The sequence below is a fragment of the Phyllostomus hastatus genome, unplaced genomic scaffold (genome assembly GCF_019186645.2).
Source record: "Phyllostomus hastatus isolate PE091 unplaced genomic scaffold, TTU_PhHast_1.1 phas_scaffold_93, whole genome shotgun sequence".
In the NCBI taxonomy this organism is placed as follows: Eukaryota; Metazoa; Chordata; class Mammalia; order Chiroptera; family Phyllostomidae; genus Phyllostomus; species Phyllostomus hastatus.
This window is the reverse complement of record NW_025334042.1, coordinates 17340730-17409907: the sequence shown is the minus strand read 5'-3', so window position 1 is coordinate 17409907 and position 69178 is coordinate 17340730. Positions and strand designations below refer to the sequence as shown.

The 69178-nt window shown below is 37.4% G+C and overlaps 4 protein-coding genes across 4 annotated transcripts; 1 reads left to right on the top strand and 3 right to left on the bottom strand.

Moving 5' to 3' along the window:
• Positions 1–9936: 9936 nt before the first annotated feature.
• LOC123812591 (elongation factor 1-alpha 1-like) lies at positions 9937–11325 on the bottom strand. The gene is given in 3 exon segments (XM_045829372.1): positions 9937–10180; positions 10182–11032; positions 11035–11325. Coding segments are annotated over 3 exon segments (1386 nt in total).
• An 896-nt stretch (positions 11326–12221) lies between these two features.
• LOC123812780 (olfactory receptor 6C68-like) lies at positions 12222–13154 on the bottom strand. Its single transcript, XM_045829645.1, has one exon. The coding sequence runs from the start codon at positions 13152–13154 to the stop codon at positions 12222–12224; it is 933 nt and encodes a 310-aa protein (XP_045685601.1).
• Positions 13155–27989: 14835 nt separating this feature from the next.
• Positions 27990–34599, bottom strand: LOC123812590 (olfactory receptor 6C6-like). Its single transcript, XM_045829371.1, has 2 exons — positions 33689–34599; positions 27990–28032 (listed from the first exon to the last, which is right to left on the bottom strand). Exons 1-2 carry the CDS (start codon positions 34597–34599, stop codon positions 27990–27992), a joined length of 954 nt encoding a protein of 317 aa, XP_045685327.1.
• A 29191-nt stretch (positions 34600–63790) lies between these two features.
• On the top strand, positions 63791–64732 carry LOC123812695 (olfactory receptor 6C2-like). Its single transcript, XM_045829504.1, has one exon. The coding sequence runs from the start codon at positions 63797–63799 to the stop codon at positions 64730–64732; it is 936 nt and encodes a 311-aa protein (XP_045685460.1). The 5' UTR covers positions 63791–63796.
• The last annotated feature ends 4446 nt before the right edge of the window (positions 64733–69178 follow it).

Below are 69178 nucleotides of genomic sequence, written 5' to 3'. Positions count from 1 at the left end.
GCTTTACTCTAGGCAGCGTTTTTCTCGGCTTCTGTGAAGAGGAGGGAAACTCGCAGATCGGTGGAGAAACAGAGCAAGTGGACTGGGTTACCGAATCACTTTTGAAAGCAGGTCATCAAAAATTATTGTGATCACGGAAAAACAGGACAGTAAGGAGTCTTCTTAAGGACAAAAGGGGCCCAGGGATCAGCGCGGGGACTAGGGGTGTGCAGTCTCCAGGCCCAGTGCTCCCGGGTCTGCTCCCGGGTCTGCCTCTGGGCTCCCGGGAGAGGGGAGTCGCTGCTCCCTCCCCCGAATACAGGGGGTGAGCAACTCCAGGGGAGAACGTGTTGCTAGAAGGAACAGATTGGCCAGTTGGACTGGGAAAAAATCGCCCAGGGACTATGAACACCCACCCAGAGACTTGGGAGAAGTGAGGTCCTCTAGCCGACAGGGCCAGGGGCAACCTGGAAGAGCGCCCGCACCCCTAGCCCAGTGGAAGTGCAGATCAGTGGAGAGCACAGAGCTGGGCCGCACTCAGCTCACGCCCCATAGGGAGGCCTGAATCGCGTGCTGCGATCCAGGGAGGGACGTGGCACTTGGTGCGTTCCTACAGTAGTGGCTCAGAAATTTCCAGCCAGCCCGACCTGGGGAGCCGGAAAAGGTGCCAACACCCAGTCGGAGGGCGGTTCGGCCGGAATCACAGAGCTGGAAAGGACTGGGCTTACGCACCATCGGGAAGACTGTCTCGCGCTCGCTGTGAACACAAACAGTCTCGACCAGGCGCCTAGGGCGATCCTAGACCCCAAATTTCAAAAGTTTGGGGGAGGGGTGCACCCTTTTACGATTCCCAAGGAGGGCGCAGTGAATCCCAAAACATCGCGGGTGCCTCCTGAGATCATAGAGCTAGGACTCTGCAGGACCCCGGACTCCAGGAGAACATGGAAGTGAGATCCCGAGAGCCAGTGTGCTCAGGAGCAACCAGGGTACCTGACAGACTTGCTGAGATTTGGCTGGGAGAGAGAGAAGCATTTCCAAGGTCCCTCAGCCAGCTGAAGCCAGCAAGATCAGAAAAACTGGTCTGGCCAGTTTGAAACTAACAAGAGGTTTTGTGTGTGTGTGTGTGTGTGTGTGTGTGTGTGTGTGTGTGTTTTTCCCTCTTTCTTTTTCTTTCTTTTTTTTTGGTTTGGTTTGGTTTTTGTGGTTGTTGTTAGTTGATTGATTTTATCTTGTGTTTTATGTGACATTTTATTTTTCAATTCTTATTATTTTTATCTCACAATCCCTTATGTTTCTCTTCCATTCATCCTAATATTTTTCTTTCCACTTCAAATTTATCTTTCCTGCACTACATCTTCTGCTTTTCTTTCCCTTTTTTATCTTGCAAGTTACTGTAAATTTGTATTATCTTTTTCTCACTTTTCTGACATTTTTTATTTTAATAATATCTTGGTATTCTTTTTCTTTCTGTAAAATATTCTTTGCTTGGCTGGTTATACTGTCATTTGATAGGTTCCCCCTGGTATCTTAGTCACAAGGTATTGATAAGTTACTAGCCTTCATCTGTTTTCCATTAATACACCTCTCAAGGTTCTATACTCTTTATTGTTGTTATCTAGACCTCATTGATTCTGCCACAAAACTGTAACTTTACTATTACTGCTAGTAAGACCTAGTCTATACAATTGTAAATACTTCTCAATACCCCTACCTGATCTCAGCCCACTTTGCAATTTTATGAACTATACTATTGTGGGGGTTGTCTCTATTCTTTTACACACTACTCCTATATACTAATCTTTAATCCAACCCTACCTTAGAATCTGACCTCCCACAGCCTCACAGCTTTCTAGATCCAACTAACAATCCTCTCGTCCCCAATAAGAGTCTTACCTTCTTTCCATCCTTTCTAAAACATGGATAGTGGGGTGGAGGATCACGGTTAACACTATAAGGAGCCAAAGGATAACCCATCTCTTCTCTACTGGCTGCTAATGTAAATATCATAGTATACTGTCTTGCTGTCTTAAACCATTTTGCCTTATTCCTCCAATGATCACATAAAGAGTAGGGGGAAGCTGTGAACACCAGGATACACAAAGGAGATTGCACAACTGAATCTCACAAATATTCTACCACAGAAGTTCACACCATAATTATAGGGAATCAGAAAAGATCAAATTAACAAACAAGAAAAAAAAGAAGAAACACATGAACAATAAGAAAACAAAGAAACAACCCCCAACTGAAGGGAAACGAGGAAGCCTCAGGAAAAATGCTAAATGAAATAGAGGCAACTCAACTATCAGTGAGTTCAAAACAATGATTATCAGGAAGTTCAATGAACTCATATTGAGCTTTCAGATATTAGAGGGAAACTACATCAATCTCACTACAAACTATATAAACATGAAAACGGAAATAGAAACTCTCAACAAAGGTCGAGAGGAAATGAAGAATACAATTTCTGAACAGAAGAACACAGTAGAAGGAATGAAAAGCAGGATCCATGAAGCAGAAGATCGGATTAGCGAGCTGGAGGACAAAGTAGAAAACAACATCCAGAAAGAGCAAGAAAAGGAAAAGAGGCTCAGAAAAAAATGAAGAGGGATTAAGAGAATGCAAGACAATATGAAACCTAATAATATCAGTATAATAGGGATACCAGAAGGAGAAGAAGAAGAGCAAGGGATTGAAAACCTAGATGAACAAGTAATGAAGGACAACTTTCCTAATTTGATGAGAGAAAAAGTCACACAAATCCAGGAAACACAGAGAACCCCAAACAAGAGGAACTGAAAGAGGCCCACCTCAAGACACATCATAATTAAAATCGCAAAATTTCAAGACAAAGAGAGAATCTTAAAGGCAGCAAGGGAGAAAAAGGAAGTAACATACAACGGAACCCCAATAAGGCTAACAGCTGACTTCTCAATGGAAACACTTCAAGCCAGAAGAGAATGGCAAGAAATACTCCAGGTAATGAGAACCAGAGGTCTGCAACCAAGGCTGCTTTACCCAGCAAGGCTCTCGATCAAGATAGAAGGCCAAAAAGAAGCTTCCCAGACAAAAGAAGTCTAAAAGAATACACCTTGACCAAACCAGCTCTGCAAGAGATCCTAAAGGGACTGCTTTAAGAAAGGGAAGGAAGAGAGAGAGAGAAAGAGAGAGAGAGAGGAACACTCATACATAAAAGAAAATTAATAAGTACCTATCAATAATAACCTTAAACGTAAATGGATTAAATGCTCCAATCAAAAGACACAGAATAGCTGAATGATTAAGAAATATTGACCCACATATCTGCTGTCTACAAGAGACCCACCTCAGGATAAAAGACCTGCACAGGCTGAAAGTGAAGGGCTGAAAACAAATCTTCCAAGCTAATGGACAGGAAAAAAAAGCCGGGGTAGCAATACTCATATCAGACAAAATAGACTTCCAAAAAAGGTCCAAAAAGAGAGACCCAGAAGGTCACTTCATAATACTCAAGGGAAGAATCCATCAAGAAGACATAAATATTGTAAATATATATGCACCCAACATAGGAGCACCCAAATACATAAAGAAAATCTTAGAGGACTTCAAGAAAGATATGGACAGCAACACAATTATAGTGGGAGATTTTAACACCCCACTATCAAAAATGGACAGATCTTCTAAATAAAATATCAACAAAGATATTGTGGCATTGAACAATACCCTTGATGAAATGGACTTTACTGATATATACAGGGCCCTCCATCCAAAAGAAGCTAAATATACATTCTTTTCAAATGCACATGGAACATTCTCAAAGATAGTCCCCATGATAGGACACGAAACAAGCCTCAAGAATTGCAAGAAAATTGAACTCATACCAAGCATTTTCTAAGACCACAAAGGACTGAAGCTAGAAACCAACCCCAAACACTCAAAATCATGGAGATTAAATTGCATGCTATTAAACAATGAATGGGTCAAGAATGATATTAGGGAAGAAATCAAAAGGTTTCTGGAAACAAATGAAAATGAACTCACAACAACCCGAAACTCATGGGACACAGCCAAGGCAGTCCTGAGAGGGAAGTTCATAGCGATACAGGCACACCTAAAAAGGTTAGAAAAATTCCAAACAAACAACCTAACCCTATGTCTACAAGAACTCGAGGATCAACAACAAAGGCAGCCCAGAGCAAGCAGAAGGAAGGAAATAACCAAGATCAGAGCAGAATTAAATGACATAGAGACTAAAAGCACAATTCTAAGGATCAATGAATCCAAGACCTGGTTCTTTGAAAAGATAAACAAAATTGACAAGCCTTTAAGCAGACTCATCAAGAAAAAAGAGAGAAGACCCAAATAAACACAATCAGAAATGAAAGAGGAGAGATTACAACAGATACCACAGAAATACAAAGGATTTTAAGAAATTACTACAAAGAACTGTATGCCAAGAAATTTGAAAACCTACGTGAAATGGACAAATTCCTAGAAAAGTATATTCTTCCAAAACTCAATGAAAAAGAAGCAAAAAGCCTGAACAGACCAATAACAACAAAAGAAATTGAAGCAGTAATCAAAATCTCCCAACACACAAAAGCCCTGGACCAGATGGTTTCACAGGAGAATTCTACAAAGCATTTAAGGAAGAGCTAACCCCTATCCTTCACAGACTATTCCAAAAAATCCAAAAAGATGGGAGTCTCCCAAACTCTTTTTATGAGGCCAACATCATCCTAATTCCAAAACCAGATAAAGACACAACAAGAAAAGAAAACTTCAGGCCAATATCACTGATGAACATTGACGCTAAAATCCTCAACAAAATACTGGCAAACCGCATCCAACAATACATGAAAAAGATCATACACCATGACCAAGTGGGATTCATTCCAGGGATGCAAGGATGGTTCAATATTTGCAAGTCAATAAATGTAATACATCACATAAACAAAAGCAAAGACAAAACCCACATGATTATATCAATTGATGCAGAAAAAGCATTTGATAAGGTACAGCACCCATTCATGATAAAAACACTCGGCAAAGTAGGAATAGAGAGAGCATTCCTCAACATAATAAAGGCCATATATGAGAGACCTACAGCCAACATCATACTCAATGAGCAAAAATTAAAATCTTTTCCACTAAGATCAGGAACAAGACAAGGCTGTCCACTTTCACCACTTCTGTTCAATATAGTACTGGAAGTTGTAGCCACAGTAATCAGACAAGAAAAAGAAATAAAAGGCATCCAAATCAGAAAGGAGGAAACAAAACTGTCACTGCTTGCAGATGACATGATAGTATACATAGAAAATCCTATAGACTCTACCAAAAAACTGCTTGACCTAATAAATGAATTTGGCAAAACAGCGGGATACAAAGCCAATATCCAGAAATCAAAGGCATTTCTGAACACCAACAATGAAACAGCAGAAACAGAGATCCCAAGGGGAAAATCCCATTTGAAATAGCAAAAAGAAAAATAAAATATCTAGGAATAAACCTATCCAAAGAGGTAAAAGACCTGTATTCAGAAAACTACATAACACTCAGGAAAGAAATCAAGGAAGACACAAACAAATGGAAACATATACCGTGTTCATGGATTGCAAGAATTAATATCATCAAAATGTCCATACTACCAAAAGCAATTTACACATTCAATGCAATTCCTAATAAAGTACCAGTGGCATATTTCACAGACATAGAACAAACACTTCAAAAATTTTATATGTAATTATAAACGACCCCAAATAGCTGCTGCAATTTTGAGAAAGAAGAGTAAAGTAGGAGGGATCACAATACCCTAACACTAAACTATACTACAAGGCCACTGTAATCAAAACAGCCTGGTACTGGCATAAAAACAGGCACATGGACCAATGGAACAGAACAGAGAGCCCAGAAATAAGCCCAAGTCTCTATGGTCAATTAATATTTGACAAAGGAAGGCAGCAACATAAAATGGAGTAAAAATAGCCTCTTCAACAAGTGGTGTTGGGAGAACTGGACAGCCACGTGCAAAAAAGTGAAACTTGAGCACCAACTTACACCATTATACCAAAATAAATTCAAGGTGGATAAAAGACTTACATATAAACCGTGACACCATTAAAGTCCTAGAGGAGAACGTAGGTAGGAAAATCTCAGATATTTCACGCAGAAACTTTTTTACTGACTTGTCCCCCTAGAGCAAGGGACATAAAGGAAAGAATAAACAAATGGGACCTCATCAAAATTAAAAGCTTCTGCACAGCTAAAGAAAACAGTATCAAAATTAAAAGAGAACCAAGTGTATGGGAAAATATATTTGCCAATGATACCTCAGACAAGGGTTTAATCTCCAAAGTATATAAAGAACTTACAAGACTGCACTCTAAGAAGACAAGGAATCCAATTAAAAAGTGGGCAAACGACTTGAACAGACACTTCTCCAAGGAGGACATACAGAAAATCCAAAGACACATGAAACGATGTTCAATATCACTAGCTATCAGAGAGATGCAAATTAAAACCACAATGAGATAGCACTTCACACCAGACAGAATGGACATCATAAACAAAGCAACAAACAACAAGTGTTGCAGAGGTTGTGGAGAAAAGGGGACCCTAGTGCACTGTTGGTGGGACTGCAGACTGGTACAACCACTATGGAAAGCAGTATGGAACTTCATCAGAAAAACTAAAAATGGATCTGCCTTTTGACCCTGCAATTCCACTGCTGGGACTCTATCCTAAGAATACTAAAATCACCAATTCAAAAGAACCTATGCATCCCAATGTTCATAGCAGCACAATTTACAATAGCTAGATGCTGGAAGCAACCAAGATGCCCATCAGTAAATGAATGGATCAAAAAAAACTATGGTACATTTACACAATGGAATTCTATGCAACAGAAAGAAAGAAGGAGCTCCTACCCTTTGCAAGAGCGTGGATGGAGCTGGAAAACATTATGCTTAGCGAAACAAGCCAGGCAGTGAAAGACAAATACCATATGATCTCACCTTTAACAGGAACCTAAATAACAAAACAAAGAAAAAAGCAAAATATAACCAAAGACACTGAAATAGAGGAAAGGCTGATGATGACCAGAGGGGAGAGAAGAGGGAATATAAGGGGACAGTGGGAAGGGTTCAGGGGAACAAACTTAAAGGACACATGGTCATAAACTAAGGGGAGGGTGGTAATGGGAGGGAAGTGGGGAGGGGTGGGAGGGGGGACTGGATTGGAAGTAAAAAGGAGAAAACTGTATTTGAACAATGATTAAAATTTAAAAAAAAGAAAAGAAAAAGAAAATGAACACTCAACAGTCCAAAAGTTATAGGATACTAAAGGCAGTCCTGAGAGGAAGTTCATAGCAATACAAGCCTACTTTAAAAAGATAGAAACATTTAAAATAAACAACATAACCCTACATCAGCAAAACTGGAAGAACAACAACAAACAAATCCCAGAGCAAACAGAAGGAAGGAAATAACCAAGATCAGAGCAGAACTAAATGACAAAGAGAATAAAACAACAATCCAGAAGATCAATAAATTCAGGAGCTGTTTCTCTGAAAACAAACAAAATTGACAATCCTTTAAGCAGATTCATCAAGAAATAGAGAGGACCCAACTAAATAAAATCAGTATGAAACAGGAGAGCTTACAACTGATACCACAGAAATACAAAGGATTGTAAGAAATCACTACAAACAATTATATGCCAAGAAATTTGAAAATCTAGGTTAAGTGGAAAAATTTCTAGAAAAATATAATCTCCCAAAACTGAATGAAGAAGGAGAAAGCTGATCAGATTTCCAGACAAGATGGAGGCATAGGTAGACATGCTGTGCTTCCATGCACAGCCAAAATAAAAGCAACAAAAATTTAGGAACAAAAAAACAACCAGTACTGACAGAAAATTGAACTGTATGCAAGTCCAACAACCAAGGAGTTAAAGTAGACACATTCATCCAGACCTGTAGGAGGGGCTAAGCCTGGTGTAGAGGTGTTGAGGCAAAAAGAAGCAGTGGCTAGTGGACAACAGGCACTCAAGGTGGCAGCAGGCCGACCCAGGGAGGTGGGCAGATTGTAGAGGGATGCAGCATGTCCAGTCCCACATTCACATGCAAATAAACCAGGTGAAGCTGGGGAGCGAGACAGACCCCATAACCCAGGGTACCAGCTCAGGGAAATAAAGCCTCAAAACACTAATTGAAAACACCTGTGGGGGTTGAGGTGCTAAGAGTAACTCCCAGCCTCCAGAAGAGTTTGTTGGAGAGATCCACAGGGCCCTAGAACATATACAAACCCACCCACCTGGGAATCAACACCAGAAGGGCCCAGTTTGCTTGGAGGAAGTCGTGGAAGGGACTGAAATTCAGCAGACAGTGGAGCAAGTGCCATTGTTACCTCTCAGACCCCTCCCCCACATATAGAATCACAACACAGCAACGTGGTTTGCCCCACCCTGGTGAACTCCTAAGGCTCGACTCCTTACTACATAACACACGCATCAAGACAAAAAAAAAATGGCCCAAATGAAAGAACACAACAAAGCTCCAGAACAAATACAACTAAGCAACAAAGGGATTGCCAACCTATCAGATGCACAGTTCAAAGCACTGGTGATCAGGATGCTCACAGAATTGGTTGAATTTGGTTGCAAATTAGGTGAAAAAATGAAAGCTATACTAAGTGAAATAAAGGAAAATGTACAGGGAACGAATAGTGATGGGAAGGAAACGGGCTCAAATCAACAGTGTGGACCAGAAGGAAAAAAAAAACAACCAAACAGAAAAGAATAAAGAAATAAGAAATCAAAAAAATGAGGAGAGGCTTAGGAACTGCCAGGACATCTTGAAATGTTCCAACATCCAAATTATAGAGGTACCAGAAGGAGAAAAGGAAGAGCAACAAGTGGAAAAGTTATGTGAACAAATAACAAAGGAGAACTTCCCCAATCTGGCAAAGGAAAGAGACTTCCAGGAAGTCCAGGAAGCTCAGATAGTTCCAAAGAATTTGGACCCAAAGAGGAACACACCAAGGCACATCAGAATTACATTACCCAAGATTAAAATGAAGGAGAGAATCCTAGAAGCAGCAAGAGATAAAGAGACAGTTACCTACAAAGGAGTTCCCATCAGACTGTCAGCTAATTTCTCAAAAGAGACCTTACAGGCAAGAAGGGGCTGGAAAGAAGTATTCCAAGTCATGAAAGGCAAGGACCTACATCCCAGATTGCTCTATCCAGCAAAGCTTTCATTTAAAATGGAAGGGCAGATAAAGTGCTTCTCAGATAAGGTCAAGTTAAAGGAGTTCATCATCACCAAGCCCTTATTTTATGAAATGTTAAAGGGATTTATCTAAGAAAAAGAAGATAAAAACACATGCAGTAAAATGACAGCCAACTCACAATTATTAACATCCACACCTAAAACAAAAACAAAAACAAACAACTAAAACAGGAACAGAACCACAGAAATGGAGATCACATGGAGGGTTAGCAACAAGGGAGTAGGAGGGGGAGAGGGGGAAAAAGGTACAGAGAATAAGTAGCATAGATAGTAGGTAGAAAATAGACAGGGGGAGGGTAAGAATAGTATGGGAAATGTAGAAGCTAAAGAACTTACAAGTATGACACATGGACATGAACTATGGGTGGGGGGAATGTGGGTAGGAGAGGGTGTGCAGGGCAGAAGGGAGTGAAGGGGGAAAATGGGACAACTGTAATTGCATAATCAATAAAACATATTTTTAAAGTACTGATTTTAAAAACTAATAACTTAAAAACTGCCACACACACACAAAGAAGAAAATGGTCCACAAAACATCCTCCTTTCCTTCTGAAGGTTTTACAATGCATTTGAGTCATTAACCAGTCCTTTACTACTAAACTTAAGAGGCCAATTGAGACAAAGAATTATGAGACTGTTCTTCCACCACTGATTAAGACTGGGGTGGCAGGTGTTGGGGATAATATTCATGTAGCCTTCTGAACTTTATGGGCAGACTTGGTGACTTTTCCAGCTCCAACTGCCTTCTTGTCCACTGCTTTGATGACACCAACAGCAACTGTCTGTCTCATGTCACGAACAGCAAAGCGGCCCAGAGGAGGATAATCAGAGAAGCTCTCAACACACATGGGCTTGCCAGGAACCATATCTACAATGGCAGCATCACCAGATTTCAAAAACTTTGGGCCATCTTCCAGCTTTTTCCCAGAGCAAATCAATCCTCCCCTTCAGTTCAGCAAATTTGCAAGTGATATGAGCTGTGTGACAATCCAGAACAGGTGCATTATCCAGCACTGATTTTGCCTGGATGGTTGAGATAATCACCTGAGCTGTAAAGCCAGCAACTTCCATTGGTGGGTCATTTTTGCTGTCACCAGCCACATTGCCACGATAAACATCTTTGACAGACACTTTCTTGACATTGAAGCCCACATTGGCCCCAGGAAGAGCTTCACTCAAAGCCTCACAGTGCATTTCAACAGACTTTACTTCAGCTGTAACATTGACTGGAGCAAAGATAACCACCATACCAGGTTTGAGAACACCAGTCTCCACTCAGCCCACAGAGATAGTACCAATGGCACCAATTTTGTAGACATCCTGGAGAGGTAGATGCAGGAGCTTGTCAATTGTACAAGTTGGTGGCAGGATGCAATCCAGAGCTTCAAGCAGTGTGGTTCCATTGGCACTGCCATCTTTATGGGTGACTTTCCATCCTTTGAACCAAGGTATGTTAGCACTTGGCTCCAGCCTATTGTCACCATTCCAACTAGAAATTGTCACAAAAGCTACTGTGTCAGAGTTGTAGCCAATTTTCTTAATGTAGGTGCTGACTTCTTTAACAATTTCCTCATGTCTCTTCTGGCTGTAGGGCAGCTCAGTGGAATTCATTTTGTTAACACCAACAATCAGCTGTTTCACACCCAGTATGTAAGCCAGGAGGGCATGCTCACGGGCCTGCCCATTCTTGAAGATAGCTGTTTCAAAGTCACCAACACCAGCAGCAACAATCAGGACAGCACAGTTAGCCTGAGATGTCCCTGTAATCATGTTCTTGATAAATAGTCTGTGTGTCCTGGGGCATCAATGATGGTCACATAATACTTGCTGGTTTCAAATTTACACAGGGAGATATCAATGGTGATACCATACTCAAGTTCAGCTTTCAGTTTATCCAAGACCCAGGCATACTTGGAGGAGCTCTTCCCCATCCCAGCAGCTTTCTTCTCAACTTTTTCAATGGTTCTTTTGTCAATCTCACAGCATCTATAGATCAGATAGCCAGTAGTGGTAGACTTGCCAGGATCTACATGTCCAATAACCACAATGTTGATGTGAATCTTTTCCTTTCCCATTTTGGCTTTGATTTAGTGGTGGTTTTGCTGTGTTCTGGCGGCAAACCCATTGCAAAAAAAAGTTAGTCTTGACTTTATGCTATTCTTTTAGTTCCATGTGCTTTCACCACTTTAATTGTGACACTTCATCTCCCACTTCATCTCCCATCTCCATATGGACATTTAACCCAGTTCCCTGTAACCTGTAATTCAACAACTGGCTCCTCCTCTGCATCCTCTATTCTTTGCTTTCCTGGCAATCCACAGATCACATATGGGATTTTTCATCTTCATTTCTGATAAAAGTATAACTCTTATACCTTGTGATTGCCCACATTTTACCCTTTACACTTAGCTATATAGTCAAAAGAATATTTGTGAGGTTTTATCTAGTACGTTATTCTTGTTTAATGTAATTACCCACACTACTAAAAGTGCTATTATCTTTTCTCTCTGTTGTTCCTTGTATCATTATATAATGCTAGCATTCATCCTATTCAATATCTCATCATAATATTTCAATTCGTACTTGAAATTTTATAGTATAATATTTTATGCACGTGTGAGTATGGTAATCAGTAGTTTATGCTACCAGTTTATAGAAAACTAAATAATGGTTTTTATTATATCATAAAATTTAATTATGTGAGATTATACTCATCTACAAATCAATGTACAAGATGTATATTTTCTTTTTTTTTTCATTGAAACAAATCTCCTACAAGAGGTTGAGTAAAAAACAAAGGAAACAAACAAGTCAATTAAGGTACAATGTAAGCAAAACTAAAGACGACTGAGAAACATAATGTAACTGAAATATAGATTATTAAACAGTAAAAAAATTATAAACTCCAGTGGAAAGGTTTAGCAGCCATTCATCTTTTATTTTAACTTTATTTATTGACTGCTAGTTTATTTTACTTAAGAATGATGCAATTCTTTTTTATCAAGTCATTGAAGGCTTTCTTCACTTGCTTATTTCTCAGTGTATAAATAAAAGGGTTTAACATAGGTGAAATAGAGGAAATGAGCAGTGAAACCACTTTATTAATAGTCACCTCTTCCTTTGCTGTAGGATTCATATAGATGAACATGCATGCACCATAGGTGATGGAAACCACAATCATATGTGAAGAACAGGTGGAAAAGGCCTTTTTTCTTTGCTGGGCAGATGGAAATCCTAAAATTGTATTAATAATATAACTATAGGATAGAACTACACACATAAAAGTCAAAGTGAAGGTAAGCGCAGCACAGATTAAAACACTTTGTTCCATGATCCATGTGTCTGAACATGATATCTTCAGAAGAGGAGCAGCATCACAGAGAAAATGATCAATGACATTCAAATCACAGAATTTCAGATTTAGCCCCAGACTAAGTGGGGAGGTTATGACCAACAATCCAGCCAACCAACAGGAAAAAGTGAGTCTCCTGCAGACTTTGCTGCTCATGATGGTCACATAGTGCAGGGGCTTGCAGATGGCCACATAGCGGTCATAGGACATGGCAGCTAAGAGGAAAAATTCTGTTAATGCAAAGAGGTCGGTAAAAAACACTTGGATTACACAAGCATTGTAGGTAATGACCTTGTCACCTGTTGCTATGTTATACAAGTATCTGGGAATACAGGCAGACGTGAATGAGATCTCTAAGAAGGAGAAATTTTGCAAAAAAACGTACATGGGTGTTTTAAGGTGGGGATCCACAGAGGTGAGTGTGATGATGGTCAGGTTTCCAGTGACACTCAGCATGTAGGTGAAAAATAGAAAGATAAAAATCAGAACTTGCAGCTGAGGGTCTTCTGTCAGTCCCAGCAGAATGAATGTTGTTACTGTATAGTTTTTCATCACTGATTACTTCTGTCCAATCTGTATGCCCAATAATTAAGATAGATTAATATATAGGTCACATATCTATATAAAATGTAACTTTAATTAATTTAATTTAATCAGCTCTAGTAACCTTTACTATATTTCATATTATATTTTGTTTCTTTATTCATATTATATTTTGAATCTTCTATGGATATTGGATGTATTTGCTAATGTGGCATGATTTCATGGGTAATGAAAGTGTCATTTTGGCTCCTCCCAAATTTGTTCTTATTCAGAGCTAAGTAAAAGAATAAAATACATTATTTAAGTTATGTTTTTAGTTAACAATTTGGTCCTTGTCCAAATGTGCGATATATAATTTGGACTCGCTCTGTAGAATCTTACCAGAAATTAAAGTCTCTTCTCTAGCTTCATAATAAGATATTTTTCCTTTTTTTCCAAATCCTCAAAATAGTCTTCATTCAACATTTTTAGTATAAAAAATCCACAAGTGCACCACAGTGTAGAGAGAGACATACAACTCTGGACTTCCATTAACAGTCAATGGTACAGTCAAACATCACATGTACAGAACACAATTTAGATGAACTGAAATTATAAAATAAAATTAACTCCAATTGCTGATAAATTAAAATATTAGGAATCCCTGAAACAGTCTTAACCCTAATGAGATTTCACTAGACTCGAGTCATTTTGCAGTGAGGCATTCACAATAGGACCCCATTAACCCAGCTGAGGAATTCTTGGGAACCATGGGTGGCTGCATTAGACACTCAGACAATAAATGGTGACCAATTTTTTATCTGAAAACTCCCCTTAATTTTGGCTCTAAAGTCATTAGGCTTGTGAAATTCATCCTCCTCATTGCCCCCTGCCCAGACACACATTGTAAACAAACTGTTGTTAACAGTACAGTTTGTGTTACTGTGTATTGTTCAAACAAGCTCAGTTTTTCTGGCACCAAAGCAAATTTGGATTTGGTTCATGTATGAAGAGGCAACCTAGGAGTAGGGTCCAAAGGTACCCTCATCTTTTGCCTGAGGAGATGGAATTGCTAAGCAGAAGTAATGGAGTCTGTGCTTGGGCACAGAGTGGGGTTCAGAGGACCCTTGAGAAAGACTAATTAAAAGATGACAAGTGGGGAGAAGTGCAAGGAGAGAAGGAAACTAGTCTGACTGGCTTTCTGTCCTGCACCCTTGATTCAGTGGAGATGGCGGGAGGGAATGAAGGATGGGCTAAGGGTGGGATGTGGGACAAGGATGGAAAAGAAAAGGCAGACAACTAATGCATTTATAACAAGTCATATAAATCAAAGACTTAAAGGAGATTAAAGATGAATCAGAATAATTTGGCAACTTTAATTCTTAGGGAGATCAAAGTTCCCTCCAAACCTGATTTGATGTTTTATTACTAAAAGCAAAGACCAGTATGGTACAGTATTACTCCAGAGGAATTAAAGGAAGATCCTTAGGGCTGCTTCGCCCACATTCATTTTATGAATAGGCACCTCCCCTACCCCCAAGTGCTTTCGGGAGGTACTGCTACCATTACATGGTTCCTTATTAAGTTTGAAAAGTGCATGAAAGTTTGGGCACCAGGAAGACACCCCATCAACATGTGTCTTAAACTGCAACTTCAGGTTAATATAAATAAAGCAGTTACATTGTGAGAAGTGCTGAAGGTATGTGATGTCTTTCCTGGCACAGAGGAGGCCTTGGTTCCTCACCAGATGCTATAGCCACCATCTGTGCCTCCCATGAAACAGTTCCCCTTCTGCTGACTTATGAGGGCATTGGCTCCCTGCATGACTGCCAGCTGAACAGCACTGGGAGGGCATCCTGGGGGTGAAGGAGGAATGCTGCCAGCAGTAGCCCCAGCTCCAAACATGGCACCTCAGATTTTTTCCTTCTGTTATGCGATTTTCTCCTTTGAGCAATGCTAAGGCTTATACACAAGACAGCAGCATATATCTTTCCCTCCCTTGTCTTCCTTCTACATTTCTCTATCAGTGTGGAAGCTATTGTGCAGGATATACTATTGTAAACACAATTTTTTGCATTTATATTTATGAAATATTTTCATAAATTAACTTAAAAAATTACACACATGATCTTTGTTATCTTTTGACCTGTTTTGATTCCTTGGACTTATTATTTCCTTTTCACCTCTAAATATACAGTCTCACTGTTTTCTCCACAGTTCCCACTATTTTTAAATAACACCTATCACTTAATAAATACTAAATTTCTTTCTAGTAATTGATTGTTTCTGACTTACATATGAAATTAACTACCAAAATATATCTACTTATAAATTGAACCTCTGCCCCCAACATATCTGCTTGCACAGATCACAGGCATGTCCATTTCAATGTGCTTGAAACAAAAGTCATGACCTTCCACGTGGTATGCCATCTCCCCTCTTGTTTTGCTCACTCGCTGTTTCCATCTGTGAACCATGCATTCTGTGCCAGTTTTTATGGTGAGCAATTCTCTTTTATATCCTTTCCCACATTCTCAGTCTTAATTGAGCAAACCTAATCAGCAATTTTCATTGGAAGCACTGTTTCCCCTAGGAAGTTTTCTGCAATTCTGATGACTGTCCTAGCCTATACCCTCTCCTGTGTCCCATAACAAACAAAACTTGCCACAATGTTAGGGTTTATCCAGAGAACATCTTTGTTGGGATCATGTTTTTCTCACTGTGACAGCAGCAAGTAACACATTTCCACATACACTGTCAATGTCTAAAAAATTTTCTGAATAAATTTAAGAGAGAATCCCCCCAAACTGAAATTATCTTTTGGAGGGCAGGCAGACCCCTTGTAGTACAGGCTTCCCCTGCTAGGTGAGTGTTGTAGAAACCCATCTGTATCAGTGTACCAGCTGCTGTTTTCATTAGAGGCTGCTTTTGGCTTCAGTGAATTTTTTTTTGAAGACTCTTTCAAGATGTTTGCCCTTTTCACTATGGGTGATTTACCAGTGCACCTGCCCACACCCTGCTGAGTGTTCAGCAGTTTTTGACCATAAACACCATGATCCCATGCCCTACCCTCCTTATTCACCTGATCTTGTTGAAGCAACATTTTTTTGTTTCCTCTGGTTAAAAAAAAAGTCTTCAAAGGGAAATGTTTGTCAATGTGGAAGAAGTGAAACAAACAATGGCAGAAACACTAAAAGGCATCAAAATGCATTTTAGGAATTCAAAACTGTTTTGAGCAGTGGAAAATGTCTCAATAGGTGGACTAAAGATAAAATATGTAAGAATAAATATACATTTTTTAATAAATAAATTCTAGCTTTGGGGGTTCCCCTTTGTACATCTCAAAGCACACATACAGTGATTTCTTCATATTTTGACTTAAATTCATAATGCTGTGATACTGAACATGCTTATTAAATTTTCTAAATCTCTGAATCATAACTAGAAAATTTTGTGGGTTTTTTGCTTTTTTTAAGAAAAGCTATTTTTATTAAGTCACTTTGTGAAGTAGTCTTTACAATTGTGACAAAAATCATAGTTGCCTTCTCTTCTTTCCTTGGTTTTTCAAAAAAGTTATTGAATGTTTTATTGATAGTGTGTTTCCACCCTCACTGTTATTTATTAATGCAGTGTTAAATCCAGAGGTCATGGGGTTTTGATGCTGAGTTTATGCAAAAAGCTGCCCCACAGTCATTTGTCTCATGCATCAGAATTAATTACATGGGCGGGGGCGGGGGGCTTGAATAGTTTTAGCTTTCAATCAGTGTTTCAATGCTTGTAATTCCATATCAATGAATGAAGAAAATTCCTTTCAAAACTACAATTTATTTGTAAGAAGTTACTTTTCATTGGTTTTTATTGTATTTTATTCATCTTGAGGTCAACACACAGCCACACCTTATGATTTGCCTAATTTATACTGTTACATCCACTAGTAGTAGTCACCTGCCTAGGAAAGAAGTGCTGACATGCAGTCATGGTTTGCCTGAAAAGTAGACCCCTACTAGGGAATTCTGGCACATATTCAACATATTAGATTAAATTCAAAAGTAGTGAAGAGTGGTTGCTGCAGTCTACCAACTTTTCTGTCATCCTTTCTCCTTGTCTTTCAGGCCACTCATGCATCACTATGTAACCTTACTCAGCTCAACATGCTATGGGCATTACTTGATGTTCAAAAATTTTTTACAAAGTATTACAAAACAGAATTTAATGAATTAATTGACAATGACTTACAACCAACTGACTTCTTTTTATCTTTCAATAACTCTTTAAAAAGAGGCAGAGACTTCTAATGAGTGATGTTAGTACAGCCAATCTTTTTGGAGTTGTAAAGACACACACATACACACACACACACACACACACACACACACTGGGTGTTGTAATTTTGCAATTTGAGGTCAATAAGATAGCTGATATAATTTATGGATATTTCTTATATTAGGATTCCTATTTATATATCCACATATTTACTATGAAGTTATATCATATATTTTGAGGGCTTTATAAAATATATTATGACTCATATATCTGATTTTAATATGGGCAGGTGAAATCTCTTTGTCCTCAGAGAAAACTATAGCCAAAGTTTTAAAAATGGAAATATTACTAATGTTGCAAAATCTGTTATACTTACTTTTCTGCCACTCAGTCATAATGTCCTTAAGTAGTTTAAAAATAGTAATTCTTAAAGGCATGTAGTTCAAAGTGGTAGGTTCTCCTCATGTTCACACTGAATATGGCATTTCTCTGAACATGTAGAAAGTTCTCTGATATTGTGGTCTCCAACAAATTAGATTGACTTTTTCATGAAAGGGCTAAGAAATATTTTCTTATATATTTTAATATTTAGGAGAGGAAAAGAGCATCTCAAAGTGGAATGCCAGAAACTCTCTTCTTCTCCTTTCTTTTGAAAGAGTTGGGATTTCAATATCTCTAGACAGGCATGGAGGTTTGTACTTTACCAACCCTAACTATTTTTTTTTAGTTTGCTCTACTTAGAAATAAATGAATAAACAAAAAGTCCTTGGTGATTTACACTCAAGAGTCACTAATGAATCTTTTGAGTAATTTCCTTTGGCACAACAAAATAACAAATGCTGCCTTGGCTCCAGGGTCCTTGGAGACAAGAAGACAAGTGTAAGGTTATTTAATTCATTTTCTTTTCTTAATGCCTTTATTGAAGGAAAAATAAAATAAACTGCACATATTAACAGTGTACAATTTGATAAGTTTGGACATATAAACACTACTGTGAAAACATTAACACCATCAAAAGAGTGAATGTGTCCATCACCCCCCCAAATGTGTCCTTGCACACCTTTGCACACCCTTGCACCCTCCTTCTGCACACCTCCATTCCTCAGGCTACCATGAATAAGTAGTCTGTCTCTACAGATTAGTTTGTTTTCCCTTTACAAGTTTCAGTAAATACAATAATGCAAGATTGTTTCCCCCCCTCTGGCTTCTTACACTGAGTATGAATTTAAGATTCACCCCTGTTTTGATGTGTGCCAGTAGTTCATCCCTTTATACTTTTGAATAGATTCCAGTGTTGAATGGACCTATAAGGTCTTTCCAGTGTGTGACTATGACAAATAATGTTCCTATGAACAGCTGTACACTAGATTTATAGGGAAATATGCTTTCATTTCTCTTGGGTAAATATCTTGGACTAAAGAGGAATGGTTAGTTGGTTTGTAGGTTATATATATGGGTAACTTTTAAACATTTATTTTATTTTTTGACATTCTATATAATTGTATAGGTTTCAGATATACAGCATACAGGTTAGACAACCATACACTTTACAAAGTGATCTCCCTGGTATTTCAGGTACCCTCCTGGCACCATACACAGTTATTATAATATTATTGACTATATTCTCTATGTTGTACTTTACATCCCTGTGACAATTTTGTAACTATTAATTTGTACTCCTTAATTTCTGTTTTTCACCCAGCCTCCCAATCCTCCTCCCCTGTCAGCCATCAGTTTTTTCTCTGTATCTATGAGTTAGTTTCTATTTTGTTTCTTCATTTATTTTTTCTTTAGATTCTGCATATAAGTGAAATTATATAGTATTTGTCTTTCTCTGATTTATTTGAATTAGCATAATAACCTATAGTTCCATTCATGCTGTCACAAACAGTGAGATTATATTCTTTTATGGCTAAGTAATATTCCATTGTGTATATGCATCACCTTTCCTTTATCAACTTGTCTATTGATGTGCACTTGGTTTGCTTCCACATCTTGGCTTTTGTAAATAATGGTGTACTGAACATAGGGGTGCATGTATTTTTTTCAATTAGTATTTTGGACTTCTTTGGATATATACCCAGGATTGGAAAAGTAGTTCTGCTTTAAATTTTTTTAGGAACCTCCATACTATTTGTACAGTGGCTGCACCAATCTGCATTTGCACCCACAGTGCACTAAGATTCTCTTTTCTCCACATCCTCACCAACACTTGTTGTCTGTTGATTTATTAATGATAGTCATTTTGACAGGTGTGAGGTAGTATCTCATCCCAGTTTTAATTATCATTTCTCTGATGATTTGTGACATTGAGCATCTTTTTGTATGTTTATTGGCCATCTGTATGTCCTTTCTGGAGAAGTACCTATTCAGGTTCTCTGCCTATTTTTTATTTCCTGTCCATTTGCTTGGAAAATTTGTTTCCAGCCCTTCACTTTTAGTCTGTGTAGATTCTTTGTACTGAGATGGGTCTCTTGTAGGCAACATATGTGTGGGTCATGCTTATCCATTCAGCTATTCTATGTATTTTGATTAGAGCATTTAATCCATTTACGTTTAAGGTTATTACTGATAGGTACTTATTCATTGCCATTTTTGTACCTGTGTTCCTCTCTCTCTTTTCCTTTTCCTTAAAGCAGAACCTTTAGCGTCTCTTGCAGCACTGGTTTGGTGGAGGTGTATTCTTCTAGACTTCTTTTGTCTGGAAAGCTTCTTATTTGGCCTTCTATCTTGATTGAGAGCCTTGCTGGGTAAAGTAGCCTTGGTTGCAGACCTCTGGTTCTCATTACTTGGAATATTTCTTGCCAATGTCTTCTGGCTTGTTGTGTTTCCATTGAGAAGTCAGCTGTTAGCCTTATTGGGGTTCCCTTGTATGTCACTTCCTGTTTCTCCCTTGCTGCTTTTAAGGTTCTCTCTTTGTCTTGGTATTTTGCCATTTTAATTATGATATATCTTGAATTAACCCTCTTTGGATTCCTCTTGATTGGAATTCTCTGTTTTCTGGATTTGTGTGACTTTTTCTCTCATCAAATTAGGGAAGTTTTCCATCATTACTTTTTCAAATAGGTGTTCTATCCCTTGTTCTTCTTCTTCTCCTTCTGGTATCCCTATTATACGGATATTATTACGTTTCATATTGTCTTGCATTTCTCTTAATCCCTCTTCATTCTTTTTAAGCCTCTTTTCCTTTTCTTGCTCTTTCTGGGTGTTTTCTTCTACTTTGTCCTCTAGGTCGCTGATCCGATCTTCTGCTTCATCGATCCTGCTTTTCATTCCTTCTACTGTGTTCTTCAGTTCAGAAATTTTATTCTTCATTTCCTCTTGGTCCTTGTTGAGAGTTTCCATTTCCTTTTTCATGTTGATGTAGTTTTCAGTGAGTTCATTGTAGCTTCCCTGTAGTTTCTGGTAGCTCATTGTGAGCTCATTGAGCTTCCTGACAATCATTGCTTTGATTATCTGATCAATATCTGATAGTTGAATTGCCTCTATTTCATTTAGCATTCTTTCTGAGGCTTCCTCCTTTCCTTTCATTTGGGGATCATTTCTTTGTCTTCCCATTGTTTATGAGACTCTTCTTGTTCACCTCAGCTTCTTATATTGATCTGTTCTGGCTCCCTGGGTTTATGTTTGAACTTCTTTAGTAGAATAGCAGTGAGTTTCAGTGGTGCAGTTTCCTTGACCTCCTGAGCTCACTCGTCTTGGGCTGTCATTTAAGTTGGCTTTGTGTTTGCATTTGGGTTTTGATTGGTGTTGGGTCCTTCTTTGGTGGTTCCTTCCCACCAGCTGGTTAAATGAGAGTCACTCTGTCCACCACTTCTTATATTTTGTTGTGCTGGTGAGGGCAGGTTGTGTTGAAGCTGGTTCTTCCTTGTGTATAAGGTTTTAAGGATTCTCTCTTGCTCTTGTTCAGTTGTTTGTATTGGGTACTGTCTCTACTGTTTAATTGTATTTCCAAATAGGTCCTGGGTTGACATTTGTGTGGTTACCACTCCCTCCTTCACCTTTTTCTGTTGTTCTCTGTTGGTGGTTCCTTTGTTGTTGGGTTTCCTCTTCCAATGGGTATCCTGGTGTTCACCACTTCCACCTACTCTTTTTTGTGATCAGTTGGAGGGGGAAGGCAAAATGGTTTCATACAGCAAGAGAGTATTCTATGATATTTACACTATCAGCCGGTAGAGAAGAGATAGAAGATCCTTTGACTACGTATAGTGTTAACCGTGATCTTCCACCCAGCTAGCTTATTTTTAGAAAGGATGGAAAGAAGATAAGACTCTTGTTGGGGAAGGAAGGATTGTGAGTTGGGTCTAGAGAGCAGTGAGGTTGTGGGAGGTCAAATTCTGAGGTAAGGTGAGAGTAAAGGATAGTAAATATGTGTAGTGTGTGAGAGAATATAGTTAACCACTATAGTATTAGAGTTCAGGAAACTTTGAAATGGGCTAAGATCTGGGAGGGGTGTTGTGAAGTAATTACAATTGCATGGAACAGCAATTATTTACAATAATATTAGGGCAACAATCATATGACAGAATCTATGAGATCTAGGTAACTAGAATAGGGAGCACAGAACCTTGAGTAGTGTGCTAATGGGACACAGGTGAGATAAAAGACAGTAGATTAGCACTACTCTATGAAAGAGATATCAGGGGAAAGCTGTCAGATCATACAATATAACCAGCCTAGCAAAGCAGACTATACAAAAAGAAGGGGGATACAAAAATACTATTTAAAAAGATGTGAGAATACTGGAAAAATAATAATAATACAAATATGCAATAATTTGCAGGTTCTCTGTAATAGCAGAGTGAAGTTTGTCTCACTGTCCCAGCTGTTGTGATGCCCCTTCTTTGGGTTCCACTTTGGTCTTTTCACAGGTACAGTATTTTGTCTCACTTTAGGTATTTAAAAAAAAAATAGAAAAGGGAGATGAAGGAAGGAAGAAGAGATAAAATTAGAGGAAAAAAAGGAGGAAGGAATAAAACCAGAAAGCAGGAAAGAGAAGAAAAAGAAATTAAAAGAGAATAAAAATAATAAAAATTTAAAAATTAAGAATTGGTAAAAAAATAGAATAAAATTTAAAAGTCTCTTGGTTTCAAACGGGCCAAACTGGGTTTTCTGCTCTTGCTGGCTGCAGCAGGCTGAGGGGTATGATTGGTAAGGTTTTTCTTCCTTGGTCAGCGGCACACACACTGTCTGGGAAGCTATGGTGGCTGCTCAGCCCTGCACCCTGGGTGTGGGAATCGGGCCTTTCCCCAGGGTTACTGCTGTGGACTGGGGTGGGGGGATGCTTTCCCGTGCACGCGTGCCCGTGCGCCCTTGGCTGGGTGGCAGGGAGGCTGGAGCGATTGATCACTTTAGGAGAATTCCCCAGTGTCTGTCTTTTCACTCCTTCCTCTCGAGAAATTCCTCCTATTCAAGCCTGTGGCCCTACACAATGGCCTGGCTTCTCCCGCATCCCAACTCTCCAGCCAGACCAGTGACTGTGGGGATCAGGGCCCACTGCACCACTCAACCCTGCCGGTGTCCACAGCCTCCAAGGGTGCTCACAGCCCTTGTGTGTTTGCTAGCAACTGAGTTCCTCCTAGTGCCACTCAGACCTTGTTTGGCTGGGGAGGGAGCAGTTGTCCCAGCTCTCTCCCAAGGACTCTGTGGCAAACCCAGCAGCAGGCACTGGGCCTGGAGCTGCAGCCCCCCGGACCACACGCTGGTCCCTGGGACCCTACCTTCTTGCAGCACTCTTCTTAGGGTCTGGTTTTTCGGTTCCACCAAAATCCTTGGTCCCCTATTTTCACATATGCTCAGGTTCTCTGCCTATTTTTTAATTAGGTGGTCTGTTTTTTCTGGTGTTTAGTTGTATGGATTCTTTATACATTTTGGATATTAATACTTTATCAGATGTATCATTGGCAGATTTTGTCTCCCATTCAGTAGGTTTTCTTTTCATTTGTTTATGGGTTTTTCTGTACAAAAGTTTTGAGTTTGATGTAGCCCAATTTGTTTATTTTTGTCTGTTTGTTTCTCTTGCCCAAGGAGATATGTCAGAAAAAATAATGCTAAGAGAAATGTCAGATATTTACTGCTTATGTTGCCTTCTAGGAGTTTTGTGGTATTAAATTTTACATTTAAGTCTTTAAACTATTTTGAGTTTATTCTTGTACATACAAGAATAATGAAGATGATCAGGTTTCATCATTTCATGTGTATCTGTCCAGTTTCCCAACACCATTTTTTAATAGACTGTCTTTACATGGTATATTTATTCCTGTTTTGTCATATATTAATTGACCGTATAGGCATGGGGTTTTTTCTGAGCTCTCCATTTTGTTCCATTGGTCTATATCTCTGTTTTCATTCCCCTTACATGTGTTTTAATTACTATAGCTTTCTGTTTGATATCAGGTAGCATGATACCTTCAACTTTGTTCTTCTTTCTCAGATTGCTGAGGATATTTGGGGTCTTTTGTGGTTCCATATAAACTTTTGGATTATTTGTTCTAGTTCTGTGAAAAACACCATTGCTATTTTGATAACAATTGTGTTGAATCTAATTAGACTGAAAAGACACAACCAAGAAAATTATAAGCCAATAATCCTGATGAAATTGGAGGCTACAGTCCTTAACAAAAATCCAGCAATACATCAAAAAGATTATAAGTAATGTCAAGTGGGGATTTATTCCTGGGATGCAAGGATAGTAAAATATTCACAAATGAAAAGATGTGATACATCACATAAACAAAATGAAGGTCAAAAATTACAAAATCTTACCTATAGATGCAGAGAAAGCACTTGATAAAATCCAGCACCTGTTTATGATAAAAGCTCTCAGAAAAGTAGGAATAGAGTAACCATACCTCAACATAATAAAGGCCACATATGAAAAACCTACTGCCAACATCATATTCAATGGGCAAAAACTAAAAGAGTTTCTTTTAAGGTCAGGAAATGAGAAGGGTGCCCACTTTCACCACTCTTATGCAACATAGTACTGGAAGTCTTAGCCAAAGCACTCAGACAAGAAACAAAAATAAAAGTCATACAAATTAGATAGGAGGAAGTAAAATTGTCATTATTCACAGACAACGTGATAGTGTACATAGAAAACCCTATACACTCCACTAAAAAAACTACTCAACCTAATAAGTGAATTTGGCAAAGTACACGATACAAAGTCAATATTCAGAAATTGGTGGCAGTTTTGTATACCAAGCATGAACTATCAGAGAGAGAAACTAAAAAAAAAACCCAATAACTATTGTAAAAAAAAGTAAAAATAAATTAGCTAAGAAAAACTGTAGCCAAGCACTTAAAACCCTTGTACTTGGACATTTATAGAACACTGAAGAAGCAAACTAAGGAAGACAAAAATAAGCAGAGGCATACACTGTGTTCATGGATTAGAAGAATTAACATCATTAAAATGTCCATACTACCCAGAGCAATCTATAGATTCAATGCAATTCCTATTAAAATATCAATGACACAATCTAGATTTCACAATCTAAAACAAATACTCCAAAAATTTATATGGAACCAGAAATGACCCCAAATAGCTGTAGCAATTTTGAGAAAGAAGAACAAAGTAGGAGGGATCACAATAACTGATATCAAAATGTATTACAAAGCCACTGTAATCAAAACAGTCTGGTACTGGCATAAGAACAGACACATAAACTAATGGAACTGAACAGAGAATTCAGAAATAAACCTAAGTCTCAATGGTCAATTAATATTTCATAAAAGGGGAAGAAACATAAAATAGAGTAAAATAGCTTCATCAACAAATGGTGTTGGGAGAGCTGGACAGCTACCTGCAAGAAAATGAAACTCAATCACCAACTTACACCATACACAAAAATAAATTCAAGGTAAATAAAAGACTTAAATATGTCATGACACCTTAAAAGTCTGAGAGAAAAATATCAGTATGAAAATCTCAGGCATTCCACACAGCAACATCTTCACTGATATGTCCCCTAAAGCAAGGACATAAAGGAAAGAATAAACAAATAGGACCTCATCAAAATAAAAAGCTTCTGCACAGCTAAAGAAAACAACATCAAATTGAAACAGGAACCAACTATATGGTAAAATATATTTCTAAATGATACCTTGGAGAAGGGTCTGATCTCCAAAGTGTATAAAGAACTCACACAACTCCACTCCAGGAAGACAAAAATCCCAATTAAAAAATGGGCAGAAGACTTGAACAGACACTTTGCCAAGGAGGACTTACAGAGGGCCCAGAGACATATGAAAAGATGCTCAGCAGCACTAACCATCAAAGAGATACAAATTAAAACCACAATGAGATACCATTTCACACCAACCAGAATGGCCATTACAAAGAAATCAACAAACAAGTGTTGGAAAGGATGTGGAAAAAAGGGAATCCTAGAGCACTGTTGGTGGGAATGTAGATTGGTGCAGCCACTGTGGAAAACAGTATGGAACTTCCTCAGAAAACTAAAAGTGGAACTGCCTTTGACTCAGTAATTCGATGGCTAGGATTATATCCTAAGAGCCCTGAAACACCAATCTAAAAGAAACTATGCACCCCAATGTTCATAGCAGCACAATTTACAATAGTCAAGTGCTGGAAGCACTAACTGCCCATCAGTAAGTGGGTAGATCAAAAAACAATGGTACATTTACACAATTGAATACACATTTAGAGAAAAAGAAGGAGCTCCTACACTTTGCGACAGCATGGATGGAATTGAAGAATATTATGCTAAGTGAAATAAGCCAGGTGGTGAGGAACAAATACCATATGATCTCACCTTTAACCGGAACATAATCAACAAAAGAAAAAAGTAAACAAAATATAACCAGAGATACTGAAATTAAAAACAATCTAACAATAGCCAGAGGGTAAGGGGGAAGGGACAGTGGAGGAAAGGGTTTTCAGGGACTACTATAAAGAGCACATGGACAAAACCAAGGGGGAAGGGTGGAAGCAAGGGAGAAAGGTGGGTTTGTCTGGGATGCAGAGGGAGTGTTGGAGGGGAAATTCAGACAACTGTAATTGAACAACAATAAAATAATTTTTAAAAAAACAAGATGAAAAATAGAATTTTCCTTCTAGTCCTGTCAGAATAACAAGTTTGTGCATATCTTTCTGCTTAAGTAATTACAAAACAATTAACTATGTGGAGAAACTTTCAACAACAAATTCATTCTGTTCTGGTTGAATGTTTATTTCTTCCTTCTTCTCTAAACCATTTATTTGAGTCCCTGATTCTTTTCCATTGCTATTGGCTCCCTGTACATTTTCCTTTATTTCACTTTTAATAACCTTCAGTTTTTCCTGTATTTGGCAACCATACACAATCATTTCTGTGAGCATCCTGATTACCAGTGTTTTGAACTGGGCATCTAATAGGTTGGCTACCTTTTCATCGCTTAGTTGTATTTTTCTGGCACTTTGATCTGTTCCTTCATTTGGGTCATATTTTTTTTTTGTCTCAGTGCACATGTTATGTAGTAAGGGACAGAGTCTTAGGTATTCACCAGGGATGATCAACCCACTTCATTTTGGTGTATTTCTGTATATGGGGAGGGGTCTGAGAGAGAACAATCCACTTGCTCAGCTCTCAACTGGCTTTCAGTCACTTCCCCTGCTACCCACAAGCATTTGGACACTTATGGTGCTGATTCCTAGGTATGGGTTTTGTGTACATTCTAGAACCCTGTGGGTCATCTCTCCATGAACTATCCTGTGAGGCTGGGAGTTCCTCCTGGTACTTCAACTCCCACAGGTATTTTCAGTCAGAGGTTTTGAGGCTTTATTTCCCCACACAGGAACCCTGGGTTGCACAGTCTGTCTCACTCCCCTGTTGTTCATCCTGATTTATCCACATACAAATGTGGGATCCTCTGCTCTGCCAGCCACTGCCTTGCTCACACTGGTCCCCCAGTTGCTGCCTTGCTGCGAGTCCTCTCCACCCCAGCTTCCCTTCTCCACCGCTCCTACCAGTTAGGATGAGTGTTTCTTCTTTAATTCCATGGTTGTTGGACTTCCCTATAGTTTGATTTTCTAGCAGTTCTCGTTATTGTTATTGTAAATATTTTGTCCTTCTTTTGGTTGTGCAAGGAGGCACAGTGTGTCTATCTCTGCCTCCATCTTGTGCAGAAGTTTATTTTCTCATATATATTTTTTTTCTTAGAATTCTACTTACCTACATGAGGAAAAGAAAATAGGACACCTAAATTAGTAAACTCAGAGACACTAAAAGATAGGTAATCATAATACAAACATTAAAGAGAGGAAATTTAGTCATGAATCTCTGGCTATTACAATTATCACAGTGTTGTGAATTCAGGATGAAAGGTTGAAATGATGACATGGAAATTAAGATAGTAGGAGGTAAACTGCATAGAGCTAAAAAAGTAATGAAAAACTAATGTGCTTAGGATAGGCAAATTGATTTTACCTAGGTGATACTTAAACCAAAGTAACTGAAAAGAAATCGCATCTCAAGGCAAGCTGTATGAAAGTATGCAATTTTTGTAATGATACTCATCCTATACCCAACATTTCTTTCTCAATGAAGATCAAAATAACCTACATGTGTAAAGATTCCCAGGATGTGTTGTGAAGTACTAGATGAAAAGTTTAGCATGGGTGGAACTGAAGAACACTATGCTAAGTGAAATAAGCCAGACAGTGAAAGACAAATACCATATGATCTCACCTATAAGTGGAACCTAATCAACAAAACAAACAACTAAGCAAAATATAACCAGAGACATTGAAATAAAGAACAAACTGAGAGTAACCAGAGGGAAGGGGGAAGAGGGTTAATAGGGGAAAGAAGGAGAAGGTCATCAACCCTTATTGAGAGACCCTTCATATCAAATTCAGTTTCTCAAATTGCCTTGCAAATGGAGAGAAGTCAGAAGTTAGTAATATATAAGAAAGCACATCGATCTTTTCAGGACTGACCCATGATTCCCAAATGAAGGCTCTTTATTCTTCTACTTATCACCCTTATGTTGAGTGTAACAGGTAGTCTGACTATTATCATGCTCTCATTGGTTGATTCTTACCTTAAAACTTCCATCTGTTTTTTCCCCCTCAGGAATTTCTCATTCATGGAAGTCAGATTCGCAAGTGTTTGTTCCTAGATTCCTTTGTATCATGTTAACTGGTGATAATACCATTCCTTGCAATGCTTGTGCTCCTCAAATATTTTATACACTTTTTGGAGCAACAGAATTCTTTTCTCCTGGCTGGCATGTTGTGTCATTACTTTGTGGTCATATGATGACAACCCTTGCATATGTGGTCATCATGAACCAAAAGTTCTGTACTCTCATCCTCCACTGTTGATTGGCTGATTTTCCTCTACTCTCTAAAATTTAGGTAGAAATCTATGGCTCCAACCTGATTGGTCATTTTGGAAGTGATCCATCTCCTCTCCTGAAGACTTCATGATCAGTTACATGGTTCATATAGAAAATGATCATTACCTGTGATGCATTAACATTAATCATGACACTCATTTGTGTGGTGCTCTCTCGTTTTTGTTGAATTTACAGAGGTGACATTGGTTAATAAAATTATAAAGTTTTCAGGGGTACAATTTTAAAATATATCATCTATATATTGTATTGAGTTCACCACTCCTAGCCAAGTTTCCTTCCATCAGTGTCTCCCCTCACACTCTATTCTACCTTCCTCCAACCCCTTTCCCTCTGGTAATCACCATATATTGCCTGTGTCTGTGAGGGTTTTTCTTAAATTCCTTCATTTTTTTCACTCAGCCTTCCTACCCCATCCCCTCTGACAGCTGTCAAGTCTGTTCTCTGTGTCTATAAATCTGTTTCTGTATTGTTTGTTAGTTTATTTTGTTCTTTAGATTCCACATAAAAGTGAAATCATGTGATATTTGTCTTTCTTATTTTTTATTGTTATTCAAGTGCAGTTGTCTCCATTTTCCACCAACCACCCCCACCTGCCCCACCCATCCCCACATCCCACCCTCAAACCTACCCCATTTGGTTTTGTCCATGTGTCCTTTATACATGTGTTCTTTACTTTGGAAAATGGCTATTTGTATTCCATTTTATGTTCCTGCCCCCTTTCTCAAGTACTAATTGATCATGGAGATTTGGGGTTATTTCTGGGCTTTCTATTTTGTTTCATTGTTCTATGTTTCTATTCTTATGCCAGTACCAGGCTGTTTTGATTACAGTGGCCTTGTAGTACATTTTGATATCAGTTATTGTAATCCCTCCTACTTAGTTATTCTCTATCAAAATTGCTGCATCTGTATGGGGTCATTTATGGTTCCATATAAATTTTTGAATTGTTTTTTCTATATCTCTGAAATATGCCATTGGTACTTTAATAGGGGTTGGATTGAATCTATAATTGCTTTGGGTAGTATGGACATTTTGATTATGTTAATGCTTCCAATTCATGCTTCACACTTTCACCACTTCTATTCAACATAGTACTGGGAGCCCCAGCATCAGACAAGAAAAAGAAGTAAAAGACATCCAAATTGGAAAGGAGGAAGTAAACTGTCATTGTTTGCAGATGACATGATAGTGTATATAGAAGATTCTATAGACTCCACCAAAAACTATTCGATGCAATAAATGAATTTGGCAAAACAGCAGGATATAAAGTCAATATTCAGAAATCAAAGGCATTGTTGTACCTCAACAATGAAATATCAGAAACAGAAATCAGGAAAAAAATCCCATTTGATATAGCAACAAGAAAAATAAGGTACTTTAAGCAATAAACCTAACCAAGGATGTAAAAGACCTGTACTCAGAAAAGTACACAACAATAAAGAAAGAAATTAAGGAAGACACAAACAAATGGAAGAAAAAGATATTCTTATCATTTATTTGTTATGCATATTTTTTGCGGCATTCTGCTTTGATAGATATTGGAGTTAGCTTAGGTTCTAATTGTTTTCAAGAATTTTAGCAGTTCATTTGTGCATGGATATACGTGTGTATCTATAAGTAAATTTCTTCTCAAAAAGCAGAAGCAAGGAAAACTACTATTTTACTTTATCCAAGCTTTGGGAGTAGTTACACAGACTTTTAACCAGGAACTCATTTTAACTGTTCTAGCTCACTACTCTTTGATATTTTGTTAAGTAATATAGGAATCAGAGCTGCCTGTCCCTTTCATCCCCAGATATTGGAAGCTTCTCTCCACAACACAGAACTCTCACTCTGTTTAGGATGTTACACGTGAGTGTGATGTTCTCATACCATGCCCAGGATCTTCCTCTGCCCACTTTCCCAGTATATCTGTCCAGGAGTCTTCTTAGGTAAATCATTCAGCAGAGTTATATGTTCATGTCATTGGAAAGTTTACCCCTTAGTTTACATTTTTAACTGGACTTCCTAGGAGTACATTTCAAGAGGGAACAGAGAAGTGCATGAGATTTCAGATCAATTATTACTTTGACCTGAGCCACTTCACTCACCAGTCTCAGCAATTACAAGAATTAAACTTTGCTTTTAAATTAAAACAATCCTCTTATTTCCTCTAGAGAAACAATCTTCTTTCTAATTTTAATTTTTATAATTTCATGGTTATGTATTGGGTTTAAAAAAGCATGGAAGGCAACACGGTTGAGAGAAAGACGGGTAGATAAATTTGGGGTAGGAGGAAGAGGAAGAGATAGATTAGATTTCAACCAGATGATATATAATTCTTTCAGAATGTCTGGAGCAGCCTGATTCTTGTTATACTGTAAAATTAAAATGTCATTCATTTTCATTATGAAAATAATTTTGATGTATATGTATTCATTTTATGTCTGAGGAAACTCAACCCTATGCTATCATCTCAAGTAACTTTTCTCAGACCATGTAGACAACAATATAACACTTCCACTGCCAGGGCCACAAACTTAGCTTTATTTGTATCACCATTGTCATCATCTTCATCACTGTCATATTTCTAAAACATTCAAATGTATGTATACAACTGATTTAAATTTCTTTACATATGAAACACTATGTCTGCTTATTCATTTTCTGATTTAATCTATATTGGAAAAAGGAAGGAGAAAATATTGTTTATGACAGTACTGTGTTGTGTTAATTGATGATCAATTTCTTTACCATTCAGTTTGTTTTTATTCACAGTACTTCCTTAATGTGGAATTTCTAGTCCCCTCTTTTTTAAGATTTCATTTATTTAGTTTTAGAGAGGGAAGGGAGGGAGAAAGAGAGAGAGAAAGAAACATCAATGTGCGGTTCCTGGGGGCTGTGGCCTGCAACCCAGGCATGTGCCCTGAGTGGGAATCGAACCTGCGATGCTTTGGTTCCCAGCCCATGCTCAATCCACTGAGCTACGCTAGCCAGGGCTACCATTCAGTTTTTATATTGCACTGATAGCAAATGATAATGTAACATTTGTAATAATAATATATCAAACATATAGATGATAGTTGATGAACTCATTTCATGATTCTGTCTCAATCACAGAATCCATATACAAATTAAAAATCACCAGGGACTAAAACATCAGGAAATGGGGAGATATTGTTTAAAAAGTACAAAATTCTAGTCATAAGATGAATGAATAAGTGTGGGGATCTAATATACAGCATGATAACTGCTACCATACTGTATTATATACTTAAAAGTTACTAAGAGAGTGCATCTTATATGTTCTCACCATAGAAATTTGTAATTTTCTATTGTGTGCTAGATTTGTGTTAGCCTCCTGGGTAAAATAGTTACTTCAGTAGTAATATAATTTATTTCTATTGTACCCTATAGAAACCTACTTTTCAACAGGGCTACCAAAGGTGTCTGAAGTAATATGAATACATTACATGGATCAAAGCATTCGTAATGTTAAAATCTTCAACACTGTCCTATTTAATAATATAAACTAAACAAGAAGTTGCAAAACAAATCTCATCTCTCCTAACTTGCCCCTAATGCTGACATCATTCTTTGGCAAAGCCACTTGAAGTAGCAATGATCTGCAATTTGTGAGACCACATTTTTTGTTATTTTCAAAGTAATTGCATTGAACTGCAAAGTCACTGCATTGTATGTTGCCAACTCATCACACATGATTTTCCTAGTTGTCCTCTAAGTGCAGGGGAAATCAGAATACCATCCCCAAGGGTCCTCTTCCCTGTGTAGCTCAAATTTACAGTTTGTCAGTGAGAAGACTTTGTGCAAAATTTGGAAGTTAGAAGAGAAGCAGAGGCTTTTATTCTCCAGAAGTGTCTCTGGTCAGACTGGTGAGCAGATGGGAGGTCCAGAGTCTTCTCCAGGTTTTTCAGTATGTGAGAACTACCTACTTCACTGCTGAGACTACTGATAGATACTTTCACAGAAACTTCTGAGAGTCACTGCCATTTCCCACAAGGTTTCCTGAACCAGTCTCCACAGGCCTTCAACTTGAGATCTTTGATATAATTTTTCTCAACATTCTAGCAAGTGTTCAAACATGGTTCCCCTACCTCTTTATAAGCAGACCGAGTTTTGAAATCTGTTGCATTAAAAAATATCATAGAACTCAATTTGGAACTGAGATGGGCTTCTAAAATGAGCAATAAAATGGTCACTGGAATTCTTCCACACATGGTCTTCTTTTTCTTTTTTTTTTTCTCCTCTAGAGACATTCCTAAAGCTCAACTGCTTTGGAGAATAGGAAGTGAGAAGTAGAGTCACCAAGACATGAAGACACAATCTATTTACTTTCTGCAGACAGCTTATTTCAAAGGGCATTGTGGGATGATAGGGGCTTTCAGTGACTGGCATTTCAGAATATTGTATATACTGACTTTTCTCACTGGTCAAAGTAAATGGTTCACTCTTGGGGAGATATTCTCTCTATTTCACCACAATAGCAATTATTACATGTTACAGTAATTATCAGGTTTTGAGTTTGTCTCTCACAGAGTTAGCAGAAAAAATACTTAAGAACACATGCAATGCTTAGCAACTAGCACACACATGTTGAAATAATTAACTATATATATCCAGCAAGATTTATTTTTGAAAGCATTTGGTACATAAAAGTATCATTTATGGGAACAGATATTTCAAGTCAAAATGTGTTTTACTATTCTGAATAAAGCAGCTTACCACTGCTTTCTTCAATGAATGAAAAGATCTTTTCAGGAACAACAGAGAGAAGTGATCAGGAAGACTCAGTAAACCTAATATGATAAAAATCATTGAGGGGAGAAATGGCATAGCTATGAACTAATGAACTGAAAATTGTTTTCAATTTCCTCATTCATGTTTCAACAACATACTACATCCTAATTTTGTCTTTGATTTCAAATTGGCAAAACCTTTGAAGCATATCCTCGAGAGCTGCTTTCACCTGCTGGTTCCTTAGAGTGTAAATGAAGGGGTTTAGTAATGGAGCAACAGAGGTATTGAGCACAGCTACACCTTTAGTTAAAGTCATCCTTTCCTTTGCTGAAGGTTTCACATACATAAAGATGCAACTCCCACAAGTAATAGAGATGACCACCATGTGTGAGGAACAGGTGGAGAAGGCCTTTGTTCGTTGGTGAACAGAAGGGAATTTTAGAATGGTTTTGATGATGTATATGTAGGAAAGGACCACTAACAACAAAGTGATGACAAGTGTCACCACAGCTAAGACGAAGGCCATCAATTCTATAACCTGTGTATCTGTGCAAGAGATCTGCAGTATAGGAGAAGAGTCACAGAGGAAGTGATCAATAGTTTTGGAATCACAGAAATCGAGCTTGAGTCCCAAGACCAAAGGGGGAAATATGATTAGGAATCCAGTTACCCAAGAGCCGACCACAAGCTGAGAGCACACTTTGCTGTTCATGATGGTGGAATAATGCAGTGGTTTGCAGATGGCAGCATAGCGGTCATAGGACATGGCAGCCAGAAGGTAAAATTCTGTACCTCCTAATAAAAGAAAAAAGAATAATTGAGTGGCACAACCATTGTAGGAGATTGTTTTGTCTCCAGTAAAAATGCTTATTAAGTATCGTGGAATGCAGACACTTGTGAATGAAATCTCTAAGAAGGAGAAATTTCGGAGGAAGAAATACATTGGAGTCTTGAGATGGGGATCCAGTATGGTGAGGAGGATGATAATTAAGTTCCCTGTCAGGCTCAAGATGTAGTTGAACAACAGAAACAGGAAAATCACAATTTGCAACACAGGGTCATCTGTCAGTCCAAGCAAAATGAACTCTATTTCCGTTGACTGGTTCATTTCTTTTTTTTTTCCTATCAAAGCTAGAGAAAACAAAAATTAAAACACATCTAAGAAAATAGTTTCCTTTATTTTCAGCCACAAAATGTTTCACATTCAGAAACTTACCAATGTGCAAATATTTTCAAAATCTACTTTCAGTTCATCAAAATGAACATCTCATCTCATATCAGCCATCTTTCTAAAAATGCTGCATATTTCTTCCTTGGCAAGATTTCTTACTATAAAGGGCCTATTGTCATTCAAAATTTAGCTGCACAATTTAGTATTGATCTATAGCCCATCTTTCAAAGACTTTACCCTAGAAGACTATGTAAGTAGTTTATATTTTCTATTTACAGAATTCAGTAAGTATTTCAAGTAATTTTATTCCATTTATTCATCACTGAGCACCATTTTATATATCCTTTCTTACATTTTTTAAATTTTTAAAATTCCATCTACTTGCCTATTCACATATTTTACCAGTGACCTTTACACTCAACACTTAGAAAATTTCCATTGAATCATCAACAATAACTCAAATCTGCATGGCTTGGGAAAGAAAACAAACGGAAAAACTGAAATTGGTCATGCTATATTATGATCCATCTTTACTTTATTCAGTTTACAATAGTTTCATATTACCTTCTTTATGGTTGTGCAGATTACATTAAAAAATGACATCTTTTCATCTGAGTATAAAATGATTTTAAGCACAGTTCTTGTCACTGACTGGTGTTATAACAATATTCCATAGTTGCTAATTGTAATTTGTTTTTTATTAATTATATTCTTTGTAGTAGAGCAAGACTCTTTGTCTTAGCTAAATTTTCAAAATTGCCAGATGATATTCTTTAAGGGTTTCCATTTTCCTCATGTTTTAAAATATAAGCTATAACAAAAAAAATAAAACACCAGGTAAGTATTTTTTTCTTATTAACTAAGTTATTCAAACATATTCCCTGCTTTGCCCGATAACTTGAAATTATTTTACTCACACATACTCTTTTTCAAAACTACTAAATCCTTAGAATATTTGTGTTAAACACCTGAATACTTCCACCAAATTTAATCTGCCTATTGTTCATAAATAATGATTGTCCTTGCAGTCCAACATAAATATTTTTATTTCATTGTTCCTTAAGTTTTTCCATTAATCACTTTCCTCTCATTAAAATATAAATACACATTTTTATTCACTGTCTGTAGAACATTATGATGTGGTAAACTAAATTTACTATTAAATACATTATTTTATTTCATCATCATTATTTTTTGAGTTTTGTTAGTCACACCAATTGTCCTTAACCTTGAACTGGTGTAAATATTTTTTGAATTTTCCAAAAATGTGAAAAATACCTTCTACCTAATTTTTGCTTTGTGATTTATCTAATGTGGTTATGTTCATAAATGATAAAGAAAATTAATTACTGATTTTACATGTGAAAATATATGTTAATATATTTATATATGTTCCTAACAACATTATGTAGGAGTTTTAATTCTCCATCAAAAGGAATAGATCCATAAGACAATTTAAAGACAAATTTAGTTTTCTTGTACTTCCAAATTATTTCTCTAATGTCTGATTCAAAAAAAGGCATGTTAAACTTAAAACTTGACTTACCTTACACAGGGCATATTGAGATTTCTTGTTTTGTTATGGTATATAGTACAATATATGAACTAAATAAATTAAAAGTGATGATAATCATTTGAGGATTTTATTCCATTATTAAAAGAATTTTTACAAAACAAATATCTTCAAAAAAGTATTCAAATAAAAGGTAGAATATATTTTATTTATTTTTTCAAAATATGCCCTATTTTTCACTGAAGTTCACACTCACAATACATCTCAGTATTCAAATACTAAAGAGCACTGATGTATCTACATCATCCTCTCCAGTTTGGTTTAATGGTCACTAAGTTTTAAGTTTCCTTAATCTTTAACTGGAAGTGTTACATCACAGATGATTAAAAACTAGGAAGAAATTCCAAGCTTAAGTAGAGAAATTTAACATATCCCATGATTCTAACTAAATTTTATATTTTGGCTCAATAAAGACACAAGGGAACATATTGAAGTCAGAAAACAAGGATAGGTAAAATATTCCCCTAGAGACCGGTGTTCAAAAAGTACTATTTATGTACCAATAAAAAAAAATTCTACTCAGTTTTTTTCACTTTTTAATCTGGGAAATATGAAATGAAAACATAAATTATTTCATAGACTAAAGACAATATAGGAAACCTCCTGGTCTATTTTCTGGTGTCTCTAATAAGAAGCTTTCTTTTGCTATTAATAAATAAAATAATAATAATAGTAGGCCTATAGTGGATTTGGGGGAATTTTTTTTGTCTTTTAATTTATTTTGGTGACATTGGCTAATAGGATCCTATAGGTTTCAAGAGTACATTTTATGATAAATTATCTGTCTGTTACATTCTGTGCCCACCACCCAAAGTCACATCACCTTCATCACCACATACCATCACTCTTTTGAATGTGTAATACCCAGATGCCAGAGCACCATTTGTTGATGAGCAGATGTTTGTAATTTGATGAAGTCCAGTTTATCAATTACTTGCTTTGGGGGTTGTGCTTCTGACCATGTTCACAGCCAAGAGCCTTCTCTCCATCTTCTGCAACCACATGCCAGTTATGGCCCCAGCGTGTCTCAGATCCATGGGCCCCAAATATAGCTACCATCACACTCCTTCCCTCTTCCCCCTGGAAAGTTACCCTCAGCCTCCATGTCCCAGGCCACCCTATAGTGGATTTTAATGTTGCAAATAAATTCAATTTTAAAATAAGTGTTTTAACTCTATATTACTAAAATATGTTTGAGGAATTTTTTTAACTTTAGGAGAGTGGAGGGTTTTGTTTTGTTTTGTTTTGTTTTGTTTTGTTTGAAATATGTGGGAGGGAAAAACCTATGGTGGCACGTTTAGTTTATAACATGAGGACCTATTAAAGAGAATTCAAATATCTAAACATTTGAAGATTCTGTTCCAAGTAAGTAAAATGGATTGGTTACATATAGCTGTAAATTATTATGAAATAAAGTCCTGGATAATTTTGTTATAATATAAAAAATCAACAAAAAGAAGTAAAAGTATTTTTCCAACACCATTTATCAAATAAACTATCTCTAGGCCATTGTATGTGCATGCCTCCTCTGTCAAATATGAATTGACTAAAAAGGCATGGGTTTACTTCTGGGCTCTCTATTCCATTGATATATGGTGTCTGTTTTTATGCCATTATGATGCTGTTTTGATTACTATGACCTCATAGATTAGTTTGATATTAGATAGCATTATTCCTCCAAATTTGTTCTTCTCTCTCAAGATCACTATTGCTATTTGGAGCCTTTTGTGGTTCTATATACATTTTTGAAATATTTGCTCTAATTCTGTGAACTACATGATTAGTATCTTGATAGAAATTCCAATAAACCTATAGATTGCTTTGGGTAATATAGACATTTTAATGATGATAATTCTTCCTATCTGTGAACATGGTATATGCTCCAACTTATTTGTATCTTCTTGAATGTCTTTTTTCAGTGTCTCATAATTTTCCAAGTTCAGGTCTTTTACATTCTGGTTAAATTTACTCCACAGTGTTTTTTGTTCGTTGTTGTTCAATTACAGTTGTCCCACATTTTCTCTATAGTTCTCCCCTGCCCCACCCACAACCCCCTTCACTCCCACAGTCAATCTGCACCCTCTTCTCCATGTCCTGGGTCTTTATACATGTTCCTTGACTTCCTTCTCCCCTTCTTTTCCCAATAATCTCACTACCTCTCCCCTCTGGTCACTGTCAGTTTACTCTTTATTTCCATGTCTCTGGTTATATTTTGCTTACTTGTTTGTTTTCTTCATTAGATTCCACTTATAGGTGAGATCGTATGGTATATATCTTTCACTGCCTGGCTTACCTCACTTAGTACAATGCTCTCTAGTTCCATCATGCTGTCATGAAGGGTAGGAGCTCCTTCTTTCTTTCTGCTGTGTAGTATTCCATTGTGTAAATATACCGCAGTTTTTTGACCCACTCATCTACTGATGGACACTTAAGATTCTTCCAGCACTTGACTATTATAAAATGTGTTGCTATGAACATTGGGATGCATAGGTTCTTTGGTACTGGTGATTCAAGATTCTTACGGTATAGTCCCAGCAATGGAATTGCCATGTTGAGAGGCAGTTCCATTTTCACTTTTCTGAGGAAATTCCATACTGTTTTCCACAGTGGCTATACCAGCCTGCATTCCCACCAACAACAGTGCACTAGGGTTCCCTTTTCTCCACAACCTCATGAGCACTTATTGTTTGTTGATTTCTTCTTAATGGCCATTCTGACCAGTATGAAGTGGTACCTCATTGTGGTTTTAATTTCCATCTCTCTGATGGCTAGTGATGCTGAGCACTCTTTCATATGACTCTGGGCCTCTGTATGTTCTCCTTGTATAAATGTCTGTTCAGGTCTTTTGCCCTTTTTTAAATGGGTTGTTTGTCTTCCTGAAGTGGAGACATGTGAGTTCTTTATATACTTTGGAAATCAGACCCTTGTCTGAGGTATCATTTACAAATATATTCACCCATACAATTGATTCCCTTTTCAATTTGATGATGTTTTCTTTAGCTGTGCAGAAGTTTTTTAATTTTTTTATTTTATTTTAATCATTTTTCAGGTACAATTATCTGTCCTTTATTCCCATTCCAGCCCACCCACCCATCCCTCCTCACCTCCATCTCATTTCCAGCCCCCCCAGTTTTTGTCCATGTGTCCTTTATATTTATTCCCTTAAACCCGTCCCATTCTCCCCTGAAATTCCCTCCCCTCTCCCCTCTGATCATTGTCAGCCTGTCCTCTATTTCAGTGTCTTTGATTATATTTTGCTTGTTTGTTTTGTTCTTTAGGTTCCTGTTAAAGGTGAGATCATATGGTATTTGTCTTTCACCACCTGGCTTATTTCACTTAGCATAATGCTTTCCAGCTCCAACCATGCTGTATAGAATTGGAAGTTTTAGCCACAGCAATCAGACAAGAAAAAGAAATAAAAGGCATCCAAATTGGAAAGGAGGAAACAAAACTGTCATTGTTTGCAGATGACATGATAGTGTATATAGAAAACCCTATAGACTCAGCCAAAAAATTACTTGACCTGATAAGTGAATTTGGCAAAACAGAGGGATACAAAGTCAATATCCAGAAATCAAGGCATTTTTGTACACCAATAATGAAACAGCAGAAGCAGAAATCAAGAAAAAAATCCCATTCGATATAACAAAAACCAGCTTTTTATTTTGATGAGGTCCCATTTGTTTATTCTTTCCTTTATGTCCCTTGCTCTAGGGGACATAGCAGTGAAAATATTGCTGCATGGAATATCTGAGATTTTTCTTCCTATGTTCTCCTCTAGGACTTTTATGGTTTCACAACTTATATTTAAATCTTTTATGCATCTTGAGTTCATTTTATTGCATGGTATAAGTTGTTGATTTAGTTTCATTTTTTTCATGTAGCTGTCCAGATCTCCCAATGCCATTTACTGAAGAGGGTATTTTTACTCCATTTTATATTCATGCTCCCTAGGTCTAATATTAATTGACCATAGAGATATGGTTTTACTTCTGAGGTCTCTGTTTGGTTCCATTGATCCATGTGTCTGTTCCTATGCCAGTACTAGACTGTTTTGGTTACCATGGCCTTGTAATATAGTTTGATGTCAGGTATTGTGATCCCTCCTACTTTGTTCTCCTTTCTCAAAATTGCTGAGGCTATTCAAGGTCATTTATGGTTCCATATACATTTTTGAAATATTTGTTCTAGATCTGTAAAATATGTCATTGTTATTTTAATAGGCATTGCGTTGAATCTATAAATTGCTTTGGGTATTATGGACATTTTAATAATGTTGATTCTTCCAATCCATGATCATGGTATATGCTTCCATTTATTTTTTCTTCCTTAATATCTTTCTTCAGTGTTCTATCATTTTCTCAGTACAGATCTTTTGCCACCTTAGTTAAGTTTATTCCTATTTTATTATTATTGTTGCTATAGTAAATAGGATTTTTTCATAATTTCTGTTTCTACATCTTAATGTTAGTATGTAAAAATGCCTTTGACTTCTGAATATTGACTTTGTATCTAGTTATTTTGCCATATTCACTCATTTGGTCAATCAGGGCTTATTTTGTAGAGTCTACAGGGTTTTAGGGACATTGTCATGCCCTCTGCAAATATCAAGTTTTAGTTCCTCTTTTCCCAATTTGGATGTCTTTTATTTCCTTTTCTTATCTGATTGCCGTGGCTAAAACTTTCAATCCTATATTGAATAAAAGTGATGAAAGCCGACATTCTTGCCTTGTTCCTGATCTTAGGGCAAAACCTTTTCATTTTTGCCCATTGTGTATGATGTTTGCTGTAGTTTCTAGTATATGACCTTTATTTGTTGAGGTATGCTTCCTCTACTCCCACTTTGGTGAGCATTTTTTGTCATTAATCAGTGCTGTACTTTATCAAAAACTTTTTCAGCATCTATTGATGTGATCGTGTGGTTTTTGTCTTTCATTTTGTTTATGTGATGTATCACATATGTTGATTTGTGTATATTGTATCTGTCTCACATCCCTGAGATGAATTCCACTTGATCATGCTGAATGATCTTTTTTAATGTATTGCTGGATCTAGATTGCAATATTTTGTTGAGGATTTTAGGATCTGTGTTCATGAGAGATATCGGCCTGTAGGTCCTTTTCTTTTGTGTCTTTACCTGGTTTTATAATTAGGATAAGGCTGGCCTCATAAAAAGAGTTTGGGGATTTTCCTCTTCTTACATTTTTTAGGACAGTTTGAGAAGGATAAAAGTTAGCTCTTCCCTAAATATTTGGTAAAATTCTCCTGTGAACCAGTCCCATCCAGGGTTTTCGTGTGTTGGTAGTTTTTTTATTACTGCTTCAATTGTGCTGGTTTCTACTGTGCTATTCATCTCTGCTTCTTCTTGACTCAGTTTTATAGGATTATATGTTTCTGAAAAGTTTTGAAGCAACTATTTTAATTTCCCTTTCTAGCATTTCATTATTGTCATATAAAAATGCAATTGATTTCTGGATATTCATTTTGTATCATGTTATTTTTCTGACTTAATCAATTTTAGTAGCTTCTTGGTGGAAGCTTTGGAGTTCTCTATGTACAGTATATTGTCATCTGTAAATAATGACAGTTTTACTTTTTTCTTTCCAATTTGGATATCTTTTATTTCTTCTTCTTGTCTGCTTGCTCTGGCTAAGACTTCCAGTACTATGTTGAACCAGGGAGTTGGAAGCAGACATCCCTGTCTTGTTCCTTATCTTAAGAGGAACACTTGTAGTTTTTGCCCATTGAGTATGATGCTGGCAGTGGGTTTAACATATATGTCTTTATTATGTTTATGTATGTTCCCTCTATTCTCATTTTTCTGAGTGTTTTTATCATAAATGGGTGCTAGATTTAATAAAATCTTTTTCTGCATCTATTTACATGATTATAAAGTTTTTATTTTTCTTTTAGTTTATGTGATGTATGACATTTATTGATGTGAATGTTGCAGCAACCACGCATCCAAAAATAAATCCCTCTTGATTATGGTGTATCATCTCTTTGGACCACCTACTCATGCACCACATAAGAATAAATTCAAAATGGATTAAAAACAAATGTTAGACTCAAAACCATAAAAAATCTAGAAAAAAACATAGGCATTAAATCTTCAAACATTGTTCATAGCAATATTTTTTCTGATGTATTTTTTCAGGCAAAGGAAACAAAAGAAGAAATAAACAAATAAGACTACATCAAACTAAAAAGGGTTTTCACATCAAAGGAAATCATCAACAACATAGAGGTCTCAAAGATGTCGGTGAGATGTCGGGGAGCTGAACCCACTTGCTCATGCACCCAACTGGAACACCTAACCAATCTTCTGAAGAACAGAGTGTATGGCTAACAGAATCCCAGCTTATATAAAGTTTGGAAGCCAAAGGTTTCATAAGATGTTGAAAAACAGACAGTAAGGAATTGTGTAGGGACTGTAAGGTCCCTGGGTCTTGAGTGGAGACCAAGGCTGCTGCAGTCCTGGCTTGGCACCTGGTGCCAGGGTTGGCAGCTGCTGCAGGAGCTTTGGAGGGGATCTGGATCAGCAATTGTAACTTCACAGCTCCCTCCCCTCCCAGAGCTAGGAAGGCAGTCTGCACGAGGAAAGACATGCATTCTCGAAGTTGCAGTGTGGAATAACGATGCAGTGGGATACTCACAGAGGTGGTGCTGCCATGCTGGGACTGTAGTCACCTGGCTGGGACAGTAACAGAGAAACTGGGGAGCTGGGTGACACCTGGAGATGGGAGAAGAGTTGGGCCATGAGGGACCCTGACCCAGGTGGTCTCCAGACTGGTCAGAGAGTTGGGCTGTATAAAAAACCAGGCACCTGTTAAGAATGGCAGATGCAAACAAGAGGAATTTACTCAAATAAGGCTCTCAGCTGCTGTTTAAGGAACTCTCATGCCTAGACAAGCCAGCCAAGAGGGAGGAGGTGGGGTGCGATTTGCTCCAAATCAGGGCACCACATGGACTGATCAAGGTAGGGCAGCAGGGGCTCAGAAGGGTAGAAGTCCCCAGAGAGACTTAATTTAATAGGGAACTAAACTGCTCTGAAGGGAATTTGCGAGTGTGCAGTGCCCAGACCAGCAAAAGGAAGGAGGGGTGTGAGTTAGTCCCACGCAGTACATCTCATGGACTAATCAAAGGGTGGCACATCAAGGTAGATTAAGGTACCAGCCTGGTGCATATGGACAGTTGGGGTCCTGCAGCACTTGGAGGGCTTGGGTTAGAAGATGGACACCTGTGAATATTGGAGCCCAGACCAAGCCCCCAATGCAGAACCACAGGGAAAAAGATGGAGCCCAGCCCCACTCTGCTTGCAACAACCAGGAAGAACAGCAGAACCCACTGGATGGGTTTAAAGTCAGCAGGAGGTGTTGGGTTTATTTTTTCTGTTTTCTTCCAAGTGTATGACAATAAGACCTGGAGCTGTGAAAGAATCAAAGACAGCTCCAGAGAGAAATCAGAAGACTAATGCTAACAACTGAGGCAAAATTCACTTTGCTATCCTACAGAACTAGCATTTTATTCTGTAATTTTTTTACTTTTATTTTTTGTTATTATTTTTATTATCTTATTTTATTTCTCTTCCTTCTGTGTAGTTTTCTTTTTGTTTGATTTTATTGTTTGATTTTCCTTGTTCCCCTTTTCATATTACATTTTAATTTCCCTTCCTTTATTCATATTCCCATAGCACACTATTCTTGGTCTTTTACTCATTGTTCCTTGTTTTTAGATATATATTTCTTTTCATATTATTGTTGTGCCCATTCTCACACAGTACCCTTCCCTGGTCCTGGTCCATTGTACTATCTTCCTGAGCTTTATTACTGTTGGTATTAGCTTCATTCTCTCACACACTACACCAAGTTTCTATCTCTTACTGTCACTATAGCATACCATCTAACCTAGCATAAATGACCCACTTTCTGGAGTCAGCTCACATGCTTTTTCCCCTCTATCAAGGGTCTTATCTCTGTTTCTCCTTTTACAAAAAGTGGCTATTTGGATAGGCTATCATGTCATTGCTGTAGTTCTCCAAAGGATTTCCTATCTGTTCTACACTTGTTGGTACTTTAAACCCCATAGAATACCCAACCACTGGCATAATCCACTCCACCTTTGCCCTGCCCCAAATCACATACAAGATAAGGTGGGACTTGTGAATACTGGTAAAGCTGATGGAGAAGAGATCCCAAGAACAAAGGAGCCACCAACAGGTAAAACCCAAGTGCAATTAGAAAGCCCACTCAAACAGAAAAAAAAAATGGGTCAACACTAGAGCAGCCAGGCAAGGAGATCAAAGAGACCACACCACTGACTCCCATGGAGCTCCTGTCAAATAAGTTCACCCTACGAAGACAGCTAGCAAAGCAGAACATCAATAATCATAGAAATAAACAAAGTCACCTAAAATGGGGAGACAAAGAAAGAACCTGGAATCAAAATGAATGGAAGACTCCCCACTAAAAGAGCTAAATGAAATGGAGGCAAGCAAACTATGAAATATTGAATTCAAAAGGATGGTTATAAGGATGTTCAAGGAACTCTACAAAGAACTGAGTGAGAACTACAATAGTATGAAAAAGGAAATATAAACTCTAAACAAGAACCAGGAATAAATGAATAATATAATTTCTGAAATAATAAAACACACTAGAAGGAATTACAAGCAAGCTGGGTAAAGCAGAGTACCCCATTAGTGAGATGGAAGACAAAGTAGAAAGAAATACCAAGGTAAAGCAGCTGCATGGGAAGACAAAAAATATGATAATAGCTTAAGAGAACTACAAGACAATATGAAATGCAACATCATTCCAATCATGGGAATACTGGATGGAGAAGAGGAGCAAAGGATAGAAAACCTGTTTGAAAAAATGACACAAAACTTTCCAAACTGGAGAGGGGAAAAATCACTCAAGTTCAGGAAGGAGGGAGGGTTCCAGTGAAGATGAACCTGAATAGACCTGCTCCAACATACATCTTAATGAAAAAGCCAAATTTTAAAGACAAAGAGAGTCTCAAAATCAGCAAGAGAGAAAGAAGAAGTAATATACAAAGGGGTTCAGATAAGGGTAGCAGCTGATTTCTCAACAGAAACACTCCAGTACAGAAGAGAATGCCATTAAATATTCCAAGTAATGAAAAGCAAAAGCCAGCAACCAAGTCTACTGTGGGGAACCAAGCCCCCAGGAAGGGGTCAAGAGTTAGGGTCCTGCATTGTGAGAATGATGCTTGGGCCTGTTCCTTGGCCTCGGGGAGGTGACCTGACATTACCCCGGCCTTGTTTGTTATCGGATTGTTCCCAAGAGAAGGACAGGGAGGTGCCGGAGCCTTGGGGGCGATGCGTCGTGTCCTTGGAGTTAATCTAAACCAGAATGTTTGTCATGTCTCGGGATGTTCTGTACGTGACCTGGAGGGTGTGTAAACTTTCTTGAACAAAGACTCTCTTCGTGTAGCAAGCCTTCTATTTTTAGAACATCTCACTATATAATGACAAGAGTTTTCAATAAACTTGCCTTTTGCCACCAGAGCAACTGGTCGCTCTCTCTTTTCAGTCCGTCACTGCGCGTCTCGAACCCACTGCCTCGCTGGCCGCGGCAGTCTACTCCACCCAGTGAGGCTCTCAATTAAAATGGAAGGCAAAATAAGGAGTTTCTCAGACAAAGCTGAAAGAATACACCTCCCCAAAGCCAGAGCTGCAAGATATGCTAAAAGGACTGCTGTAAGAAGAGGAAGGAAAACAGTAAAAGAGAGAGGAACACAGGTACAAACTGGGAAAAATGGATAAGTAGCTATCAATAACAACCTTAAATGTTAATGGATTAAATGTTCCCATCAAAAGACATAGGATAGCTGAATGGATAAGAAAATATGACCCACACATATGCTGCCTAGAAGAGACCCACCTCAAAAAAAAAAAAAGAAAGATCAAAACAGATTGAAAATAAAGGGGTGGAAAAAAATATTCCAAGCAAATGGTCAGGGGAAAAAAAGCTAGGGAAGCAATACTTATACAGACAAAATAGACTTCAAAACAAAGACCATAAAAAGAGACACTGAAGAACACTCCATAATATCCAAGGCAAGAATCCATCAAGAAGACATAAACATTGCAAACCTATATGCACTCAACATAGGAGCACCCAAATATATAAACAAAATCTTGAAGGACTTCAAGAAAGATATAGAAAGCAACACACTTATACTAGGGTTTTTAACACCCCACTGTCAAAAACAGATAGATCTTCCAAACAAAATATCAGCAAGGATATTGTGGTATTGAACAATGCTCTAAATCAAATTGACTTAACAGATATATATAGAACCTTTCACCACAAAGAAGAAGAAGATATATTCCTTTCAAATGTACATGGAACATTTTTAAAGATAGGCCACATAATAGGACACAAAACAAGCCTCAACAAATTCAAGAAAATTTAAATCATATCAAGCATTTTATCAGAACACAAGGGCCTGAAACTACAAACCAACCCCAAGGGAAAAAACTCAAAAACACTTGAACTCATGGACATTGAATAGAATGCTATTAAACAATGAATTGGTGAAGAATGAGATCAAGGAAGAAATAAAAAAGTTTCTGTAAACAAGTGAAAATAAACACACAACAGTCCAAAACTTATGGGACGCAGCAAAGACAGTCCTGAGAGGGAACTTACAGCAATACAAGCCTACCTGAAAAAGATAGAAACATTTCAAATACACCGCCTAATGGCACACCTACAAAACTGGAGGAACAACAAGAAACAAAGTCCGGAGTAACTAGAAGGAAGGAAATAACCAATATCAGAGCAGAATTATATGACATACAGAATAAAACAGGGGGACAGAAGATGGTGGCTTTACTCTAGGCAGCATTTTTCTCGGCTTCTGTGCAGAGGGGGGAAACTCGAGGATCAGTGGAGAAACAGAGCAAGGGGACTAGGTTACCGAATCACTTTTGAAATCAGGACATCAAAAATTATTGCACTCACTGAAAAACCAGACGGTAAGGAGGCTGCTTCAGGACAAAAGGGGCCCAGGGATCAGCGCGGGGACTAGGGGTGTGCAGACCCCAGGCCCGCCCGGTGCTCCCAGGTCTGCCTCAGGGCTCCCGGGAGAGGGAAGTCGCTGCTCCCTCCCCTGAATACGAGTGGTGAGCAACTCCAGGGGAGAACGTGTTGCTAGAAGGAACAGATTGGCCAGTTGGACTGGGAAAAAATCGCCCAGGGTCTATGAACACCCGCCCAGAGACCTGGGAGAAGTGAGGGCCTCTAGCCGACAGGACCAGGGGCAGCCTGGAAGAGTGACCGCACCCCTAGCCTGGGGGAAGTGCAGATCTGTGGAGAGCACAGAGCCTGGCCGAGCTCGGCTCGCGCCCCATAGGGAGGCCTGAATTGCGTGCTGCGATCCAGGGAGGGACGTGGCGCTTGGTGCATTCCTACAGTAGTGTCTCAGAAATTTCCAGCCAGCCCGACCTGGGGAGCTGCGAAAGGCACCAACACCCCTTGCCCGGTGGGAGTGCGGTTCAGCGGGGAACACAGAGCTGGAAAGGGCTCGGCTCATGCACCATCAGGAAGACTGACTCACGCATGCTATGAACCCGGACAGTCGCTGCAAGGGGCTTACGGCGATCCTAAACCCTGAATCTCAAAAGTTTGGGGGAGGGGTGCGCCCTTTTACGATTCCCAGGAAGGGCGCAGTGAATCCCAAAACATCGCAGGTGCCTCCAGAGATCATAGAGCTGGAACCCTGGAGGAGCCCGGAGTCCGGAAGAACGTGGAAGTGAGATCCGGAGAGCCAGTGTGCTTGGGAGCGCCCAGGGTACCTGACAGACTTGCTGAGATTTGGCGGGGAAAAGAGACAAGGATTTCAAAGGTCCCTCAGCCAGCTGAAGCCAGCAAGATCAGAAAAACTGGTCTGGCCAGTTAGATACAAACAACAGGTTTTTTTTTATTTTGTTTTGTTTTGTTTTGTTTTGTTTTTGTGGCTGTTGTTGGTTGATTGATTTTATCTTGTGTTTTATGTGACATTTTATTCTTCAATTCTTATTATTTTTATACCTCTAAATTCCTTATGTTTCTCTTCTACTCATCCTAATATTATTCTTTCTACTCCACATTTATCTATCCTGCACTACATCTTCTGCTTTTCTTTCCTTTTCTTGTAATCTTGCAAGTTACTGTAAATTTGTATTATCTTTTTCTCACTTTTCTGACATTTTTTATTTTAATAATATTTTGGTATTCTTTTTCTTTCTGTATAATCTTATTTGCTTGCCTGGTTATACTGTCACTTGATAGGTTCCCCCTGGTATCTCAGTCATAAGGTGTTCATAAGTTATTATCCTTCATCTGTGTTCCATTGTACACCTCTCAAGGTTATATACTCTTTATTGTTGTTATCTAGACCTCATCGATTCTGCAACAAGACTGTTACTTTACTATTACTGCTAGTAAGACCTAGTCTATACAATTGTAAATGCTTCTCAATACCCCTACCTGATCTCAGCCCACTTTGCAATTTTCTGAACTATACTATTGTGGGGGTTGTCTCTATTCTTTTACTCACTACTCCTATATACTAATCTTTAATCCAACCCTACCTTAGAACCTGACCTCCCACAGCCTCACAGCTTTCTAGATCCAACTAACAATCCTCTCATCCCCAATAAGAGTCTTACCTTCTTTCCGTCCTTTCTAAAATGTGGATAGTGGGGTGGAGGATCACGGTCAACACTACAAGGAGCCAAAGGATAACCCATCTCTTCTCTACTGGCTGCTAATGTAAATATCATAGTATACTGTCTTGCTGTTTTAAACCATTTTGCCTTACTCCTCCAACTGATCACAAAAAAAGAGTAGGGGGAAGCTGTGAACACCAGGATACACGAAGGAGATTGCACCACTGAATCTCACAAATATTCTACCACAGAAGTTCACACCATAATTACAGGGAATCAGAACAGACCAAATTAACAAACAAGAAGAAAAAAGAAGAAACCCACGAACAATGAGAAAACAAAGAAACAACCCCCAACTGAAGGGAAACGAGGAAGCCTCAGGAAAAATGCTAAATGAAATAGAGGCAACTCAACTATCAGATAATGAGTTCAGAACAATAATTACGGGGAAGCTCAATGAACTCACATTGAGCTTTCAGAAATCAGAGGGATTCTACATCAATCTCACTGCAAACTATATAAACATGAAAAACGAAATAGAAACTCTCAACAAAGGTCGAGAGGAAATGAAGAATACAATTTCTGAACTGAAGAACACAGTAGAAGAAATGAAAAGCAGGATTGATGAAGCAGAAGATTGGATTAGCGAGCTGGAGGACAAAGTAGAAAACAGCATCCAGAAAGAGCAAGAAAAGGAAAAGAGGCTCAGAAAGAATGAAGAGGGATTAAGAGAAACGCAAGACAATATGAAACGTAATAATATCCATATAATACGGATACCAGAGGGAGAAGAAGAAGAGCAAGGGATCGAAAAACTAGTTGAACAAGTAATGAAGGAGAACTTCCCTAATTTGATGAGAGAAAAAGTCACACAAATCCAGGAAACACAGAGAGTCCCAATCAAGAGGAACCCAAAGAGGACCACCTCAAGACACAACATAATTGAAATCGCAAAATTTCAACACAAACAGAGAATCTTAAAGGCAGCAAGGGAGAAAAAGGAAGTAACATACAAGGGAGCCCCAATAAGGCTAACAGCTGACTTCTCAATGGAAACACTTCAAGCCAGAAGAGAATGGCAAGAAATACTCCAGGTAATGAGAACCAGAAGTCAGCAACCAAGGCTACTATATCCAGCAAGGCTCTCAACCAAGATAGAAGGCCAATTAACAAGCTTCCCAGACAAAAGAAGTCTAAAAGAATACACCTTGACCAAACCAGCTCTGCAAGAGATTCTGAAAGGACTGCTTTAAGGAAGGGAGGGAAAAGAGAGAGAGAGAGAGGAACACACATACATAAAAGACAATGAATAAGTACCTATCAATAATAACCTTAAACGTAAATGGATTAAATGTCCCAATCAAAAGACATAGAATAGCTGAATGGATAAGAAAATATGACCCACATATCTGCTGTCTACAAGAGACCCACCTCAGGATAAAAGACCTAACAGGCTGAAAGTGAAGGGCTGGAAACAAATCTTGCAAGCAAATGGACAGGGAAAAAAAGCCGGGGTAGCAATACTCATATCAGACAAAATAGACGTCCAAAAAAGGTCCATAAAGAGAGACCCAGAAGGTCACTTCATAATACTCAAGGGAAGAATCCATCAAGAAGACATAAATATTGTAAATATATATGCACCCAACATAGGAGCACCCAAATACATAAAGAAAATCTTAGAGGACTTCAAGAAAGATATGGACAGCAACACAATTATAGTGGGAGATTTTAACACCCCACTATCAAAAATGGACAGATCTTCTAAACAAAATATCAACAAAGATATTGTGGCATTGAACAATACCCTTGATGAAATGGACTTTACTGATATACACAGGGCCCTCCATCCAAAAGAAGCTAAATATACATTCTTTTCAAATGCACATGGAACATTCTCAAAGATAGACCACATGATAGGACACGAAACAAGCCTCAAGAATTGCAATAAAATTGAAATCACACCAAGCATTTTCTCAGACCACAAGGGACTTAAGCTAGAAACCAACCCCAAGGAAAAAAAAACAAAAACACTCAAAATCATGGAGATTAAATACCATGCTATTAAAAAATGAATGGGTCAAGAATGATATTAGGGAAGAAATCAAAGGTTTCTGGAGACAAATGAAAACGAACTCACAACAACCCGAAACTTATGGGACACAGCCAAGGCAGTCCTGAGAGGGAAGTTCATAGCAATACAGGCCCACCTAAAAAGATTAGAAACATTCCAAACAAACAACCTAACCCTATGTCTACAAGAACTCAAGGAACAACAACAAAGGCAGCCCAGGGCAAGTAGAAGGAAGGAAATAACCAAGATCAGAGCAGAATTAAATGACATAGAGACTAAAAGCACAATTCTAAGGATCAATGAATCCAAGAGCTGGTTCTTTGAAAAGATAAACAAAATTGACAAGCCTTTAAGCAGACTCATCAAGAAAAAAAGAGAGAAGATCCAAATAAACACAATGAGAAATGAAAGAGGAGAGATTACAACAGATACCACAGAAATACAAAGGATTGTAAGAAATTACTACAAAGGGCTGTATGCCAAGAAATTTGAAAACCTAGGTGAAATGGACAAATTTTTAGAAAAATATAATCTTCCAAAACTTAATGAAAAAGAAGCAGAAAGCCTGAACAGACCAATAACAACAAAAAGAAATTGAAGCAGTAATCAAAAAACTCCCAACACACAAAAGCCCTGGACCAGATGGTTTCACAGGAGAATTCTACAAAGCATTTAAGGAAGAGCTAACCCCTATCCTTCACAGACTATTCCAAAAAATCCAAAAAGATGGGAGTCTCCCAAACTCTTTTAATGAGGCCAACATCATCCTAATTCCAAAACCAGATAAAAACACAACAAAGAAAGAAAACTTCAGGCCAATATCACTGATGAACATTGACGCTAAAATCCTCAACAAAATACTGGCAAACCGCATCCAACAATACATGAAAAAGATCATACACCATGACCAAGTGGGATTCATTCCAGGGATGCAAGGATGGTTCAATATTCGCAAGTCAGTAAAAGTAATACATCACATAAACAAAAGCAAAGACAAAAACCACATGATTATATCAATTGATGCAGAAAAAGCATTTGATAAGGTACAGCACCCATTCATGATAAAAACACTTGGCAAAGTGGGAATAGAGAGAGCATTTCTCATCATAATAAAGGCCATATATGAGAGACCTACAGCCAACATCATACTCAAGGGGCAAAAATTAAAATCTTTTCCACTAAGATCAGGAACAAGACAAGGCTGTCCACTTTCACCACTTCTATTCAATATAGTACTGGAAGTTGTAGCCACAGCAATCAGACAAGAAAAAGAAATAAAAGGCATCCAAATCAGAAAGGAGGAAACAAAACTGTCACTGTTTGCAGATGACATGATAGTATACATAAAATCCTATAGACTCTGCCAAAAAACTGCTTGACCTAATAAATGAATTTGGCAAAACAGCAGGATACAAAGCCAATATCCAGAAATCAAAGGCATTTCTGTACACCAACAATGAAACAGCAGAAACAGAGATCAAGGGGAAAATCCCATTTGAAATAGCAAAAAGAAAAATAAAATATCTAGGAATAAACCTAACCAAAGAGGTAAAAGACCTGTATTCAGAAAACTACATAACACTGAAGAAAGAAATCAAGGAAGACACAAACAAATGGAAACATACACCATGTTCATGGATTGCAAGAATTAATAACATCAAAATGTCCATACTACCCAAAGCAATTTACACATTCAATGCAATTCGTATTAAAGTACCAATGGCATATTTCACAGACATAGAACAAACACTTCAAAAATATATACGGAATTATAAACGACCCCGAATAGCTGCTGCAATTCTGAGAAAGAAGAGTAAAGGAGGGATCACAATACCTGACACTAAACTATACTACAAGGCCACTGTAATCAAAATGGCCTGGTACTGGCATAAAAACAGGTACATAGACCAATGGAACAAAATAGAGAGCCCAGAAATAAGCCCAAGTCTCTATGGTCAATTAATATTTGACAAAGGAGGCAGCAACATAAAATGGAGTAAAAATAGCCTCTTCAACAAATGGTGTTGGGAGAACTGGACAGCCACGTGCAAAAAAATAAAACTTGAGCACCAACTTACACCATATACAAAAATAAAATCAAGGTGGATAAAAGACTTAAATATAAACCGTGACACCATTAATGTCCTAGAGGAGAACGTAGGCAGGAAAATCTCAGATATTTCACGCAGAAACTTATTTACTGACTTGTCCCCTAGAGCAAGGGACATAAAGGAAAGAATAAACAAATGGACCTCATCAAAATTAAAAGCTTCTGCATAGCTAAAGAAAGCAGTATCAAAATTAAAAGAGAGCCAGCTGTATGGGAAAACATATTTGCCAATGATACCTCAGACAAGGGTTTAATCTCCAAAATATACAAAGAACTTACAAGACTGCACTCTAAGAAGACAAGGAATCCAATTAAAAAGTGGGCAAACGACTTGAACAGACACTTCTCCAAGGAGGACATACAGAAAATCCAAAAACATATGAAATGATGTTCAATATCACTAGCTATCAGAGAGATGCAAATTAAAACCACAATGAGATACCACTTCACACCAGACAGAATAGACATCATAAACAAAGCAACAAACAACAAGTGTTGGAGAGGTTGTGGAGAAAAGGGGACCCTAGTGCACTGTTGGTGGGACTGCAGACTGGCACAACCACTATGGAAACCAGTATGGAACTTCCTCAGAAAACTAAAAATGGATCTGCCTTTTGACCCTGCAGTTCCACTGCTGGGACTCTATCCTAAGAATACTAAAACACCAATTCAAAAGAACCTATGCATCCCAATGTTCATAGCAGCACAATTTACAATAGCTAGATGCTGGAAGCAACCAAGATGCCCATCAGTAAATGAATGGATCAAAAAACTATGGTACATTTACACAATGGAATTCTATGCAACAGAAAGAAAGAAGGAGCTCCTACCCTTTGCAACAGCGTGGATGGAGCTGGAAACATTATGCTTAGCGAAACAAGCCAGGCAGTGAAAGACAAATACCATATGATCTCACCTTTAACAGGAACCTAAATAACAAAACAAAGAAAAAAGCAAAATATAACCAAAGACACGGAAATAGAGGCCAGGCTGACAGTGCCCACAGAAGAGAGTAGAAGGAATATAAGGGGACAGTGGGAAGGGTTCACAGGAACAAACTTAAAGGACACATGGTCATAAACTAAGGGGAAGGTGGTAATGGGAGGGAAGTGGGAGGGTGGGAGGGGGGACTGGATTGGGAGTAAAAAGGAGAAAAGTGTATTAAACTGAACAATGATTAAAATTTTAAAAAAGAAAGGAAAAAAGAATAAAACAACAATCCAAAGGATCAGTAAATCCAGGAGCTAGTTCTTTGAAAAGATAAACAAAATCAACAAGTTTTTACACAGACTCATCAAGGAATAAAGGGAGAGGACCCAAATAAATAAAATCAGTATGAAACAGGAGAGATTACAACTGATACCACAGAAATACAAAGGGTGGTAAGAAATCACTACAAACAATTTTATGCCAAGAAATTTGAAAACCTGGATGAAATGGACAAATTTCTAAAAAAAATGTAATCTCCAAAAACTGAATGACAAAGAAGAGAGTATTATCAGACTAAAAGCTAGTGAAATCAAAGCAGTAATCAAAAAACTGCCAGCACACAAAAGCCCTGGACCAGATGGTTTCTGAGGAGATTTTACAAAACATTTAAAACACAGGTAACCCCTAGTCTTCTCAGACTATTCCAAAAAATCTAAAAAGAGGGAACACTCCCAAATCATTTTACAAAGCCAGCATCATCCTAATTCCAAAACCAGATAAAGACATAACAAGGCAGAAAAACTACAGGCGAATATCACTGATAAATGTAGATGCTGAATCCTCAACAAAATTTTGGTAAACAGCATCCAGCAATACATTAAAAACATCCTACACCATGAACAAATGAGGCTCATCCCAGGAATGCAACGATGGTACAATATTCAGAAACCAATAAATGTTATACATCACATAATCAAAAGGAAAGACAAAAATCACATGATTATATCAATAGATGAAAAATCATTTGACAAGATACAGCACCCATTTATGATGAAAACACTCAATAAAGTGAGAGTAGAGGGAGCATACCTCAACATGATAATGCCATATACAATAAACCTATAGCCAACATCATATTCAATGGGAAAAAACTAGAAGTGTTCCCACTTAGATCAGAAACAACACAAGCATGTCCACTTTCACCATTTCTATTCAACATAGTATTAGAATTCTTAGCCACAGCAATCAGAGAGAAAAAAAGTAATAAAAGGCATCCAAATTGAAAAGGAGGAAGTGAAACTGTCATTCTTTGCAGATGACATGATAGTGTACATAGAAAACCCTATAGACTTCACCAAAAAACTACTCAACCTAATACTTGCCCAAATTCACTACTAAGTGAGTTCACTTAGTAGTGAAGTTGGCAAAACAGCAGGATTCACAGTCAATATTCAGAAATCAAAGGCATTTTTGTACACAATGAAATATCAGAAACAGAGATCTGGAAAATAATCAAATTTGCTGTAGTAACAAGAAAGATAAAGTACCTAAGAATAAACCTTACTAGGGAGGTAAAAGTTCTATACTCAGAAAACCACACAACACTGAAGAAATAAATAAAGGAAGACAAATATAAATGGAAGCATTTACCATGTTCATGGATTAGAAAAATTAACATCATCAACATGTCCATATTATCCAAAGCTACTTATAGATTCAATGCAATGTCTATTAAAATACCAATGACATATTTCACAGATAAAGAACAAACATTTCAAAAATTTATATGGAACCAAAAAGGATCCCAAATATCCTCAGCAACTTTGAGAAGGAAGAACAAACTAGGAGGGATCATAATACCTGAAATCAAACTATATTACAAGGCAACAGTAATCAAAACAGTCTGGTACTGGCATAAGAACAGACCCATAGATCAGTGGAACAGAATAGAGATCCAAGAAGTAAACCCAAGTCTCTATGGTCAACTAATATTCAACAAAGGGGACAAGAGCAGATGGAGTAAATATAGCCTCTTCAACAAATGTTGTTGGGAGACCTGGAGAGCTACATGTGAAAAAAAAATGAAACTCAATCACCAACTTACACCACACACAAAAATAAATTCAAGGAGGATGAAAGGCTTAAATATAAGTTGTGACAACAGAAAAGTATTGGAGGAGAACATAGACAGAAAATATCAGATACTCCACACAGCAATATTTTCAGTGATGTGTCTCCTAGAGGAAGAAACATAAAGGAAAGAATAAACAAAAGAGACTTCATCAAAATAAAAAGCTTCTGTATGGCTAAAGAAAACATTAGTAAAATGAAAAGGGAACTAACTGTATAGGAAAATATATTTTCAAGTGATACCTTGGACAAGGGTTTGACCTCCAAAATATATGAAGAACTCACATGACTCCACTCCAGGAAGACAAACAATCCAATTAAAAAATGGGCAAAGGACTTGAGCAGACACTTCTCCAAGGAGGACATAGAGAGGGCCCAGAGACATATGAAAGGATGCTCAGCATCACTAGCCATCAGAGAGATGCAAATTAAAACCACAATGAGATACCACTTCACATAGGTGAGAATGGCCATCATAAACAAATCAACAAACAAGTGTTGGCAAGGACATGGAGAAAGGGGAACACTCATGCACTGATGGTGGGAATGCAGGTTGTTACAGCCACTGTGTAAACCATTATGAAGTGACCTCAAAAAATTAAAAATGCAACTGCCAGGTAACCCACTAATTTTAAATTCCTAGAAGTGACCCACACTTCTGGGAATTTATCCAAAGAAACCCAAAACACTAATTCAAAATATGTTTTACCCCTATGTTCATAGCAACATTATTTCCAATAGCCAAGATTTAGAAGCAACCATGACAAGTGTGGCTCAATTATTTGGTGAATCATTCCCTATTGGAAATGTTGCAGGTTCAGTTCTAGGTCAGGGCATACACCTGGGGTGCAGATTAGGTCCAGTCCAAGCACCTACAATCCCGGGTCAGGGTGCATATGAACCTCCAGTCAGTCAAGATCCCCAGTCCTGGCACATACAAAAGGCAAACAATTGATCATTCTCTTTCTCCCTACCTTTCCACCTTCATCTCTCTAAAAGCAATAAAAAAAATTGTCTTTTGTGAAAGAATAAACAAATGGGATCTCATCAAAATAAAAAGCTCCTACATGGCTAAAGAAAACAGTATTGAAATAAAAAGAGAACCAACTGTATGAGAAAACATATTCGCCAATGATACCTCAGACAAGGGTTTAATCTCCAAAATATATAAAGAACTTACATGACTCCACTCTAAGAAGACAAGCAACCCAATTAAAAAATGAGCAAGGGACTTGAACAAACAATTCTCCAAGGAGGACACACAGAGGATCCAGAGACACATGAAAAGATGTTCAATGTTGCTAGCTATCAGAGAGATGCAAATTAAAACTACAGTAAGATACCACTTCACACCAGTCAGAATGGCCACCATAAACAAAGCAACAAACAAGTGTTGGAGAGGTTGTGGAGAAAAGGGATCCCTAGTGCACGGTTGGTGGGACTGCAGACTGGTACAACCACTATGGAAAGCAGTATGGAACTTCCTCAGAAAACTAAAAATGGATCTGCCTTTTGACCCAGCAATTCCACTGTTGGGACTATATCCTAAGAACCCTGAAACACCAATCCAAAAGAACCTATGCACCCCAATGTTCATAGCAGCACAATTTACAATAGCTAGATGCTGGAAGCAACCTAGATGCCCATCAGTAAATGAATGGATCAAAAAACTATGGTACATTTACACAGTGGAATTCTATGCAGCAGAAAGAAAGAAGGAGCTCCTACCCTTTGCAACAGCATGGATGGAGCTGGAAAGCATTATGCTAAACAAAATAAACCAGGCAGTGAAAGGCAAATACTATATGATCTCACCTTTAACAGGAACCTAAAGAACAAAACAAACAAACAAGCAAAATATACCAAAGACACTGAAATTGGGAACAGGCTGACAGTGACCAGAGGGGAGAGGGGAAGGAATTTCAGGGGAGAATGGGAAGGGTTTACAGGAACAAATATAAAGGACACATGGACAAAAACTAGGGGGGTGGAAATGGGAGGGAGGTGGGGAGGGATGGGTGGGTGGGCTGGAATGGGAGTAAGGACAGAAAAATGTACTTGAACAATGATTAAAATAAAATTAAAAAATGTCCTTTGGTAAAGATTAAAAAAAAATAGTTGGAAGCAGCACGTGTCCCTCAGTAGATGAGTAGATGAAACAGCTATGATACATTTACACAATGGAATACTACTCAGCTTTAAAATAAAAGAAAAATTTACCCTTTTCACCAACATGAATGGACCTGGAGAACATTATGCTAGGTGAAATAAGGCAGTCAGAGAAGGACAAGTATCATATGATTTCACTGATATGTGGAATCTAATGAACAAACTGAACTAACAAGTGAAATAGAGACAGACTCATAGAGAACAGGCTCTCTCTGGCAGGGGTGAAGGCATTGTGAGGGGTAGAGGGACTAAGCAAAAAAGAAAAAAAGAGAAAGAACTCATGGACACAACAGTATGGTGAATGGGGGGAAAGACGAGAGGGGGAAGAAGGTATGGGGGGGATAAATGTCAATGGGTAAAATACAATAAAAATAAATAAATGAATGAATGAATGAAATCAAAAAGAAATAAAGTAAATGAAAACTTCAAAAATTATTAAAAATAGCAAGTAATGTAAGATGGTACCTTTAATAAATGGTGTTCAAACAACTAACTAATTGCATGGAGACAATTAGATTTAGATTGACCTGTAACCAAATATTATTCAAATAGTTAAAGCTAAGGATACCAATAAATTAAAATCTATAGCCTAGGAAAAAATATAAACAAATATATGATACATGTTAGTAAAACCTTTCTAAAAATGAAAGCAAATTAATAAACTATAAGGTAAAATTAGACATATTACTAAATATTTTAGAAATATCAAAATATTGTTATATTAAAGTATACATAAAATTAAAATATTTAAAATATATATGACTAACAAAATATAATTATTTACAACATTAAAATGTTTTTAAAGTAATAAGGACACAGCCAAACTCCAGCTTTTAGAAATGGTAAAACATGTATATTCCAATTCATAAATGAAGAATAAATTACTAATATCTGGAAAGTTATTTTACCTAATTAGTGATCTATTGCATTAAATTAAAAGAGAGCAACAATTTTTGTAAATAAATGTAGAAGACTGGTGATGCCATGTTTACTTTAATGTCTGTAGTTGCTGAATCCTTTTGTCCCCTAGGACACTGTCCCCATTGCTTTGTTTTAATTGCATGTTGTGAAATTAGTTAATAACTTTGAACCAGGGTCACTCAAGACAGTTTCATTATATTTCATCTCTTTAAATTTGTTTAGCTAATCCCAGTATGCCTATTGCAAATTAAGTACATAAAAGCCCCTTCAGTTTCCTTAATATGAAAATTGTGCTAAAATAAAACCAACCTACCTTAAGAATGTCAGGCCAAATCATCAGTTTTCCAAGAACCAAAATTTTTTGGCTTTCCCCTACTATTCATTATTTTTTCCTCCCATTTAGCTATTCAAAATTCTATATTCTAATTTCAGGTAGGGCAGATTCTAAAATGAGAAATAATATCTTAGTTGTTACAGAACATGAAAAATCGAGATAGTTCTGTTCCTTTGTTCACAAAGCCACCTGTGAGTGCAAGTGCAGTTCAGGAGAAACATGGACATTCAGGTTACTCTTTGTGTATTTTTGTTTAATTTTTAGTCCCTCTCAGGAATTTTTTGGTTAAAACTACAACTCAAGCCTCAATGATTATTATAAGAGTAAGTATTTTGATGTTTATGTCAGTTTATTTTCTCTGGAATGTAAATAATATGCGAGTAATGATGCTTCATTTCTTCTAAAAGCTAAAAGATGTATTGTCATAACCCACAGAGATAATAAATAGAAAAATTGAGAATGAGAATTTAAAAAATAAGGTCAGAATGTCAGATTTGGGAAAACACTACCAAAGAAAATAATTTTACTTTTTCCATTAATAAAAATGATGTAAGCTTTCTATCTGATAACTCTTTTATAACAACATGAAACTCTGTCTCCACGATGACTACTTCCATGAAAAAAAAAAAAGTACTGCGGACACCATCAAGTTAACATACCAGTTAAATATTTTTCCAGAGTTAAGCTTTTACTTAGGCTGCATTGAAAATTCCAAACTTGTAACTGGGCAATGTTCTGGAAGTACTTCTGCACAAACCAGAATTTTATTTTCATAAAGAATGAGTACTTTTTAAAACATATTTTATCGATTATGCCATTATAGAATGAGTACTATTTAAACAATGTGAAGTATTTACTTGATATTTACCAAGAATATAGCAAGAGATAAATTTAAGGGTTAGTACAATATGTTGTCTGAAGAAAATAGGATCAGACTATAGCTGAGAACAACATAATTCAAACTCATATTGAACACACACTTCTTTTTAAAAAATATAATAGTCAGTCTCTGCTATTATCCCCAAGAATTGCCTTCTCTGTACGTTTCTCACAATTAAGAGATACTACACTCAGCCATTTTTGTGCTTTTTTATGACATACATACTTCTAAATTCTTATTATTCTTTTTTCTTTTTTGTCTTTTTTATTTAAATTATTCTATTGTTCAATTACAATTGTCTGTATTCCCCCCGCTCCGACCCCCTTCAAACCCACCTTCCTCCCTTGCTTCCACCACCTCCCCCCTTGGTTTTGTCCATGCGTTCTTTATAGTAGTTCCTGGAAACACTTCTTCCCACTGTGCCCTTCCCCCTCCCCTCTGGCTATTGTTAGATTGTTCTTAATTTCAAAGACTCTGGTTATATATTGTTTGCTGTTTTCCTTTGTTGTTTAGGTTCCTGTTAAAGGTGAAATCATATAGTATTTGTCTTTCACTGCCTGGTTTATTTTGCTTAGCATAATGCTTTCCAGCTCCATCCATGGTGTCGCAAAGGATAGGAGCTCCTTCTTTCTTTCTGCTGCATAGAATTCCACTGTGTAAATGTACCATAGTTTTTTGATCCGTTCATTTACTAATGGGCACCTAGGTTGCTTCCAGCACTTAGCTATTGTAAATTGTGCTGCTATGAACATTGGGGTGCATAGGTTCTTTTGAATTGGTATTTCAAGATTCTTAAGGTATAATCACATCAGTGGAATTTCTGGGTCAAAGGCAATTCCATTTTTAGTTCTCTGAGGAAGTTCCATACTGTTTTCCACAGTGGCTGCACCAGTCTGCATTCCCACCAACAGTGCACTAGGGTTCCCAGTTCTCTGCAAGCTCTCCAGCACTTGTTTGTTGATTTGTTTTTGATGGCCATTCTCACCTATGCGAAGTGGTATCTCATTGTGGTTATTGTTTTTAATTTGCATCTCTCTGATGGCTAGTGATACTGAGCATCCTTTCATATGTCTCTGGACACTCTGTATGTTCTCCTTGAAGAAGTGTCTGTTCAAGTCCTTTGCCCATTTTTTAATTGGGTTGTTTGTCTTCCTGGAGTGGAGTCTTGTGAGTTCTTCACATATTTTAGAGATCAAACCCTTGTCCATTTGCAAATATATTTTCCCATACAGTTGGTTCCCTTTTCATTTTACTGCTGTTTTCTTTAGCCATGCAGAAGTTTTTTATTTTGATGATGTTCCATTTGTTTATTCTTTCCTTTCCTTGCTCTAAGGGATATATTGGGGAAAATATTGCTGCATGGAATATCTGAGATTTTCCTGTCTATGTTCTCCAAATGGAGTAAAAATAGCCTCTTCAACAAATGATGTTGGGAGATCTGGACAGCTACATGCAAAACTATAAAACTCGATCACCAACTTATACCATACACAATAATAAATTCAAGATGGATAAAAGACTTAAATATAAGTTGTATATCTATTCTTACACGTTTAAATTACAGTCACCTTCAAAGTACTCTCCATTTGATGCAATACACCTTTTGAGACTTTTCCACTGCTCAAAACAGTTTTTGAACTTTTCATTTTTGATGCCTTTTAGTGCTTCTGCCACTTTTTTTGTTTCATTTCTTCCACATCAGCAAAATGTTTCCCTTTGAGGACCTTTTTCATCTGGAAAAACAAACCAAAAAATTTGCTAGGGATGATGTGGGGTGAATAGGGATGGTGGGTCTTGGGGGTCATGCCCTTATTGATCAAAAACTGCTGAACACAGCACTGTGTGCGCAGGTGCACTCATATGTCACCTACCATAAAATGGACAAATGCATTGAGTCTTTAAAAATATTCACCAAAGCTGAATGCAGCTTCTCACAACAATGTCAGCTAGTACACTGATACACATGGGTTCCTAGAATGCTCACCTATTGGGGGAGGCCTGTAATACAAGGGACCAGCCCTCCAGAAAATAACTCTGGTTTTTTGGGTCTGCCCTCATATAAGGTTTTAAACTAATGTGTTTCCCCTATACTTTGATTGTTGACACTCTTAGAGATGTTCCTATTTCCCCATCTTTGCCCTCCTCCCCCCCCAGCACCTGCCCCTCCTTCCCTCTGGTCATCACCACACTGTCATCTATGTCTATGTGTTATGCATATAGGTTCTTTGGCTAACCCCTTCACCTTCTTTCATCCAAGCCCCCTCCCCATTTCTCTTTGGCAGCAATCAGTCTGTTCCATGTGTTCATACCTTTGTTTCTATTTTATTAGTTTATTTTTATAAAGACATTCACCTTGAGATATATAACAAACAGAGTATGATCATGATTATCTCCTTTGACTTTGCCTTTAAGGCTGACATTATTACTTGGGAAAGGATGATTAATTTATTAGTGGATGAAGAAAAGAGATTTGAGCCCTGGCTGGCGTGGCTCAGTGGATTGAGCACGGGCTGCAAACCAAGCATCGCAGGTTCGATTCCCAGTCAGGGCACATGCTTGGGTTGAGGGCTATGGCCCCCAGCAACCGCACATTGATATCTCTCTCTCTCTCTCTCTCTCTCTCTCTCTCTCTCTCTTTCTCTCTCCTTCCCTCTCTAAAAATAAATAAATAAATCTTTTAAAAAAGGAAAAGAGATTTAAGATGTTTGGGCAGTCAGTAACAGGAAAATATATAGAAAAGATATCTATAAAGAGCATGGAAATTAAAAAGGAGTAAAACAGGATTATATACATAATCTTTTAAATTTTTATTTAAATATGATCTTGAAAGCACACTAGTTAAGTCAGTTTTAACCTGAGCTAAGGTGAATGATACAAGAGAAATATAGTTCATACCTTGTGTTTAACAGTTCTCCTATTATTGTAGAAAACTGGTTGTGTGACAAAAATGTGTGTGTGTGTGTGTGTGTGTTAAGTCCTAGTGAAACAAAAAGTTTAAAGATGAGGTGTTCTAGAAAAAATGAGACTCTTAACAAATGACAAGATTTAGGTTATGATTTTTTAAATACAAGTATTTTCTTCTCTTAAAGAATGTTTGTACAGGATGGAGAACACATGTTAAAAGAGATGATTGCGATTCCTGCAGGAAGAGCAGTACATGGAGCTCAACGGTCTTTTCAGAAGAGGACTTTGTAACTAATTTTTACAAAAGTCATGGATTTCATAAAGGCAGGAGGGAATAATATGATGTTTGTGCTTTCTGGGATGTTACGTTCCTTTTGATTCTTTCTCCCTGACTGCAGGCAGACTGCATAAAACACTAAAGGTAATAATGAAAAATCACACAATTACAACATTTATTTTGTTGGGACTTACAGAGGATCCAAAGCTCCAAGTTCTGGTTTTTGTCTTTTTATTTCTGACATACATTCTGAGCATAACTGCAAACATGACCATTATCATTCTTACACTTATGGATGTTCATCTTAAAACACCTATGTATTTTTTTCTTCGAAATTACTCCTTCTTAGAAATCTCATTCACAACAGTCTGTATTCCCAGATTCCTGTACAGTTTATCAACTGGAGACAATACCATTACTTATAATGCTTGTGCCAGTCAAATATTCTTTTTTGGACTCTTTGGAGCCACTGACTTTTTTCTCCTCACTGCCATGTCCTACGACCGCTATGTGGCCATCTGCAAACCCCTGCACTACCTGACCATCATGAACAACAGAGCCTGTACCATCCTTGTCCTTTGCTGCTGGATCTCTGGGTTGGTGGTCATCATCACACCACTTGGCATGGGCCTCCAGCTGGAATTCTGTGACTCCAATGCCATTGATCATTTTGGCTGTAAGGAAGCTCCCCTTTTTAAGATCTCATGCTCAGATACATGGTTTATAGAGCAGGCTGTTATAATTTGTGCAGTGTTGACATTCATTATCACACTAATAGGTGTGATTTTGTCTTATATATGTATCATCAGAACAATTCTAAGATTTCCCTCCACTCAGCAAAGAAAAAAAGCTTTTTCCACTTGTTCTTCTCACATGATTGTTGTTTCAATGACTTATGGCAGCTGTATTTTCATCTATATCAAACCTTCAGCCAAAGATGAGGTGGGTGTTAATAAAGGGGTATCTTTGCTCGCTACATCTGTTGCTCCCTTGTTGAACCCCTTCATTTATACCTTGAGGAACAAGCAAGTGAAACAAGCTTTCAAAGACACCATCAAAAGAATTACATTTCTTGCCCACAAGTAAGTTTGCAGTAAATTTAATTAATTCTTGAGAATAAAAGAATAACTTAAAATTTTTCGTAAAACTCCTGAACTTTTTTTTATTCTTATTAATCAATAACCCAGTCAAGTTAACCTTCTCATAGCCCTTTGAATCTTACTCTGGGCACCCCTTATGCACAAATTGCAACCCTTCGCTCCATTCAACTTAGCTTTAACAAGAACAAGTTCTCTCATAATAGAACACCAGAAAATCTTTCTAGACAACAAAAATCTTCCCTCACCTATCATTCAATCATTGTATGTAACCTAAAAAGAAACTAAATAAAGTTATGGGAAAAGTATTTGTGACATTCAGGAAATTATTAGGACTATATTATGTATGGGCTCCATTTTAAAACTTTATAAGTACTTAAAAAAACACTTAAAATTTAATAAAAATCTTCTCTCTTTTATCAAATGATAATAAGACAATTTTACTGGGTTGGCCAAAAAGTTTGTTTGTTTTCCATCAGATGGCTCTAATAGTGCTTAATTGTCTTTAACTTTATTTCAAACAACTTTGTTAGATTGTATTGTGGCAACCGTCTTATCAGTGTGCACTTAAAAAAGCTTATCAAAATTGGTGAATTTTTGTGTCCCCATTTTAATATGGAAGATGGAAGAAAATAAGTGACATTTTCGGCATATTATGCTTTATTATTTTAAGAAAGGTAAAAATGCAACTGAAATGCAGAAAGATTTTTACAACGTATGCAGAAGGTGCTGTGACTGATCAAAGGTGTCAAAAGTGGTTTTTGAACTTTCATGCTGCTGGAATTTCTTGCTGAACAATGCTCCACAGTTCGGTAGACCTGTTGAAGTTGATAGCATACAAATCAAGACATTAATTGAGAACAATCAATATTATACCACTCAGCCAACATACTCAAAATATCAAAATCAATAAAATTATTGGTGAAAATGAAAAATGTGTCTTTTAATTTTATGAAAACACTAAGTGGACTTTTTGGCCACATAACATAAGAAAAACCAAAATACCTAACCAGTATATAATAATTTGAGCTCTGTTATAACCAATAGGAAAAACAAAATGTTATAAACAAAGTTTCTATAAAGTTTTGGAAACAAATATGTATAATTGAAAAATGTATAAATCCATCTAAAATGCTGAGTGAGTAAATTATTGATGAATGTCTAACCTGGAAATATGAGTTGTTCAATACTGAAACAAGGCAATATTTCGAAAAAAAAATTTTGGTAACAGTCAAAAATTTAGATTATACCTGCTTGATGTTATCACAAAAAAGAAATAAAAAGTACAAGTACAACAGTGTTTTGATCCACTCATTTACTGATGGAAACTTAGGCTACTTGCAGCACTTGGTTATTGTAAATAATGCGGCTATGAACATTGGGGTCCACAGGTTCTTTTGAATTGGTGATTCAGAATTCTTAGGGTATAGTCCCAGCAGTGGGATCCTTAGATTGAAAGGCAGTTCCATCATTAGTTTTTTGAGATGGTACATTTACACAATGGAATACTATACAGTGGAAAGAAAGAAAGCACTCCTACCTTTCATCACAGCATGGATGGAACTGGAGAGCATTATACTAAGTGAAATAACCCAAGGGGTGAAAGACAAATACCATATGATCTCACCTGTAAGTGGAACCTAATTAATAAAACAAACAAATGAGCAAAACAGAACCAGAGACTTGTAAATAAAGAACAAACTGACAGGGACCAGAGGGGAGCAGGAAGGGGACTTATGGGGGAAAGAAGAGGAAGGGGCAAGCAAAGGAACACTAATAGAGGACTCATAGGAAAGGACAATGGGGTTGCCATTGACTGTAGGAGTGGGGGAGGCAAGGTAGGAGAGAACAATGGGGAAAAGGGTGGAACAACCGTAACTGAACAACAATAAATAAAATTTTTTAAAGTACAGAAAGTAATAACAATATTACTTTTTAATGTGTTTTAAAGGTAATAATGATATAACATTTTATTGTATTAAGTGTTTTAACAAACATTAGGTCTTAATATTCCAGGTAATGTAGTGAATACAAAATAAACAATTATCTACTGAAGTTCCTTTTCCTCACATTATCTTACCTACAGCAACTTAAGTAGTTTTATACTTTGTCAGCATGATTTCAAAATTTTTCAAGGTCACACAGTTTTTAAGTGATTGAACTATGGTCTAAATGCTTCTATTTTATTCTGTATATTGCACTACTAATTTCCTACAATTCTCTTCTTCCAAAGAAAATGAGATACCTTGACTTGGTGAAGAAGCAACTAAATGAGTTGTAAAATACTCTATATAGATAATAAAATTACATATATACACTGTGTGTCAGTTGGATCTCAATAAGAAATCAGAATAACTATCAGTTATGGAATAAGAGATTAAACATAGGAATTAAAATGTACACAGTTTTGAGAGGACTGAGGACAATGTCTGGCAGGAGGACTTAGAGGATCTAAAGGATCACCAAGCAGGTTCATTGGAGGAGGCAAGGATATAAAAGGCAGCCAGTAGTGAAGTCAAGGGGCATATGCAGGCCCACAGCCAAACATCAGGAAATGGATTTAGGACCACTGCTACTCAGTGTTCTGGATTAGCCATTTAAAGAAAGAGTTAGATTTAAAAAGATTAAAGAGAAAACTAGCTGGAAACTGGAGATATGTCTGTTAATCTATTTCATGCTAACTTACCACCATGAGTTTCCAAAAGCAATAACCACAGTTTATCTTTCATCTTCCAAATTGTGTCCAACTAATTTTTTTAAAAAACTCTAAACTGATATGACAATAGAATGACCCAACACAATATACTCCTTTTTACCTTTGTATCCAAAGATACTAGACCTAATAATAATGTCCAAATAAAAGAAAAATAAAATCATGCTTTTACCTAATATATCCCTAACCTTCTCCTCAGATGAGTGGACACAAGCTCCACTTTATCTTTCTTTGGGATTTTGGGTGGTATGTGTTCCTGTACTAGCTAAGACACACTCCCTTTTGATAGTCTGTAACTTAGCTAGTGAGACAGGAAGTTAACTATTATTCATTATTAACATTTCATATTTTAGATTATAGGCAAATGGAAAAGTGGGGGAAAATGAACAGGAAATGTGTGCTCTGTGGGATGTTGAAGCTGGGAGAGGCTACACCTGTCAAAGGGCAGGATGAAGTTCTTCTCTGACTCCAGCATTGTATATTATTGTCTTATCCCATTTACTAAGACATATTTATTTACAAGCAAAAGAATAATTAATGCTCAATAAAAAAATGTGTGTGTTAAGGAGGAAAAATATTATTCCCTAGATTTCTGAAACTACTCATGAAGCTATAGCTCATATTTAACATTCTTCTGTTTCCATCTATTTTTGTTTTTTCTTTGTTTTTGGTAAACAAATATATTTTTACTCCACTGCCTTTATCGTATTTTAATTTATTAAAAAGTCACATGAATATGTTGTAATTCTTCATTTTTGTTTTATTTATTAGGTTGGCACTGCTTAATAAAATTATATATGCTTCAGATTTACAATTCTGTAACATCATCAGTATCTTGTATTGTGTGTTCACCAACCAAAGTTAAGTTTCCTTCCATCACCACTTATGCCCGCTTTATCTTCTTTTACCTCTCTCCACCCTGCTTTCCATTAGGTAATCCACCATACTGTTTGTTGTCTGTGTCTATGAGGAGTTTTTTGTTTAACCCCCTCGCCTTTTCCACACAGCCCCACAAGCTCCTCCCCTCTAAGAGCCATCAGTCTATTTTCTGTATCTATGAGTCTGTTTCTATTTTGTTTATTTGTTTATTTTGTTTACTAGATTCCACATATAAGTGAAATCATACGATATATGCCTTTGTGTGACTAGCTTATTTCCCTAGGAACAATACTCTCCAGATCCAAACATGATATCACAATAAGTAAATTTCCTTCTTTATTTCCAGCTGAGTAGCATTCCATTGTGTCTTTTACCCCCTTGGTTAAATTTGTTCCTAGGTACTTTATTTTTCATGTTGCTATAGTAAATTGGATTTTTTCCCTTAGTTTTTCCTTCTGTTACATCATTGTTGGTGTACAAAAACACCATTGATTTCTGAATATTGACTTTGTATCCTGCTGTTTTGCCACATTCACTTATTAGGTCCAGTAGCTTTCTGGTGGAGACTATAGGGTTTCCTGTGTACACTATAATGTCATCTGTGAATAATGACAATTTTACTTCCTCCTTTCCGGTTTGGTTGCCTTTTATTTCTTTTTCTTGCCTGATCACTGTGGCTAGGCCTTCCAATACTGTGGCAAAAGTGGATACCTTTGTTTTGTTTCTGATCTTAAGGGAAAAGCTTTTCAATTTTGCCTATTGAATATGATCTTAGCAGTAGGTTTCTTGTATATGGCCTTTACTATGTTGAGGTATGCTCCCTCTATGCTCACTTTGCTCAGT

What these genes read in the sequence shown, in the direction of transcription:
- LOC123812780 (XM_045829645.1), bottom strand. Translation starts at nt 13,154, where the DNA reads ATGAAAAACTATACAGTAACAACATTCATTCTGCTGGGACTGACAGAA.
- LOC123812590 (XM_045829371.1), bottom strand. Translation starts at nt 34,599, where the DNA reads ATGAACCAGTCAACGGAAATAGAGTTCATTTTGCTTGGACTGACAGAT. An exon ending in CTCGAGGATATGCTTCAAAG is followed by an intron (nt 28,033 to 33,688) that starts GTTTTGCCAATT and finishes TATTTCACTTAG; the next exon opens with CATAGTGTTCTTCAGTTCCA.
- LOC123812695 (XM_045829504.1), top strand. Translation starts at nt 63,797, where the DNA reads ATGAAAAATCACACAATTACAACATTTATTTTGTTGGGACTTACAGAG.